Consider the following 72,089-nt stretch of genomic DNA (forward strand, 5'->3'; position numbering starts at 1 on the left):
TGAATCTGTCTTCATATGCTTAAGAGATATGTTGATCAGTTTATGTTATATCGCTGATACATGATTCTGTTATGCTTAATATTATGATTTGATGACAGTATGCGATTTGTATCTTATTCATGTAGTCTGGTTTATATGGTGATATAAACTGTTGGACTGATCATGTTTTGATGTGATCAGTAAACTGGGATGTGATTCGATTGTATATGATACATGCTTATAAACTGTATATGATGCAGTGGTGACAGAGACTAAAAGATATGATCTATTATTCCGAAATTGATGATTTTTGAATAGCACTAGTCTTCTGGAATCAAAAATTTTCGAGCTGACCTGGCAGCTCGACCCCAGCCCGGGGCTGCCACCCCCGGACCCCGCCCGGGGCTGCCGCCCCGGACCCTTCCCAGGGGCTGCCGCCCCCGGACCCCCGCTGTTTATATTTTTTTTGCTCTTATTTGTTTACTTGAGCATGGTGCTGGTTATGGCCTTATGACCCTTAGAGTAATGGTTTGTTGTTTATGGTTTTGGTTTTGTAAATACGGCTTGCATGTCGTTTTCTTCATTCTTGTAATTATTTGATCTCGAATGTAACTCGAGTTTTATTATGTAAGTATATTAGTATAGGTTGTATTCCATTATTCAATGTAATGTACTTGAAGATTGGAGGACCATCCATGAGGAGGAGCAACCAAGGAGAATGAAGATTTGTTCTGTTTTTCACCATAGATTGACCTTGATCCTTTCATTAGCTTGAAAGGATCATATAGGATAAAGGCCATAACCAAGCACATTTACTACTACTGCACTTTACATATATGATGTATGAGATGATACTATGTATGCGTAGTTATATAGATGCATGCTTAATTAGATTAAGATGTATGTATTAGATACGACACCCATGTCATGCTTGTTTAAACAAGATAAAATCTGTAACGATTCAAGATTTTAAAATTTTAAACAACGATCATGAGATTCTTGTGTTTATGAAACATGGAATTTTTTTATGGATTTTCGATATTTAATGAGAGGAAGATTCCGTCAGATTTGGGGTTTTTAAGTACAGCCGGTGTGTCAACACCTCTGATCGGGTTTTCAACCAATCAAAGAATATTGATTTGAAATAATTAATTCAAGGAAAAATTGAGAATCTCTTTATGATGGGATCATGGTCGTTTTAACTAAATCCCTAAATTAAAAATATTAAGTTATTCAGATGCCTTCCAATGATTAATACTCGTCAAGATCTAGATTGAGAAAGAGTAGGTTTGCCAACGCAAAGTGCTCTCATCAATCATGGGAACACGTGATAAGTATATGTACTTATTGTACTGAATCATTGGGTCTAACTTAACTAAATCATCACAATAGGATTGTGGATTTAGAGGCATACAGTTTGGTGAGATTTATTGGATAAATGTGTACAAAAGGTTGTTCCACCAAAACTATCCAAGAGTTATATTTGATATAATTGACAAATGTTGTCTACCTAAATAGTCATGTTTTGGGAGTATTAGCCTACGCTAACTTAAAACATGGATGAAATATGGATCTTGGCTCACTAGAAAGATTTAGAGAAATGCTTTCCGAATTGATAGTTAGGGCTATTGATTTGAAAAAAAATAGTGGGAGATATATATTATGAATGTATATGACAATCACTTGAACATAATTAAATATCTACAGACTAACTAATTTTATGCATTTTAACATTGTAGATATCTAATGGCAAACAACACAAATAACTTCTCTGTGCGATCAGTCCTTGAGAAGGACAAGCTGACAGGAACCAACTTCCTTGATTGGTTTAGGAATTTGAGGATTGTCCTCAGGCAGGAGCGAAAGCTTCATGTCATTGAAATTTCTGCTCCTGCTGAGAATGCAACTCGTGCTCAGCAAAATGCTTATCAGAAGCATATTGATGATGCGAATGATGTTGCATGTCTCATGCTAGCAACCATGAGTGCTGAGCTTCAAAAACAACATGAGCATATGGATGCTTATGAAATGATTGAACACCTTCAAAGAATGTTTGAGGGACAAGCTCGTCAAGAAAGGTTCGACACGAGCAAAGCACTGTATGCTTGCAAACAGGGAGAGCGTGAACCTGTTCAACCACATGTTCTAAAGATGATAGGTTATCTCGAGTATTTAGATACTTTGGGTTTCCCGATTGGTGCGGAAGCTCAGATTGATTTAATCTTGCAATCTTTGAACAACAACTATGCTCATTTTGTCATGAACTACAATATGAATGAGATAGACAAAACACCCACTGAATTGTTGGCTATGTTACGAACTGCTGAAGCCAACATGAAAAAGGCTGAGCCTGCCTCCATAATGATGGTGGGCAATAAAGGCAAGGCTAAAGGGAAAGGCAAATGGAAGGGAAAGAAGAAGATTGGATCTACTTCTGCTCCCAAGCCAAAGGCTAATCCCAAACAGGCTTTGAAGCTTAAGGGTGCTATTGCAAAGGGTGATTGTCACTTCTGTGGTAAACCAGGTCATTGGAAGAGGAACTGTCATGCTTATTTGGAGGATCTGAAGAAGAAGAAGGCTGCTGCAGCTTCTGATTCAGGTATTTATGTTATAGAGGTCAATTTGTCTACTTCTACATCATGGGTATTAGATACTGGATGTGGTTCTCACATTTGTATAAATGTGCAGGAACTACAAAGGAGTAGGACCTTGGCTAAAGGAGAGGTCGACCTACGAGTTGGCAATGGAGCAAAGGTTGCTGCTTTGGCTGTAGGGACTTATTATTTATCATTGCCCACTGGGCTTATTTTAGAACTTGAGAACTGTTTTTACGTGCCTGCGATTTGCAGAAACATTATTTCTGTTTCTTGTTTGGACAAGAAAGGGTTTTATTTTACTATTCAGAACAGTAGTTGTTCCTTTGGTTTGAATAATGTTACCTATGGGGTTGCACGTTTATTTAATGGTTTATATGTTCTTGATCTTGATAATCCTGTCTATAATGTAAACAACAAACGTATTAAATCTAGTGACTCAAATCAAACATACCTCTGGCATTGTCGTTTAGGTCATATTAATGAGAAACGCATTTCCAAGTTACATAAAGATGGATACTTGGATAAGTTTGATTTTGAATCATACGAAGAATGTGAACCTTGTCTCATTGGCAAAATGACTAAAGCTCCTTTTACTGGAACTGGTGAAAGGGCCACCAAACGATTGGAACTTATACATAGTGATGTGTGTGGTCCAATGCGTGCGATGGCAAGAGGTGGTTTTTACTACTTCATAACATTTATTGATGATTTTAGTAGATATGGATATGTGTATCTTATGAAGAACAAATCCGACTCTTTTGAAAAGTTCAAAGAATACAAAGTTGAAGTAGAGAAACAAACTACTGGAAGTATTAAGGCTCTACGATCTGATCGTGGAGGTGAATACTTAAGCCATGAATTTAAAAGTTTCTTAAAAGAGTGTGGTATTGTATCACAACTCCCTCCTCCCGGAACACCACAATGGAATGGTGTTTCTGAGAGGAGGAATCGTACCTTGTTGGACATGGTGCGATCAGTGATGAGTCATGCAGATCTTCCAATTAGTTTCTGGGGTTATGCCCTAGAGACGGCTGCTTATACACTTAACCGAGTTCCTACTAAAACGGTTCAGAAGACTCCGTATGAGATATGGACTGAAAAACGTCATAGCATGTCATTTATGAAAATTTGGGGATGTGAGGCGTTTGTGAAACGTCTAACTTCTGACAAGCTAGGACCTAAATCAGATAAATGTAATTTTATGGGATACCCGATTGAAACAAGGGGTTATTCTTTCTATAATCCTACTGAGAACAAAGTGTTTGTTGCTCGAACCGCTGTATTCCTTGAAAGGGAGATGCTTTCTAAGAAAACTAGTGGGAGGATAATAGACCTCGATGAAGTTCGAGAACCACAAGATAGCATTGAACCAGAGCAGGAACCTGAGCAGAATGTACAAGAAAACAATACTGCTCAAGAAACACAAGTTTTTCGTAGGTCTAATAGGATTCGCTATGAGCCCGAGAGATATTATGGATTTCTCTTGACTCAAGATGGTGATGTGATGCTTGTGGATCAAGATGAGCCTATCACCTACCAAGACGCTATGAACAATCCAGATTCTGAGAGATGGCTGGAAGCCATGAAATCTGAGATGGAATCCATGTATGAAAACCAAGTATGGACTTTGGTTGATTTACCCGAGGGAGTTAAACCCATAGGGTGTAAATGGGTTTTTAAGAAGAAAACCGACATGGATGGAAATGTCCAGACCTATAAGGCACGACTAGTAGCGAAAGGTTTCAAACAAATTCATGGTATTGACTATGATGAAACTTTCTCACCAGTTGCTATGGTCAAATCCATCAGGATTTTGCTTGCAATATCTGCTTACTATGACTATGAAATTTGGCAAATGGATGTCAAAACCGCTTTCTTGAATGGAAGTCTAGAAAAGGATGTGTATATGACACAACCTGAAGGTTTTGTCGATCCGAGATTTCTTAAAATGGTCTGTAAGTTGCATCGATCTATATACGGATTAAAGCAAGCCTCAAGGAGGTGGAATATTCGTTTTGATGAAACAGTCAAAGAGTTTGGCTTTATTCAAAATGAAGATGAACCTTGTGTTTACAAGAAGGTTAGTGGGAGCCATGTGGCATTCCTAGTATTATATGTGGATGACATATTATTGATGGGGAATGACATATCTTCTCTACAGGCTGTTAAGACTTGGTTGGGAAATAGTTTCTCGATGAAAGACTTAGGCGATGCAACCTATATATTAGGGATAAGAATCTATAGAGATAGATCAAGACGATTGATCGGCCTAAGTCAGAGTACATACATTGATAAGGTATTGCATCGATTTGGGATGCAAGAGGCAAAAAAGGGGATACGTCCCAATGTCTCATGGGATATCGATCTCGAAAGAAAACAATCCTAAATCATTGGATGATAAGGACCGTATGAGTAAGGTTCCATATGCCTCGGTAATTGGTTCTATAATGTATGCAATGATATGTACTCGCCCTGATGTCTCGTATGCTTTGAGCATTACGAGTAGATACCAGTTAATCCAGGTGAAGGTCACTGGACAGCAGTCAAGAATATTCTTAAGTACCTGAAGAGGACTAAAGATCAATTCTTGGTATATGGAGGAGAAGAAAAACTAGTTGTAAAAGGTTACACTGATGCTAGTTTCCAGACAGACAAGGATGATTCGATATCTCAGTCTGGGTTTGTGTTTTGTCTAAATGGAGGTGCTATAAGTTGGAAAAGTTCAAAACAAGAGACGATTGCCGATTCTACAATAGAGGTTGAGTATATAGCTGCTTGTGAAGCAGCCAAGGAGGCTGTTTGGGTTCGGAATTTTCTTGCAGGACTTGGTGTGGTTCCTTCGGTCACAGATCCAATAGATTTGTAATGTGACAATAACGGAGCCATTTCGCAGGCTAAGGAACCAAGATCTCATTCCCGATCCAAGCATATACTCAGACGTTATCACCTTCTCCGAGAGATTAATAATCGAGGGGATATACATATATGTAAAGTGCATACAAATGATAACATTGCAGATCCACTGACCAAAGCTTTATCGCAGCAGAAGCATGAAGGTCATACTAGTTCTATGGGTATTAGATACATCAGAGATTGGCTCTAGTACAAGTGGGAGATTGTTAGTATTTGTGTCCTAGAGACAGAGTAAAGTTCTATGGAGTCCTTGTTTTGTCGGAGTCTTGGAGTCCTTTTACAGGATATAGTTTTATATCATTATTTTGCATGATTTCTATCATCAATAATATAATATTCTGTAAATATCATTCTTCATGTAATGTATGAGTTTCATGTCATGTAGAAGAAGAACATATTTTTCTGCAAGAATAACAAATGATTATGCAAGCAAAACAAAATGTTCTGCATGCAAAATAAATTATCCTAAACCTTTATTATATATACGAATAATTATAAAAATAGACGGATAATGACATTTTTTATTATTAAAAATGATTAATAAAGATGCATAATATTTTTTTTATCCATCGAAATCATGCAAAATAATGATATAAAAATATATTCTGCAAAAGGACTCCAAGACTCCGACAAAATAAGGACTCCATAGAACTTTACTCCCTAGAGACAATACTATTATGTTTACTGAAAACAATTATGGATTATGTTCTATTGATTTTTTGAATAAATATTAATTGTGTCTTTATTTATTGTGTAAAATAAGGATAGCATAATTAATGTCCTTGGAATTTTGATACATGTTATATATCTTTAAGTATGTGACTTAAAAATGAGATTATATAAATAGTATCTTATTCCTAAAATTCCCTAGTCAAGTATTATTATTCAAAGGACAATAATAATACACAAAGACTAGTATGTTTGTTGACAGATGACCACATCTCATTGGTCATTGGTATTGTGATACTAAAGTCAAGAACATAGGTGCATGTCTCAATGCATGGCACTGGAAAGACCCATTGTGAGATTTTACATGTTTATAAGTGTCATAAGAAATCCTCACTGTGATAATGATGTAATGATCCCCTGACTTGAAATCATTATATTTCTATACGAGAATTAATATACTTTGATTACACTCAAAGTTACCTTTAACCGGGTGATTATAAAGGTGGACATTGGGCATGTTATGAATCGTATGAGAAATATGAATGATAGATAGAGGATTTAACCCTCCTTTTGTTAGGAGTGATATTATTGGCCCCTTGATTGAGTGAGACTATAATATGCATGGCCGTGCTCAAATATTGATTTGTTTAATAGTCTACTCATTGATCAAGGAAATTTGGATTAAACGTTTTAAGAGGATGACACAATGCATGCCTCGAGTTTGATCTATGATATAAGGTTAAAGGGATTATATTACATTGTACATTATTCACAAATAAAAAGGTTTAATTGGATCACCAATTATTATTATTACTTGGGTAGCAATGATGTATTACTAGATGTCACTCATTGTTTATAATTTTATTATTGGATATTAAAATTATTGCCAACGTAAGAATAACCTAAAGGGTTACACATATAGATCGTTTAAAAAGGAGATTTAATTTAAATTTTGAATTTAAATTAAATGATTAAATTTGAAATAAATTGTTTAATTGAGATGGTCTTAATTAAATAAATAGAATTTCGAATTTAATATTAAAAACCAAAATCAGCTTGGGTTTGAAGAAGCCCAAAACCGATTTAGGGTTTTAAGCCCAAATCTCTCCCCTATATATACATTATGATGTATAACTTTAGGGTTAGGTGTTAAAAATTGTTTTTAGCAAAAAACCTAGCAGCTCTATATCAAGAGAGGCTAGAGAGAGAGAGAGAGAGAGAGAGAGAGAGAGAGAGAGAGAGAGAGAGAGAGAGAGAGAGAGAGAGATTTGAGGGCTTGATTATCGGCTAGTACCGGCTCCAGTGATTGTTGGACAATCAAGCGTTCGTGTGGACTGATTAGAGACGCGGATCTTGGATCAAGGACTGCGTGGTGATTGCATAAAAGGACCTCTATTTTCATATTCGATCAAGTTTTTAAAAGGTTAGATTTCGTTTCTCCATAATCAGCCATGTATTATACACGGATCCTAGGGTTAGGGTTTCGGTTTTTTTTTAATTTTTTCGATTATTTTCGCTGCGTTTTTACCTCGAAACCCAACAGACACATCATCAAGCAATATCACATGGTAAGTCAGATAAGTGGCAGATTATTATTTTAATTTAACAAAGCAAAAGTCAAGTTGAGTTCTGCATAATTATTCACTAAGACACAATCTACAAGAATCAACCAATTCGAACATATATATATATATCCCAATAATTCAATCAATAAAACACAGTTCGAATCAAGAATCACAACAAAAATCCACACATTATTTAAGTCAAAATACGAACTCAAATAAATCAACTTAATTCATCCAATCTCCAACTGACTTAATCAAGTAATCACAGAGAAAATCTAACACCAACCATCCAATATCCAACAATTCCAAATCAAACTCCATCAGTATCAAACCCATCCTCCACAAATATTTCGACTCAAATACAGACAGTTTAGAAGTTACCTAGCCCAAGGTAGTAAAATCTCTTGGGACTTACCTCAACTGCTGATACATATACACAATGGAATATTACAGAACGCTTTCCTCTCTTCTCTCCTTTTTCACTTCGTCTTCATCTTTGTACCTGCAAAAATACTCGACAAGAGATGTCAGGGTTTCAAAAATACGAAGAATAAGAATTAGGGCTTCGAAATACCTGTGCTCAAGGCCTCAAAACTCTCGAGTCTTACCATAATATATAAATCGGAGACTATATGTAATAAATCGAACGATTAAACCACTAAAATCGAACCGACGTCTCGAACCCTAGTTCGATGCGAGTGAAGATTTGAATCAAATTGCCTCGCAACTGCATAGAATCGTTAGAACACCATCAAATCGACCGAATACTCACAGTTCTTGAGCTAGGGTTTTGAAAATCAAGAACTCAAATTAGGACTTTTTGAAAGTAACTCTAGAACTAAGTGTATTACATCGAAATAGATGTTTAAATGTCGATTTCAAGTCTATCTTCAACACCCATTAATTTGAATGTTGAGATTTAGGACCGAAATCAGATTTTTGTATACCAAACCCGACATGCATTCGCGATTTTGCTCAAAACTGAAGAGAAAATCACTGAGTGTTTCATTTAAGAAGAAAAACTAGCAATTTCCGGTGAGAAAACAACGAAAAACGATCGAAAAAAGCTAGGGTTTTGCAGAGAAGGTTCAAGAGAGACGAGAGAAGAAGGGACGAGAGAGAGAGCAGCTGAGAGAAAGTGAATTATAATAATAATATAAGATGTTTATATATGATTTCAACTAACGACTGTAATTAAAAACTGGATAAAACAGACGGCAGAGATGCTAGGGTTAGATCTGGGTCGGGTTTGACCACGGGTTTGACCCGAAAACAAATAATTTTATATGTAAAAACTGTTTTGAAAATACTTTTAATTACATAAGTATTTTTGTAATTTGTAAAATAATTTTGTAAATCAAAATAAATTATCCAATATTCCGAAAAATAATTTTAAAGTCAATATTGGATTATTTTGGATATTTAGAATATATATATATATATGAAATATAATAATATATATAATATTGGAATATGTGCAATAATTTGTTCAAAATTCAAATAAATAATTAAAATAATTTATTTGGGCAATAATTGCACTTATGATAATTCCAAAATAATTTTTCATAGAATTTATAATATTCTCTCATAATTTTGTCCATAAATATAAATAATATCTTTTATAGATTTTATTGGACAAAATATAATATTGATAAATAATAATTATTTTTGGCATATTCTTGAGAATAAATTTCATATAATCATTATCTCAAAAACATATTTGATAAATCAAACATATTTATTCACACAAAGTATTATTATCAATGTGTTTGAATTTCTAAACCTTGACTTAGAAAAAGTCCGATCAATAAATTTCTTTATTGATAAATCTGAACTTTTTAAAGTATATTTAAAATTCAAACTGATAATATTCCTTGTATGTGAGATATCAAAAATATGATAAGTATTCTTAGAATCTATTTATATATATAGCCAAAAATTATTTAGCCGGTTCCAACATTCCTAAATCCAATCGGAGTTTAGTGAATCTTTTGGAACATAACGGCTTAGTGAAAATGTCTACGATATTTGACGTTGTTTCAATATGAGTCATTTTAATGTCGCCTTTATTGACATGATCACGTAGAAAATGATGTCGAATATCTATGTGTTTGGATCTCGAGTGCAATACGGGATTTTTACTTAGATCAATAGCACTCGTATTATCACATATTATTGATATGACATCAAATTTAATATTATAGTCTGCCAATGTTTGTTTCATCCATAAAATTTGAGCACAACATTTTGCGGCAGCTATATATTCAGCTCTGTCATGGAGATAGATACCGAATTTTGTTTCTTAGAAAACCAAGAAACTAGGCATCCTCCGAGAAATTGACACGTACCACTAGTGCTTTTTCTGTCGACTAAATGTCCGGCATAATCCGAATCAGAAAAGCATACTAGATTAAATGGTACACCTTTGGGATACCAAAGGCCAAGATCAACAGTGCCCTTTAAATATCTTAATATCCTTTTTACAGCGGATAACTGAGATTCCTTAGGGGCCACTTGGAATCTTGCACATTTGCAAACACTATATTGAATATCGGGTCGGCTAGCGGTAATATATAATAAGCTTCCGATCATTCCTTGATATTTCTTAGTGTCAACGGGAAATCTTTTAGGATCTTCCGTTAATTTATCCGAAGTAGCATGGGAGTAGAAATGGGTTTAACATTTTCCATTTCAAATTTCTTGAGCATTTCTTTGCAATCCTTTGATTGTGAAATATGAATGCCCTCATTGGATTGCTTAATTTGCAAACCCAAAAAGAAATTTAATTATCCCATTATACTCATTTCAAATTCTTTACTCATATGTTCAGAGAATTCTTTGCAGAGATTATCATTTGTTGATCCAAAAATGATATCATCCACATATATTTGGACAAGTAATATATCATCTTTTTCTTGTCTCGTAAATAAGGTTTTATCCGTAGTTACCATCTTGAATTTATTTTCTAATAGGAACTTGCTTAACCTTTCATACCAAGCTCTAGGAGCTTGTTTTAATCCGTATAGAGCTTTATGTAATTTGTATACATGCTTCGGATATATAGAATCTTCAAAACCGGGAGGTTGTTTTACATATACTTCTTCTTCGAGAATCTCGTTTAAAAAGGCGGATTTAACATCCATTTGATATACTTTGAAACCTTTATGACAAGCAAATGCTAATAGCATTCGAATTAATTCAATTCGTGCCACAGGAGCATAGGTTTCATCGAAGTCTCTTCCTTCCAGTTGTATATATCCTTGAGCAACTAATCTTGCTTTGTTTCGGACAACCGTTCCATTATCATCTAATTTATTTTTAAAAACCCATTTTGTTCCAATGATGGATGTATTTTCGGGTTTTGGAACGAGTTCCCAAACTTTACTTCGAGTGAATTGGTTTAATTCATCTTGCATAGCAGATATCCAATCCTCGTCAAGTAAGGCATCTTTCGCGGTCTTAGGTTCTATTTGTGATAGAAAACTAAGATGGTTCACAACGTTTTGAACTTGTGACCGCGTTTGAACACCTCTACTTAAGTCCCCCAATACATTATCTAAAGGGTGACTCCTTATAGTAGGAACTTCTTTAGGAAGTTCATCTTCCGTTTCTAACAATTCTAATGGATTATTTGGAGGGGAAATCCCAACTTCCATATTTTTCAATTGTCGAATAATATCTTCAATCCCATCTTGTTGTTCATCTTCTTTATCAACAAGATCAATATATTTCGAGGGTGGTTTTGTTTCATCAAAAACAACATTCATAGATTCTTCCACCACAAGAGTTTTGGGATTGAATACTCGGTATGCTTTACTATTCGTGGAATAACCGAGAAATATACCTTCATTTGATTTAGGATCAAATTTCGTAAGGTAATCTTTAGAGTTTAGAATGTAGCATTTGCATCCAAAAACTCTAAAATAACTAAGTTTAGGAGTTTTACCATAATAAAGCTCATATGGAGTCTTTTGAGTAATTGTTCGTAGTAAAATTCTATTTAGTATATGGCAAGCCGTTGACATTGCTTCGGCCCAAAAGTATTTAGGACGACGATACTCATTTAGCATCGTGTTTGCCATTTCTTTTAATGTTCTAGTTTTCCTTTCAACAACTCCATTAGATTGAGGTGTATATGGAGCGGAAAAATTATGAGTAAATCCATTTTCTTTACAAAATTGAGTGAAGTTAGAATTTTCAAAATCTTTACCATGATCCGTTCTTATATAGACAATGGTATTGTTTTGTTGATTTTTAATCTTTTTGCATAACAACGAGAAAGACTCAAAAGCATCACTTTTCGCTTTGAGAAATTCCGTCCACGTATATCGTGAGAAATCATCAACAATAACCAAAGTATAAGAACATCTTCCGAGACTTTGTACGGGCACAGGACCAATTAAGTCCATATGTAATAGCTCGAGAGGTCTAGAGGTAGATACCAAAAATTTTAGCTTTGTGAGATGCTCTTATTTGCTTGCCAATTTCACAAGCCTCACAAGTATGATCTTTTGATAATTTAATTTTGGTATCCCTCAAACATGATCATGGGTGTAACAATCGGAAATTTTGTGAATTATAGAAATATGTGAATAATAATATTTCTGGATATAGTATTTGTTTCGACTACTTTCGAGTTTATTCTGCATAAATGTGATTTTAACTGATTAATTGATTACGTGAATTATAATAGCACCTGAATGATTATATGGAATTAAATGATTCAAGATTTGATAAAATTAGAATTATATGATTCAATTGTCGAGCATGTTGAGATGTGAATTTTTATTGTTTAATTTCTGTCCGAGCGGATAGATTAGAATTTAGATTCATTTTATCGTCTCCATTTAAATCAAACTGTTTTTAGTTTTCATAATCAAAATCTGTATTTAATTGCACCAATATTTTATTCAAATGAAAACTACCGAAATATTTCAATTTTGATATTTTATTATTTTTACTAATTTGAAAATATTTAAAAGTCTCGCGAATAATTATTTTAATTATTTGCAATTTAAAAATTAATTATGGGCAATTAAATATAAAAAATTTCAAATGATTTAAAAATAAAACTTTTTACGTATTTTACACATTCGGGATTTTAGGGAATTGTGGTAATTTTTATTTTATTTTTGGGAGATATTTTTGGGCCCCCAAACCTTATTTTACGAGCTTTTTAATAAATAGGGGATGTGATTTCTAGCAGTATAAATAGCTTTTTATTAAGAATAAAAATCAGAAACATCAGATAAGATTTCAGAGGCGGTTCAATTATTGTGGGTATACTCTCTCTTTCCTTATCTTTTTTCTCTCTCCGTAAACATCCATCCCCTCGTTTATACACATTCGATTGTATAATTATTATCTGTGATTGCTTATGGTTTGAATCGGTTGTTGATTGGGGTTTGAAATCGGGATTTGTGTGGCTGTTGGTGGGCCCGGAGGTTGAGATGGTGGTCGGTGGAGGCGGATATCGCCGGCGAACGGCGGGTTAAGGGAGCCGGCGAATATATGGAGCTATTAGATGTGGCTGATTGTGTGTGGCCGGCCATTGGTGGTTGAACGGCGGCTCGATTCACAGCACCGCGTTGGGCCGATGTTAGCAGCGGTGGCGGCTGTGATCGAGCAGTGAAAGGGAGGAATAAGGAGGCCCCGGTGGCGGCTGGGTGCAACAGATTAGGCGGCAACGCCGCTTGTTTTGTGGCCGGGCGAGGAGGGAGAGAGAGAGAGAGAGAGAGAGCTGGGTAGGAGGCTGCCGGAGAATTTTCCGGCGAGCGCTGACCGAGGCTGGCGGTGGTGGTGACCCGGGGAGCCCGGGAAGATATTTCGGAGAAAATCAAAATTTAATATTAATTTCATTATTATTATTATTATTATTATTATTATTATTATTATTATTATTATTATTATTATTGTTTTAATTAACGATAATAATAATAATACTAATAATTATGAAATTAATATATATATTTTTGGAATGTTTATATTTTAGTGCAATTTATAATATTATTGCCGATAATATTGTATTGAAATTTGTGCAGGTTGGATTCCCGAGATTTAATTATTTAGAAAATTGCGACGATTGTATAATTTTATTTCAATTCCGGAGATTGTTGTATAGTTTCAAAAATCTATTGAATTCCGGATTCAATTACTACAATCTTGTCGTGATTATTAAAATTTAATTTTCGGGAATTATTGTTGCTTATCAATTAATTTGTGAATTGTTGAGCTAGTCAGAATTATTGTATCGCATGTTTATTTGGATTAATATTTTAAATACGATTATTGAGATTATTGATTGTTGGGATTATAAATTGTTGGATTGTTGATTTTGGGATTGCTTTAATTCAAGGGAAATGCTGTCCAAAATTTTATTTTATTATCGAGAGTTGGATTTAAATTGAGAATCGAATTTAGTTTATAATTCAGATTCTGATTAAAATTTGGACGGAGATTCTTGAATTACAGGCTATAATTATTTTATAATAATAAAGCATGTCAATCTCGTGATACGTGACAACATGATTACGTGAATAAATTATGAATAGTATGTGTACATAATACTTGTAAATATTATTGTACCACGAAGGGTAGAATTAGAATTCGATTTTGATTTATTGATTTAGACGACGATTTGGATTCATCAATTGAATTATTGTTTTCTTATAGAAGCAAGTGTTTTAGCTGAAAAGCGAGTAGACCAGTAGATTGTTTGTTTGTGAGTTGAGAATTTCTGTTCAGAGGCAAGTAATTCTATTCCTCTCTTTTAATTGAATGCAAGTGTTCCTATTCCAACTTTACGATTATTGCAAATTATTCTGCGATTATCCTGAATAGTATAAATTTCTGTTACAACTTGTGTACCATTTAAATAGCCTATCCACAATCTTTATTTTTCGCAAGTCATTATTTATTCTCGAACTATCAACCAGAAACAATTGTTCATACCAACAGGCTTGTTCGACATATACTTTGACTTTGACTTTGACTTTGACTAAACAGTAACCATTCTCACACTATTAACCAGAAACAAATATTTCTACCATTATTCTATTGTGACTTCTGAATTTTCTAAACACACATACTTTATCTTATTTTACCAATAATTGTTTCATTCTTCAGAATCAATTATACACTTAAATTACCTATCTCTACTTTGTCGAGTAGCATTATTAAATTTTGTCTGTTACTTGATATCTCCTTCGTAATTGTTTATCTGAATATTATCAATTGTGTTTCAGAATTCTTTTGTCTGAACAACTTTGTGATTAAAAATCTTCAAAACATTGTCGAGAAAAGGTTTACAAATGACAATCACTTTCTGGTGATTGATTTCGACAAACCACTTTCTAGTGGTTGATTTTATTATAGTAGTATGGATTTGAATTGGGTTTTGATTTCTGTCGAAACCAAATTATTTTATTATTAGAATGTATGCGTAAGAGGCCGTGCACCGGTCCAGCTTATTAGGCCAATGTGTGCCTAGAATTCCTTATATTTGGTGACATGCTCTTTTGCGTGATCCGGTACTATCTCGCGACTGATCATCGGCTATAGCACAATGTTAAAAACTATTCCAATTATACTCGAAAAGAGATTTGTGAAAAAGGATTTGAGAAAAGATTTATGAGATGATTTATGAACATCCTTATAAATTGTTGATGAATTATTGCTTTTCCTTTGCAGTAGTAAATTCTTTTGATAAGTTGAATTATTGCTAATTCTTTCAGCAATGATAGTTTTATTTCAAATCAAGGTTAGTCATGCATCGATATTATATTGTTGCTGAGCATGCTTTGCTCATTCTTGGCCAAATTTTTGGCCAAATCTAACTAGGTCAAACACTCAGTCAAAGTCTTGGGTTAACCTACCGAAAACACACCCCGACAAAAGTTCTCGAAAAATTCCAAAACTTTTACCACACATGCATATCATTATAAAAATGATTTCCCCAAAGTTTCAAGTCATTCTAGCAAGTGGAAGTATTTTATTTGGATTTAAAACGAAGAAAACTGACTTTCGGGTTTGAATAAAATACGGAAATTCTTTTGACGATTTGTAAAGAACATTTGGCTAGAGATATGACTTGAATAAATACTACAAATATATTTCCTCAAATATAAAAAGATTTGGAGTGCAAGGAAATATATTTGAGCATTTAAATTAATTTCCTTCGATAAATAAGGAAATTGACATAAACCGAGAAAATTAGTATTTGGTCAAAACGAGCAGACCCTAGACTAATTTTTGATACCAAAATACTTAGAATAATAGGATTCATGATAAATCATGATTTTGAGAATTTTGAAGTGCATTCTAAGTATTAAAATATTTTTCTCCGAAAAATAAGTAATTTGAGAGACCATGGAGAAAATATACAATAATTCCATAAAAACCACTATTAATATTTGAGCATCCAAATATTAATGTTTTGATAGAGTAAATCTTTCTTTTGGATAGAAAAGTGATTTTGGAAGGAAAGATTTAATTTTGAAATATTAAAGATAATTTATTCCGAAAAATAAGAAATTGATTGACCGAGAATAAATCACTTTGAATACGCATTTTGACAATGTTGCATGAACCTTTTAAAGAATATCAAATACTGATAATTCACTTTGGTTATTCATGCTTTTATTGATGTAGCAATAGTAAGAGAGAGGTAATCATGGAATTTGCGATATTCCTCAGCATGCTATTGCACGAAATATATTTCTTTAGAAATAAGTCATTTTTGAAACGAAGGAATATATATAAAATGATTTTTCAAATGACTTGCTAGAATTAACTTTCCACTTAAGGATAATCATATAAGTTAATGTCCTATAGGGAGGATTACTAGGTGATTTAAATTTTACTTTTATTTATAAATACCAAAATAAATCAATATCGAAGATATCCTTTCAAACATGAAGTTATAAAAGTAGTTTGAATTTTCTATCTTGTAATTCCTACCATTTGGAGACTTTATTTCATTAAATATGCTACAACATTGTCTTTACTACTATTTACAACATTGGGTTTTATAAGTTCGAAATTGAAATGATAATTGTGATTTTTTCTAATAAGTTATTAAATTCTTTCCAACAAATTTAAAATAATAAAATAAAGTTTTTATATTTGATATTTAAAATTTAAAAATTTAAAACAAATTAGAAAAATAGGCGAGAGCCATTTACTATCATATTGATATTATTTACAATTTAAATTAAATATTTTTTTTTACAATTTTTCCAACAAAAAATATATTTTAATATTAATTATTTTTTCGATTTGAAACTTATATACGATAAATCTCCTACAATTTGAAAACTTTCTATCATAAAATACTTGACAATTATAAACTTCCTTCCAATAATTTCGAAACAAAAAAATAGTTTTAAAACTTTCTTTCAATATATTCGAAACTAATTAAAACTTTCTTCAAATAATTTCAAAATTGAAAAAGGTAATTTATAAAATTTCTTTCGATATATTCATAACTAAATTAAACTTCTTTCCAATAATTTTGAAATCGAAAAAGTTGGTTTTGAAACTTTCATGCAATATATTCGAAACTAACTAAAACTTCCTTCCAATAATTTCGAAATCAGAAAAAGTAATTTTTAAAATTTTCTCCAAATATATCAAACTAAAAAGGGTAATTTTAATTTTTGACATTTATAATTCAAATTTTTCAGAAAAATATAACGGAGCTCTCTGAGAGGCGCCACCTTAGTAAAAGACAGTTTTTATATTTGATATTTAAAATTCAAAAATTAAAAATAAATTAGAAAATTAGGCGAGATCCATATAATATCATATTGATATTATTTACAATTTAAATAAAATATTTTTTTAAAGTTTTTCCACCAAAAAATATATTTTAATATTAATTTTTTCTCGATTTGAAACTTATATACGATAAATTCCTTACCATTTGGAAACTTTCCATCATAAAATACTAGACAATTAGAAACTTCCTTCCAATAATTTCGAAACAAAAAAAGTAGTTTTAAAACTTTCTTTCAATATATACGAAACTAATTAAACTTTCTTCTAATAATTTCAAAATTGGAAAAGGTAATTTTTATACTTTTTTTTCAATATATTCGTAACTAATTGAAACTTCCTTCCAATAATTTCGAAATCGAAAAAGTTGGTTTTGAAATTTTGATTTAATATATTCGAAACTAACTGAAACTTCCTTCCAATAATTTCGAAATCAGAAAAAGTAATTTTGAAACTTTCTGCCAATATATCAAACTAAAAAAAATAATTTTAATTTTTGAAATTTATAATTCAAAAATTCGAGAAAATTAGAAAAATATAACGGAGCTCTCTGAGAGGCGCCACCTAAACGCGTCTCGCTTCTCTTTTATATAAGAGTACTAGTTTATAAACCGCGCTTCGCAACGGTATCGTAATATTTAATTATTCTATATTATATATAGATTATTTAAATAATATATTAGAATTTTTTAAATCACGTAATTTAATGTATTCATATATTTATAATGATATAATAATATAACACAAAATTTGAGAATATAATCAAATATGAATAAACTAAAAATGTATGCTATATTTTACATCTAAAATTCAAAATAAAACAATATATATATATATATATATATATATATATATATATATATATATATATATATATATATATATATATATATATATACTTTTTAAAATTACTTTAAGGTTTTCTCTTTAGTTTTTAATGTTGGCTTTCATTGACTTATCTATTTCGTAGAAACTTTTTTTGAATATATTCGAAACTTAAAAAATAGTATTGAGTATTCTATATTATCATTCTTACCGTTTATAATTTTTTTTTAAATATATTTCAGTACTATCTTTTAGCTTTATTCGGTTTACATTTTTGATACTGATATGAGTTCGAAATAAACCCTAAAGACAGCATTAATTGCGCATTAATTAAACCTAGTTTGGTCGGAAAATTAGAGTCTGAAACCCTAATAAAATATTAATTTCGTAATTAATATTAAGGATAATTAATGGATCAGCTTAAAGGCTTTAATTATGGACTCTACCTGTCTAAAAGAGGCCCATGGAGTCACAAGACCATGGAGAACAAAATCCAAGCCCAGCAAGTGGATTTCACCTATCCTAGATAAGGTCCAACTCTTAGAAGGTGATGATCAAACCAACTTTGATCTCATCTACAACTCCTACTTCTAGTCTATCTTAATGACTACGAAGGCCTATATAAAGGGTTCTACCCCTCACAATTATAACTACGTTTTTTGGATTTGATCCTTTACTCCGGTAAAGGTACGTAGGCATCTCGTAAGGACCGATCAGTTCCCCTTTCGAGAGCAATCCAAAAGGCACGAATCACGCCCGCTCGTTTTTGATCCACAACATTTGGCGCCGTCTGTGGGAAATAGAACAATAACCATGGCAAGAACACGAAGGAATCAAGATGAAGACGACACTACCACCACCGCTGCCGCTACTGGGCACACCGATGCCTCCACTCAATCACCGCCGATGACAAACGTGACTGCTGCCACCACTGAAGCGACGAACCCTCCTGTTACATCTCAACCAGCGACCACCGCCGTACCTCGTACGTTCATCCCATCCACTATTGTAGGCACGGCTCAGCCCACGTACTCCACCGTAGTTACCACTCGTCCTCAGTTTTCTCAAGGATGGGAGTTCACTCACGAGCATGATGGAACAGGGCGCTATCGTACTGGAGAAAGGTATATAGAAGGGCTAACCGCCAGCGAATCCTCCGATGAATCGGATGATGAAGATCGCCCACCGCGACGCTATAGAGAAACTGAGGGCCGAATTGGCTCGAACCCCCGTGGGACTATGACTGGAGGAGGTCCAGGAGGAAGCTCGGGAAACAACCGAGCATGGAACTCGGAAACCTATCAGGAAGGAAGACGAAGCTTCTTGGAGAGAATTCGCCTACACCAGGAGCGGATTGCACAGTTAGCCGAGGATATGGCCAGGCAAGAGGAAGCCCAACAATACCAGGAAAGGCGTGAGCGCGACTACATCCAGCGAGGGGAACGAAGAAGAGAGCGAGAGCGCTCCCGTCTCGAACGTACTCCATCTCCCCCAAGGATAAGGGATCGAAGAAGTTTCGAGCCAAACCTTGAAAGGCCAAACCCTAGGAGGGCCGGACCAGATTTGATACATCTTTTACCACCTGGTGATCCCAACAATCCAATCCCACCTTTCACAGAAGAAATCATGGCTGCTAGGATTTCTAGAAAATTCAAGTTGCCAACGATCAAACCTTATGATGGAATGGGTGATCCCGCTAATCATGTGCGAACTTTCATGAATGCACTCCTATTACAGCCAGTAACCGAGGCCATCAAGTGTCGTGCGTTCCCTCAAACTTTAAGTGGAATGGCTCAACATTGGTATAGCAGGCTTCCTCCGAATTCAATAGCCTCGTTTGCTGATCTTAGCAAAGCGTTCATTGGCCAATTTATAGGGAGTAAGACCCACGAGAAGAGCTCGGCTTCACTAATGAACCTTCATCAAGGCAGGAACGAAGCACTTAGAGATTACATGAACCGGTTCACAAAGAAGGCACTAAAAGTCCCGGATTTGGACCAGAAAGTAGCCATGATCGCTCTACAGCAAGGAACTACCGATGACAATTTTCGTAGGTCATTAGCCAAGCGAGCCCCAGAAACTATGAGTGAATTACAGGAAAGGGCCGGGAAATATATCAAGGCAGAAGAAAGCCTTAAGAAGGCTCAAACTTATCAAGTGTCCAATTCCAATCCAAAGAAGAGGGGAAACGATGATAACTACGATCGTGATGCGAAACAACCTCGAACGGAGAAGAACGAAGACACGTCTGCCAAGAAGAAGAACGGACCAAGGTTCGCTGAATATAAAAGGCTTAATGCCCCTAGAAGTCAGATCCTGTTGGAGATTGAAAAAGATAGAGAAGTTCGATGGCCGAAGCCTCTACGAACCGATCCGGAAAAGAGAAACAAGGATTTGTATTTGCGAATTTCACAAGGATGTGGGACACAAAACTGACGATTGTCGTCAACTAAAGGATGAGATCGAGTTCTTGATCAGGAAAGGAAAATTGTCCCGGTACACCAGGGATGGAGACAAGAATCAGGGAAATAGGCAAAGGGAAGATAATGACCGTGATCGTCGAACTCAGCCTCGTGGCCCCGTGATAAACATGATCTTTGGAGGACCAACTGCTGCTGGCACTTCAAGTAACTCAAGAAAAGCGTATGCTCGGGAAGTCATGACTATTGTCGGTGAAGCCCCCAAAAGGGCGAGAGTTGAAGCCTCTATCGCGTTCGACGATTCAGATCTTAAGGGTGTGAAGTTTCCCCATGATGACCCGTTGGTCATAACTCCAATCATTGGGAATTCTCCAGTTAAAAGAGTCCTGATTGACAATGGAGCTTCGGTGGACATCCTATTCTATGACGCTTTTGAGAAAATGGGATATGTAGATTCAGAACTGACTTCGTCAAACATGCCAATCTATGGATTCAATGGCGTGGAATCCAATATTGAGGGAATCATTCAACTCCCAGTTACAATAGGAGAAGAGCCTCGACAGGCCACTCAGATGTTGAACTTTTTGGTAATCAAGGCATCGTCAACTTACAACGCGATCATAGGGAGAACAGGCCTGCATGCTTTCAAAGCTATAGCCTCGACTTACCATCTGAAGATCAAGTTCCCCACTCGAAATGGAGTAGGCTTAGAGAAGGGGGGATCAAAAGATGGCGCGAAGTTGTTATGTTGCAGCCTTGAGGCACGGAGGAATCGGGGGGCAAGTCCTTCCCATTGAAGACATGGACGTCCGTGAGAAAGAAGAGCAAAGGGGAAAACCGGCTGAGGACTTAGTCCCAATAAGCTTGTATCCAGAAGAACCTGAGAAGGTGACCTACATAGGGGCGTCTCTCCCGGAAGATTTGAAAGGAGGTCTCACTAAGTTCCTTAGAAACAATTGTGATGTCTTTGCTTGGACGGCTGCTGATATGCCAGGAATTGATCCGGCCTTGATAACGCACAAGTTAAATATAGATCCTCAAAGGAAGGCCGTTAAGCAAAAGAAAAGAAATTTTGCCCCTGAAAGGCGAGAGGCCATTAAACAGGAGGTTGACAAGTTGTTAGATGCCGGATTCATTGAAGAAATCCAGTTCCCGGAATGGCTAGCTAACCCGGTTATGGTCAAGAAAGCGAACGGGAAGTGGAGAATGTGTGTGGACTTCATGGATTTGAATGATGCATGTCCCAAGGATTGTTATCCTCTCCCAAGGATCGATATGCTCATTGACGCGACTGCTGGACATGAACTCTTAAGTTTCATGGACGGATTCAGTGGATACAATCAAATTAGGATGCACAAGGAAGATATCCCAAAAGTATCGTTTATCACCGATTTTGGAGTCTTCTGTTATTTAGTAATGGCTTTTGGTCTCAAGAACGCTGGAGCCACTTATCAACGATTAGTGAATAAGATTTTCAAACATCTTATAGGGAAGACTATGGAAGTCTACGTAGATGATATGTTGGTGAAAAGCTTAGACAAAGCTGATCATCTTAAACACCTTGAAGAAGCATTTGAAGTTCTGAGAACCCATAAGATGATGTTAAATCCAGCCAAGTGTGCATTTGGAGTAGGCTCGGGAAAGTTCTTGGGTCTCATGGTTTCCAAGAGAGGAATCGAAGCCAACCCTGACAAGATCAAAGCTATCCTCGATATGGAACCACCCAAGAGCATAAGGGATGTTCAAAGACTAACTGGAAGGATTGCGGCCCTTGGACGGTTTATCTCGAAGTCAGGGGACAAATGTCTACCATTCTTCAAAGCCTTGAAGAATATAAAGGATTTTGTTTGGACAGAAGAAAGCCAAGAAGCCTTTGAGAACCTTAAGAAATACATGGCGGAGCCACCACTCTTATCAAAACCTGAGGTTGGAGAGACTTTGTTTGTTTACTTAGCGGTTTCTGAAAAGGCCTTAAGCGCGGTCTTAGTAAGAGAAGAAAAGAAGGTTTAGAAACCCGTCTATTACGTAAGCAAGGTTTTACATGGAGCAGAGTTGAACTACTCTGTCATTGAAAAATTTGCCTTAGCCATGATAACGGCCTCAAGAAAGCTCAGGCCTTATTTTCAGGCGCATCAAATTGAAGTCTTGACAGACCAACCACTTCGAAACATTATGCATAGCCCAAAGGCTAGTGGAAGGCTGATCAAATGGGCCGTCGAGTTAGGAAAATTTGATATCAAGTACAAGCCACGAACGGCCATAAAAGCTCAGGCTCTTGCTGACTTCCTCGTTGAATGTACCATTAACAACCAGGAAGTCGGGGGGCAGGAGCAAGAGATGATTGAGGAATCCAAGAAGGACAAGGAGGAGCCGAAAGAATACTGGCTACTATTTTTTGACGGAGCTTCAAAAACAAATGGTAGTGGAGCTGGAATATTACTTCAAAGCCCGGATGGCTCGTTCAAGGTGGAGTATGCAATCAAGTTAGACTTTCCGACCACTAACAATGAAGCTGAATATGAGGCCCTCATAGCCGGACTTGGCCTTGCTCGAACCATGAGGGTCAAGAACTTGAAAGTATATGGAGACTCTAGGTTAGTGGTGCTCCAAGTAAATGGTGAATTCGAAGCCCGTGAAGAGAATATGATGAAATATCTAAGGATAGCCAAGGCACAGATGACTCACTTTGAGGAATGTCAGGTGGAATATGTTCCTAGAGAGGAAAATACGAAGGCTGATGCCTTATCTCAATTTGCTTCCTCAGATACTGAGGTAGGATCGGGAAGTATCTACTATCAAGTCTTGAAGGCTCCAAGCATCGAAGCCAAGCTCTTGGCACCAATCACTACGGGATCAACTTGGATAGACCCAATAAGGATGCATCTGGAAAGTGGGTGGACTCCTAGCAATGAGGAAGAAGCTCGAAAGCTAAGGATGAGGTCCTTGAAATATGCTCTAATTGAAGGCACCTTGTACAAAAAATCTTTTGTTATTCCATACCTTAAGTGCTTAAGGCCTGAAGAAGCTCAGGAAGCATTAAAGGAAGTTCATGAAGGAATTTGTGGACAACACTTGGGGGCAAGGGCCCTGGCACATAAGGTGACTCGTCTTGGGTTTTATTGGCCTGAGATGATCAAGGATGCGAAAGATTATGTTAAGAAGTGTGATCGTTGTCAAAGGTTCGTACCAGTTGTTAGACAACCCCCGGAGATGTTGACATCCATCAATACTCCAATTCCCTTCGCCATGTGGGGAATGTATATATTGGGACCGTTTCCCCTCGCTACCGCTCAGAGGAAGTTCTTGGTAGTTGCCATTGACTATTTCACAAAGTGGATTGAGGCTAAGCCATTGGCCAAGATAACCACCAAGCAAATAGCACAATTCTTCTGGGAAAATGTTATTTGTAGGTACGGGATACCAAGGATCTTAGTTACGGACAATGGAACACAATTCAACAATGAGGAATTCAGGACCTATTGTGCCGAATATGACATAGACCTTAGGTTCACTTCTGTTGCTCATCCACAAGCTAATGGACAAGCTGAGATAGCCAACCGAATCATCCTTGATGGACTCAAGAAGAAAGTTGAAAAGGCTCAAGGAACTTGGGCTGAAGAGATTCTGCCTATACTTTGGGCATATCGAACTACTTGCAGAGTTTCAACAGGTGCAACACCATTTCAACTAGCTTATGGAACTGAAGCTGTTGTACCCCTTGAAATAACTCATACCTCTCCAAGAATTCGAGAATTCCAACCGGAGTCGAATGAGGAAGGGTTAAGAGCAGCAATTGATATGATCGATGAAGTTAGAGATGAAGCGCATGCTAAGATAGTTGAAAATCAGAAGCGCGCTTCCTATTACTACAACCTAAGGGTGAAAGAAAGATTCTTCAAGGAAGGGGACTTGGTCCTGAGAAAAGTTGAAGCTTCAGGAGTTGGTCCACAAGGCAAAATGGCTCCAAATTGGGAAGGACCATACCAAGTCAAGGCTGTGTCAGGAAGAGGAGCTTACAAGCTACAAACTCTTGATGGGGATGAAGTTCCAAGAAGTTGGCATGCAACCAACTTGAAGATATACTATGTTTAATATTATATTCTAAGTAATTTTACTAGCAGAAGTAGTAGTTCATCGAATTAAGGTCCATGTAGACCACTGCCGTTAGTTCCTTCATGTTTCTTTGATTACCAGAAATAATATTGTTATTCATTTAAACGAGTTATCTTTGATTTGAAGATCATACTTGATGAAGAATCTAAGAACAAGAAAAGTTCATATTGGAGACTTGAGTTTATAAAAGCCAAGCAAGACATTAGAAGAAGATTATCCGAATCTTGGAAGATGTCGTAAAGTAAACTAAGTTAAAAAGACTAAGAGTTGAAACTTAACTCAAAACATGAGAATAAAGGTGCATGTTTTCTAAGTCATACACTTAGAGAAATACTAGCATAAGTAAATCTTAAAAGGTTAAATAGAGTCTAAAGCCTTGAAAGGCTCGCAAAATAAGTCATAAATATGCCATGCAGGGCCCGAATAAAAGTTTGTTAGAAAACTAAGTCATAAAAGATTACAAAGCATACAGCCACGCAGGGCTAATCTAATCATGGAGGGAAGAAGAGTGATGGGGAGACCTCTCGACCCTCTCTCCCTCAACGTCTTCAAGTTTCTGAGTAACCTCATCAGGGTTCTCTTCCGTTCGATCTTGAAGAGGTGAATGTACAGGGACGATGATCCTGTTATCACCTCCCACGAAGACCGAAGTAGCAGAAGTAGAACCGCCTCTGATGATGTTCTCAGGAACTTGAAACTCAGAAAGGTCCAGGGCTCCAGGAAACTTCTCCTCAATGGACCTCAGTGCAGCCCTCCATCCATCTACGAAAGGCTTCGGATAAAACATATCATCGTGAGCCCTGATTAACTCCTCATATTCTTCCCCCTCCAGGTAGTTGTCTACAGCAGCGTCTCGGGCGCTCTCAGCCTTCACGAGCTTGGCATAAGAGTCCTCCAGCTCCTTGTTTTTGGCGGCCAAGCTCGTCTCGGCAGCTTCCGCCCTCTGCTTCTCCTCCTGGCACATCTTCTCGAAATTTGCCGAGGAAGTCTTCCAGGCCTTCCCGGCGTGAAGCATGCCCTGAAAGTAGGTATTGGCCTACAAAAAGGAAAATCATGAGTTAGAAACATGACTAAAATAGAAGGAGAAATTGACTAAAGAAAAGTGTTACGAACCGTAGCAATGGCCTGGGCACCCATGAGTTCTGCAGACTCCAACGAAGAAGGAACCACAATGTCTGCATAGTCGTGAGGAGTGACACAGTGCTTGGACCAATCCCGGGAATGCGCCGTGGAACCAACCAAGGTATCCTGTTGGCGAAGTCCCCATCCCGGGACCCAAGCCGCACCTCGAGTTCTAGGATCACCCAACTGGTGGATGACCTCCTCGTCCTCCCCCAAGAAAGCAGGTATCTTGGGGCCGGTTCGGTCATCCTTCCTAGACAACCGAGCTTTCTTCATTTGATGGGTTTCCCCATCACCAACTCCATGCTTCTCATTGATAGCCTCCGCAGCTGTGAAACAAAGAAACAAAAAGAAGTGAATAATAAGTCACTCTAACAATCCAACAAAAAAAGTAAAAGGTAATAATTACCCTTATCTGAAACTCTAGAAAGCTTGAGCTTCTTAAAGTTGAACTCGTCCAAAATCTTTCGATAGTGGGTCGAGCCATTATCTTTCTGAAGCTCAAACAGGGCTATAGTTTCCTCCTCAGTGAGCTCAATATCATCAGGATGCCCGTCTCTGACTGGGCTGAAGCTCTTCCTAAAAAGAGTACCCCAATCTCCATCCCTCCAAGTTAAAGTGAGAAATTGTTCCTTCCATTTGGGCTTACTACTTGGAAGGGAAAGGCCGTTGAAAATATGGGGCATGTTGGGTCTTTGGTTGATCAAAACAAAGCCACAACTAGGGCTCTTCTTAAATTGAAAGATTTTTCGAAAAAGGGCAACCGTTATAGGAAGTTGCTTCTCGGTACAGAGGGCAATAAAAACATTGATACACCTCCACCCATTTGGACTAATTTGACAAGGGTGAATTCTAACATCAGCTAAGAGTTTGATGATGAAGTCATGAAAGGGGAGACGGGTACCAGCATACAAAGTCTCTAAATAAATACACAACACATGTGGATCCCAATGACAAGTGCGGACACTATCCCCAGGATGCCCTATCTCAATATAATCAGGAATGCTATAAAGTTTCTGATATTTCTTAATTTTAGAAAGCTTATGAAATATATTCTTATAATTGTAAGCCTCGAGATGGGTTTGAGTGGGATAATCCTCAGTTCTCTCATTTAGCAATTCTTGAATAGAGGTATAATGAGAGCGAATTGAGATAGTACCTCTTCGAGAAGCTGCATTCATCTTGGCAAGACGCCCAGCCTTTCGATACGCCATTAAAACTCCTCAAGAAAGCTTGAAAAACCCAGAAAATCCACGAGAAAGATGAAGATTCAAGGAAAATCAATTAGTCACCGTTACAAAATATTATATTCGACCCTCCTTACTTTCAGAGCTGAATTCGCCACTGCATGCAAGCATCCCATGAAAAGACCATAGCCAGTGTGTCACAGGCGGATGACAACAAAGAAAGGAAAAAAGGGAAGAGTTGGTCAGGGCAGCAACTTCCAAAAGACCAAGAAATGATGGTCTGAATAAATATATAACCTACTATAATTATATATAGGGCGAAAATGCGTGCCCTAACGTCCCCAAAACGCCGTCAAACGGCTCCCCATCCCATGATCACGGCTGTAGAAACCTATCTTAATATCCGTTTTAGTATACGACGTCGTCTGAGTAACGTGAACAGTGTCATCTTCGCCCACCGGTCAAACACCGTCACGAACACCCCCTTCACCGAATCCCCCAGCTGATTCTCCGGCAGAAACGCAAACGTCAGCTCATCATTCCTCGATCCCCACCGCGGCGATCCGGGGAAAAACGAGTAATGCATCTGCGTCGTGACCCCCGATTTTTTCGGGATCGAAAATTTTGATGTCATTGTAGTTGTATCGTTGACTATATCGGCCACGCCGCACCGTGACTGAAGAATCTGCTTCACCGTCACGTCATCGAGTTTCTCGGTGGAGTAGAGATTGAAATTGAGCTGGTAGGTTTTGATAGTGGCCTCAAGCGCGTTGTCGAAGTCATCTGTGAAACTGGACTTATTCAAGTACCCGAAGTAGTTAAAGTATTGTTTGAGTTTGGCGAGGCCGGGTTTCCTGTCGCCGGCGTGGCAGCCGGTGAGTGCGTGGAACGAGTAGATTCGGGAGGGCGAGAAGTGAGGGGAATGAGAGGGTGATGAGGAGAAGTGATAGGGGATTTAAAATGTTGGTGTCTATGAGAGCTGGGACTTGTGGGAGATTACATAATAGGGTTACGAAAGAGAATTTTAGACGATCCTGATAGGCGGCAGCAAGAGTCACCTTAACGCTTAGGAATAAGTTTTTTTTATACTCCGTCCGTCCCCTCAATAGTTTACGTTGATGGGAACACGGAGACCAAGAAGAGATAAAAATAGAAAAAGTAAGTAAAGTTGTGGGACCGGTTAATAATTAATGTATAAAGTGGATATAAAGTAGAGATAGTGGGTGAAAGTAGATGATGTGATTGAATTTTATATAGTAGAAGATTATTATTTTTGATATGTAAAGAAATGAGAGGGACGACCCAAAAAGGAAATTGTAAAGAAATGAAAGGAACTGAGGGAGTAAATTGGTGTTCGGATCAGCTTGCGTGCACCTCGACTAATTTGGTGGACATACTAGCACACTCATACTTCGAGCACGGTAGCCGGCGAAATAAGTGTTTACGGATCGGGGTTTAACAAAAACAAAAATACCAAGGTTGTTCCACTTGAGCCGACTGGCTGGTCTAGTTTTATTCGTTTTTACTCTCATATTTCAGAATAAGATGTATTCATATGATTCGAGTTAATTACTCCATGCGTCGAAGTAGGTTTTTTTAATTTTTTGACTAGGCCTCACACCATTTTATAAAGTCTTGTTTTATAAATTATTTTTAATATAAATTTTAAAATGATATTTTATATAAATTTTTAAATATTTGTTAAATAAAAAATTGTGTGAGAATCATAGAGGACTGAGCAGTACAAAATTAGGAGCACGAAGGAGGTGGAAAGTATGACTGGATATTTAAAAATATTCAAAATGATATCGTGCGATGGATACATTACTCTGATTCGTGAATATTTCAATTACGAGATTTTAACATTTTTCTCAAAAAAATATTGGATTCATATCACTATCTTGCACCTTTATTTTAAAAACTCATTTTTGACCGGTCAAATTAACTGTAAATTTAGTTTAAATGAACATTTAAATAAAAAATTTGAATTTCTTAAATTTTATAGAAACAGTTATACACTTTTAATTGAAATTTAGTCAATATGACAAGTTAAGATAGTAAAATGAACCAGTAATAAGAAATGGGAAAAAGTATAAAATAGGATTTCATTAAAATTTTTATTAACATTAAATTGTCTTGAATGAAATATAATGCACCAACTTCCAATACAAAATTTGACTAATTAACTCATAAATATTGAAAATAGTCAATCTTAGTATTTAGAATGATCAATTTAGAAAAAAAATAATGAGAGTTTATCATTACAATTGTATTGAAAGTAGAGATGCAAAAGTATTACCGAAAAAAACTCTTCAGAAAGTGATTACTCCCTCCGTCCCTTTTTAGTTGTCCACTTTGCAAAAAAAAATTGTCCCTAAATAGTTGTCCTATTTGGTATTATAATGCATTTTTTCATAAGTTATTCCAAAACATACCCTTGAATTTCAAGTTCCAATGTTTGACTTTATAATTTGCTCTCACCCATCTGTGCAATAAATATGAGCAAGTATGGAAACAAATTTTACAATTTAATACTCCTTAAGATGTGTGTTTTTTGCAAAATGGACAATTAAATAGGGACGGAGGGAGTAGTATTAAGGGATTAATGTCTGAGGAGTGCTAGGTACCCCAAAATTTGTTCATAAATTTTTTTACTACGAGGACATGTGGTTTTTTTTGGTTGGGTGATGAATGTATATGCAGGAGTCCCATTATTATTAAAGTGAATGAAATCAATCAAATAATGCCAACTAGATTTGGGGGTAAAATTTGAAAACACCTTGTGGGATACCTAGCATTTTCCTTAATGTTTATTCCATTATACTCCCTCCATCCCAAATTAAATGAGCTCGTTGACTTTGGACACGTATTTTAAAACTCATTGACCGTATAGCTAGATAATTTATTTTTAAAATTTTATTTTTGTAAATAAAAATTCAAATATGAAAGTTTATTTATAAAAGAAAATTTTTTTAAAAAATTTCTTAAATAAACGGTCAATGCACCTTAATTTACGTGTCCAAAGTCAACTAGTTCATCTAGTTTGGGATGGAGGGACTACTTTTACCAAATGTCATGTTACGTAAACCAGCTGTTTTTAGATGAAACCTAGCTGTTTAATTAAATTGTTGTCAATTGTCGTGTGATGTCTACGAGTACTACTCCATTAGTCTCCAATTAAAATTAGATAAAGTCAAAGTGTAATAAATACAATTTCATCTCTTCCAAATTTAGATAAAATTACATGGTTACCACTAATAACGAGTTCTATGTCAACTAACTCTCCAAGACAATATTACTTGCATTGAAGTGTAAGACCCTATAAATTGGACCATTGTTAATTGTATTGCGACTTCATTATTTTACCAACAAGGTAGACTGATTCAATACTCAATATCATGCACAAATTGTGTAGGAATAGACATGCCCATTTTCAAACCTCAAGCACAATTGATTAAACATACTTTTATTTTCTTAAACATAATTTGGTGCTAATAAGAAAAAAAGGATGCTTCCTGCGATCCTCAGAATTTCTACAAAAACAAGACTTGACAGTTGACAGTATCAACTGGAACAGGGTCATAGACTTGACCATTAGCTGGCCCAATATGTATATTACAGGCCCATCAAGAATTCACTTCCATCTCTTGAATAGATTAGGCCCACACCTAACATAACATACATAACTAGTATAGATGGAATATATATTATCCCCTACGCGTGTTAATATTTTTCATGTTTTGACTTTTAATTTATAAGAATAAATATGGTCATGAGTAATCATGTTAGATTCGTATTTATGAGTACTTTAATACAGTAAAATTTTTATATTAATACTAATACAAAATTAAAAATATTATCAATAAAAACATGTATTGAATAACATGTCCAAACCAAATAAGAAAAGTTTAAAAAGATGGAGAGAGGGTTGGGTAGCTAACCTTGTTTAGAGCAACTCCAATCCATGAAAACCCTTGGATATAATATGAGTTGGCATACCTAAAAAAAAACAAAAAAAAACTCCAACGTTACAAAACTCTTGTCTATAAATTTCGAACTTTCGAACCTTCAGGGATCTGTAGTAAAATGTCACGTCACTTATCACCTTATAAATCCAATACAACCCATTAATATCGACTTCAATTAATAATAACATATCATTTTAAATCAGAGCAAAGAACTACACAATTTCAGTTCAAAATCTTCGCAAACACCTGGGAGCCTAAATATTAAGGAAAGATGTTAATCTAAAAATAGATACATCTCAGGTTTTCACTTTCCGTCATTGGAGGCTTGTAGCTGATCCAAGTGAAAACTATTCAAGTGAATTTAAAAGGAAAACGCTAGAGTTTCCGAATTTATTTCCAAAAATATTCCAAAAATCACGTGTTGTTGTATAATTGGTTATAATAAAATAGACTCCCTGCATTTCCACCAACCACACCAATTAAAATCTCTCTTTTTTGCTAAATCAGAAATGTCATATCATTTGGGAACAATTTTTGTGATCTAATTTGGGATCACTAGTACTACTCATTTAAGGGGTCGTTTGGTTCGCGGAGTGGTATGGGGTTAGAATGAGAAATCGGATTAAGCTGGTATGGGTTTGAGGTATCATATCTGATATCATGTGTTTGGCTGAGTGGGGGAATCTGGTTGAGTGGGGGAATCAGTATATTCAATTTAATAAAAAATTAGGTTATTAATTTATATTAATTAAAAAAAAATGTTAAAATTATTGTTATTATTATATGTTTTTTACATAAATGATTTAATTTTGTATAAAATATTAATGTTTAATTATTTAAATAAAAATAAAAACTCAAAAAAATGAAAATGATCCCCATACCTCCATTTCATACCCACCTCCCCTCCTGGTATCAGAAACCCATACGAATCAAACTGAATTACAAGAGTAGGCATTGCATTGTATCCGATCACTAGTTAAGATAAAGTAATTAGTGACCTAAGAATCAATGAGTATCTTTCTTTTTGAACATAAACAAACTCCTAATCCAAGCTCTGCCCTCCGGCTCACTCGCAACCAGAGGAACATTGTTATTACATGCCACTAAGAATTACACCTCTTTCTAAAAGCAATTCGAATTTCAACAAACACCTACTTCTAACATCATGCCAATTCAATCAAAATTTTCATCAGAGAAATTGTTTATGCAAGAAATTCATACATGAAAATATGAAATCAATACATAACTGACCGAGAAGAGCGTACGGTTTCCTTCTTTATATTAGGATTTCAATCAAAATATTCTATTATTTTTTAACATCGTTAAGTATATTTAATAAATAAGATAATAAACCTTTTTATATTAATATTTTACTAGATTAAATAATCATTTTGACATGAAATTATTATTAATTTATTTTTATAAGTAAAATAATTGTAAATTCGATGTTAAGAAAATTGAATTAATTTTTCTATACGAAAATATTATAATTATTATTTTCTTAAACTTATATTATACCCTATATGAGAAAAAATAATAATATATTTTTAGGAACTAGGATATTGGAAAGGAAATTAGAGATAAATTTGAGATATCCTTTTTTATAAATTCAAAAATCTTTTCTATTTCAATTTTCTATTCTATTTCAGATAAGGTGTTTATTATTCTGTATACATAATCCAAACAATTTCGGATTCTTTCTTTAAAAATCAAGACATCAAAGAAAAATAGAAACAAATTTAAATTCTCCATTTCTGAAAAGTGAATTTTTTATTTTTCCCAAAAAATTAGGTTATAGAAAAATGTATTTGATTTTTCTTTAAGCAACACTATTAATGTCGAAGTTCTTTAAGCAGGGATTTGCCATGTATTGGCTCATGGAACATTCCATCATCGGTGCTCAGGAACTCAAAACTGAGTTTCGTCTCTGCAGTTTAAATTCATGTGAAGTTTCCTTTAGTTATTCAATTCTCCGGGGATTTCTCATTTTTTTCTTTTAAATGTTCTGGAGATTTTTAGCAAATTAGTGTTAAAATATATGGACTATGGTTCTATTCATCAAATTAATGTTAGAACTCTTGTATTGTGAGCCTTCTAAACTTCTGTATATCTGTCGTCGTTTCCTATTACATGTATAATTGACCTTGTCGTTCTTGATGTTGGCAATCGGAAAGTTGAATGCAGCAGCTGTGAAGCGAGACTCTAAAAAACTAAGGGGCCGGTTGACTACACTTATTTTTCAGAAATAAGGGTTTATTTCTGGAAAAAAAATACGTCAAACGCTACTTTTTTTTGAAATAAGCCCTATTTTTCCCCCCACATAACAAATATTTTCTGAAATAAGTCCTTATTTTTCCCCCACATAACAAATATTAAACCTCTTTTTAACGTTTATATCTAACAAAATTATAAAAATAAGTACTTCCAGAAAAGAATAAGTCAAAAATAAGTCCTTAAATTAATTAGTCAAACAGGTGTTAAGACATGCACTGAAGTAATACGAGATTAAGATAAACATAAAAAAAATCATGATGATATTGAAATCGGGACGTGTATTTTGAACAAATAAACTAACCTTGAAAGGTGAACAAAACTCAACCTCCTCTGTAGGGTTTGCGAGTATTCTCCTGCAACGGCCTAGAAGCGAAATTACCTGAACATGCAATTCATATGCAACAGATCGGACTGAATATACCAAGATAATATGTTGCAACCGAATGTACAAAATAATAATAATAAAAAAACTATAGAAGCACATGATATAATGTAACAAACTACCAAAAGATGAAAGCGTGTGTTTCTGAGAGTTGAGTAATTGCTTTATATTGGTGCGACCAGTGACCACTTTTTGTTGATAAATTGATAACATTCCTGAATCCTGAGGAGTGTGATTGCTGTGCTACGGCCCTGGGGCCTGAGATTTTCGAGTTACCTTCACCAGTAAAATAACTAATTGACACAACTCTAGTGGTTTTTTTTTTTTACGAAAAGCTGGAATTTATATTACGGAATCAAATCCAAAGCAATACTCCCTCTGTCCCCCTGGGTTGTATACTAGGGGGACGCAAACTCGGCACGCATTCTAAGACATCCGTAAAACATGTTTCGATAAGTTTTTTTTTGAAATTTTCTTTTTCTGAATAAAAGTTTAAACGTTAAATTTTTATACAGAAAAAGAAAATTTTGAAAAAGGATTATAGAACTATGTTTTGCATGTGTCTTAAAATGCGTGTCGAACAATGAAAAAGAAACGTATAGAATTAAATGGGACGGATGGAGTACAATTTTGAACCAAGATAGGCAAAGAGGTCCTATCCAAACTACGACCTGACAAATAATATGATTCTCGTGCTAAGTGATGGGCTACCATATTAGCAAACCGTTTAACAAAGAACAAACTAGATTTGTTTAGACGTTGAAGGATAGAACGACATCCTTCAACAATTACTCCGAGATATGATCTCATAGGAACACAGCTCCTGACAGCTTGCACAACTACATAGCAGTCAGACTCAAGAGTGGCCTCATTCCATCCTTTTTCCTCCATCCAGCTCAAGGCTTCCTTATAAGCCATTGCCTCAGCTATAACCGGCGATACTAAGTGAGGATGAAACATTGCTTTGGCCTCGATCAGATCCGAACAAAACATCAATTCTTAAACTCATTGCTAACATCTGTCTACAACCAAATATGAATGATTCATTTAGATTATACTGAAGAAAGGTCCGTAAAAGTTGCTATGGTTTTCCGTTGTGGCAGATGTAATCAGCTTCTCTCGTCAAAGATTCTTATATGGAAGAACATTACTAGAAGGAGAAGTCCTAAACTTCTGGCTTAAGAATTGTTGTTTTAATCTGTAGTTTCGTGCTTATAAGTTATAACCTAAGCAACTGGAAACACAAAAACACACAGACCAATCAGGAGGATCTGCCTACACCGGTTTCATATACTATTAGAGTGCTAGCTTGTTTATAATCTTTTTACTTTGCTGTGTGATTTTTAAGCTGTTTTTTGTGATTTGAAGTTTTGAACCCGCTCTTAGCCTTACCCCAGAAAATTTTTCCCTGCAAGAGTATGTGTCAAGCTCTTGAGCCTACTTTGCCTAGATTTCATACTTGCTTTTGCTTGAACCGGACATTTTCAGCATTCTTAATCAATCTTTTGAGCTCATTCTTGTCAACTGTTGAGCCCTTGGCATGTTTATAAATTTGTAATCTTACGAACTTCTGAGCTCATAAGTGTCGTGTTTGAAGAGCTCATTAGCTAGCATTGGTGGTACTTTTGAATATAAGACAAAATAATTCAGAAAAAATAACAGAGATACCATAATAGATGAGCTGAACAAATGAGTGAACTCTAATCTAGAGACATAATATAGCACAAAAAATTGAACATCTCAGCATAAAGGAGTACATAAATTAGTACAAATTCGCACCAATAATTGCCCAACCAATAGATCAAACATGATAAGCATAAGGAGTACATAAATTAGTACAAAATCGGATCCAAGCCCGATTCATGTCATCCTTGGAAGCTTTTGAGAAACAATTACTGATTTGATAAATCTATGATTGAACCGACAATGCATAGGGATTGAGAAGAGAAAAGTCTTTTACACAGAAATCAGCAATTCAACGATAGAATTATACTAATCTAGAATGTAGAAGCAGATTTAAGCTTTCAAAAGGCCAGCAAATCAAAACCATATTTATGTTCTTAAAAAAAAAGCAAATCAAAAACCATATTTGTGTTCTAAAAAAACCAGCAAATCAGAACCTTTCTAAAAAATCGTTTGAACTGGTCAACACAATGCAACCAGAGCTACGGTGCATATCAAACAGAGCTAACAAAAATTGTACCAAAAGCGCATACATACATGCAGTCATATGGTTCCTCTGTTAATCTCTCAAAAGCTAATTCTCAAAAAGATTTTTCCGTCGGCTGAAGTTACCGACTATCCAGCCAAAACTATATGACAACTTAATGAGATTAACTATATGACAACTTAATGAGATTATCATACTTACGTGTTCATAAGACTCACAAGCATAAAATTGCATCAGAGCAAAGTACACAATTTCGATTATCGTCACAAACACATGGGAGCCTAAATATTAAAGAAAGCTGTTAATCGAAAGATAGATACATCTCGGGTTTTCATCATTGTTGGCTTGTAGCTGATCCAAGTGAAAACACAAGCTTCTTCAAATATTTGGGAATTTAAAGGATACGAGTGAAATAGGCAAGTACAAGCCATAGTGAACAAATCCAAAAAACTCTCAATAGCAGCAAAAATCATCAACAAGAAAGAATTAACAAGCAGTAAGCAAACAACTAAACGCGTATCCGATTGAATTACAAAAGTAGGCACTGGACTGTATCTGAAATTAGTAATTACCTAGAAAGCAGGGATTCTTCCCCGGAGGGAAGAACTGTGTATCCCGTACGCACTCAGTGCGTGGGGGTGCGTACGGGATACGCCACGTGGCGTGTCGAAGCACTTCCGGACGGGGGTGCGGGAGTGGCAATTTTTGTAAATATTCAGCCGTATCCGACCAACAAGAAAGTAAGCAAACAACTAAACGCGTATCCGATTAGCAAAAATCATCAACAAGAAAGAATTAACAAGCAGCGTATAGGCACTGGACTGTATCCGAAATTAGTAATTACTGAGCTAAAAATCAATATTCTTCTTTTTGAAGATAAACAACAACCAACAGATCAAACATGATAAGAGTTGTAAGATCAACACCACAAAAGACAGAGTTCTAATAAAAGTAGTTTACTTCCAGCCATGTTCATCTAATAGACATAATTACTCACAACATTGGTGTTTACATAAATATAAATATATAAGCAGATCGTACGAGCAGCATCTATGAATTCTTCTTATTCTTACGGTGCCTCGCAGTTGAAGCGGCAATGGTGACAGCCAAGCCACCCCTCACGACCAAGATATCGAACCAATTGCTCACATAAATCTATGTCACAAACAACAACAACAAATCCATAAAATCATCAGATCAATACAGCACAGATTCATATGCATACAAAGCAATTGACAAGAGCAGCGATTACCTCCTCCGCTTTCTCCATTGATCTGCGAAAAAGTGGCTTCCATTCGTTCAGAGACCCTTTCCTCATCCATCTCCACATCTTTCTCTCTGTGTCTTATCTCTCTGCCTTGTCTCTTTAAACACCAGATTTGTATCAACAGCGGCGTTTTCCCCTTTTGCTAGGATAGGGTTAGTTATTTTCGGATTCTATGTGGACCGGCCCAAACATCACCTTATTTTCAAGCCCATATAACTCCTGTCATATCATAGGCCTTTGTAAAACAAAAAAAATATTCTGGCCGTGCAAATATTTTATTTCTTTTATAAATCCATTCTCGTGGAGATCTTCAATTCCATGCATGTTCTATAACTAAAATATGATAAATAAAAAAATTATAAGAAATGTTATATAAGTGATGTCATTTAACTGAAAATAAAAAACAAAATAAGTTTTTTATTATGTTGCTTGTAAAATATATACTATTATTTTTCAAGATTTCTGACTAAATTTTTTCTTTTGATAAGCAGGGAATAAAAAGAGACTCTGAAAAAATGATAAGGACGAGAGTACAAAATTAGGAGCAGGAAAGAGGGGGAAAGTCGACTGGATATTTGCCAATATTCCAAATGACATCGTACAATAGTTACTCTGCCAATATTCCAAATGACATCGTACAATAGTTACTCTGATTGGTACTGTACATAGTTACTCTGATTCGTGGATATTTCAGTTTTGAGATTTTATCTTTATAAAACATTGATTCATATTACTGTCTCGCACCTCCGTTTTAAAAGTTAATTTTTAATCGGTCAAATTGCTTGTAATTTTAACTTAAATATAGATAACAGTTTATAATTTATTTTGTAAAATGTTCAGATTTCAGAAATTTTACAGAAATAATTAGAAAATTTTAGTTAATATTCAGATTTCAGAAATTTTACAGAAATAATTATAAAATTTTAGTTAATATTTAGTCAATATGACGAGTTAAAATAGATAAAATGGACTAATTTTAAGAAACTGGAAAGAGTATAAAACAATGTACAAAATAAGGTTGGTGCACTATACTTTTAGCAAATGCCATCTTACCTAAGCCAGTTGCTTTTAGATGAAACATAGCTGTTTAATTAAATAGTTGTCAATTGTGGTGTGATGTTTGCTATTCCGTTTTACTCTTGGATATTGATTTGTTACACGTATTTTTATGTGGATTGATTAGATAATAAAATTATATTTTTAATATATTTATTAATTAGAATTTTGATTACAAATTTTTATTTCTAAAAAGAAATTATTAAAAAATAATTGATTAAAATATTTAAAAATGCATATCATAAGTCAATAAAATGTCACAAATCATCAGAGTCTATTAAAAATAAGCGGAGTACAATTTCATCATTTCCAAATTACATAAACCTACATTGATCGCATGTTTACGATTAATTACTAGCTCAATTATTGTTTTTTTTTTTGTCAAATTTAGAGCGGATTTCATTAATACGAAAAAGACTCAATCGGGACAAATCCCCGACTGATCATACAATCAGGTTGAAAAACAAATATACAAGCTAAATAGTTAGCCGTTTTGTTTCCGGATTGCTTAACTAACTAAATACAAATATTCTCAAAATTAAAAATGAAGATAATGGTTTCCTGATCGATCCAGCCTGGATCGCTCCTATAAATAGTAGTTTCACAATTGACCCTCACTTGATTTCATCGATAGTACAATGTTCAGAGGACTCAGTTGCAAAAACTTTTTGTGAGAGATGAGCACAAGTGATTTTCACTACCATTCCAAACACATTCCAATTATCTACCTGCCGGACACCAGTTATAGATCTGTCGAAAGTGTTGTTGACATGAGATTTCCAGATCTCCCGATATACCGTAAAATTCATTTTTAACATAACCAACACATCGCATTAAGCGAGACACATCACACAAGGCGAGACACTCAAACACACAAATAATAACTCAAACAGAAGGAAATGAAAAACTATTGTTAATTGTCTTGCAACTTCATTATTTTACCAACCAACCAGGTAGACTAATTCAATACTCGACTCTCACCCTCTGAATCGGAGAATCATTGCAAAAATATAATCTATTCAATATTATGCACAAATTGTGTAGGAATAGACATGCCCATTTTCAAAACGGGGCTCAAGCACAATTAATTAAACATACTTTTATTTTCCTAAAACATAATTTGGTGCTAATAAGAAAAAAAGGATGCTTCCTGCAGAGGATCTATCAGAATTCAGAAGTTAACACTATCAACTAGAACAAGGTCATAGACTTGACCATTAGCTAGCCCAATATTTATATTACAGGCCCATCAAAAATTCACTTCCTTCTCGTGGATAGATTATTGCAACAACGTAGATATTGACAAAAAAAAAAAAAACAGCAGTATCCTATAGACCAACCAAACAATTTAAGCAACAAATCTCTACAAATACACGGATATTGACACAATGTGTATATATATTTGCAACTCAATCCCAGGGTGTTTGATTGTATTTTTATCTTAGATGCATGAGCCCAGCCCGATTTCTTTTAGTGGCTCAATCTTTTTAAGTGACCTGACTATTGTTTATTTGGACAAATTAATACAAACACAATTATTTTACTACACATATTTTGTCTTAATCTAGTTCCTTAAAAAAAACAGTCTCAATCTAGTCACAGGATATAATTCTATTAGAAAAATCGGATATGATTATTACTTATAAAATATGATTATTATCTATAAATTATAATAAAATATAATTAACTTGTTAGAAATATTATTTACAGCATAAAACTAGATGCAAGGATGGTGTATGTATAGGATTAATAATTTTCGCTCAATTTTATTTTATATAGAAATTCAAGAAATATCAAACCTAATATAATATGCTACATCGAATTTAAATTGAATGATGAAATTTTGGTGCAAGTTCCCTACAATTTTTTTTTTAGTTCTGATCAGATCTTAAAGAGTGAAGAATTGAATTTAGGGGTTTTTTCACAAATATTCAAGATTTTTTAACTTTTTGCAAAAATACTGTAACTTTTTAAAAGAATTTGCAAAAATACCATCCTCTGAAACTTATTTGCAAAAATACTTTGTGTTGCATATGCAACCATATGCAACTTCGAGCAACCACATATGCAACCAAATGCAACCTTGAAAAATCTATCAAAAATTATATTCCACTACATAATTAGTTGCATGTGGTTGCAAATGACAAAAATAGTAACCCTGTGGGGCCAATACTACCAGCAACCATAAAAAACAGCAACTTCCCCAATTTAACTTGTAGGGCTGGAGCACCGCCAGGCATGTCGGATGGAAGCTCAGATCCGACCGTATTTCCCCGTTGTTCAACCAGTATCTGTTACTAGCGACGGGGGATTACAAGAAATCGAAGATTTTCGATCTCGGATCCCTGGACATGGCTAAATATCTAGGGTTTCTCACTCTCCTACTTTCAATTTCATCGATCTGCGTGTCTGCTTCGATCTTCTATCCGATCTCCGATGCTCACCGATCTGCCGCTTCCGAGATCTTCATGTTTTCCGATGCTAGGTCAATTTTAAATCACACTTGAATGTTGATTAATATGATGCAGCTGCTTGTGTGCTTATTATCTGTTCGAAATTGTTAAATTGAGAGTGGGGCTGGAGGCGGTGGTGGATGGCGGCGGCGGCTGAAGGCAGTGGTGGCTGGAGGCGGCGGTGGTGGTGGGTGGTGGTGGTTTGGAGAGAGAGAAGAAGGTAGTATTTTTGCAATATAATTGATTATGTGTTTAAGAAAATAGTAAATTTGTAATTTTTTAGATAAGATAGTATATTTGTAATAAGTTTCCAAAAGTTAGTATGTTTGGCAAATATCCTTGAATTTAAATATAACTTTAAAAATGGAAGACCTATTAAACCGGATTATTTTATTCATGCTTAAACATATCGGTAGTAACTAGGAAATCAGATAAATGTACCATGTATACATGTAAAGCAATTTGAGATTTCTAGCCGCCTGGCCCAAATCCACATACGACGTATCCCCTGATTACTTCTCTTGAGGGACATCTACAATTTTTTAACTAAATTTTAACTAAATTATTTATTTTATCTGTATGTAGTAAAATTTTATGGAAACCGTTTTTTATTGGAAATAGTGGAGACCATGCATGTTCTGCAATCAAAACACTATAAAATTTATCGTTTTACAAAACATGTTATATGAAGAATATGGTGAATTAAATATAAGTCGAAATTGATATATGATAAAAATTTAAATAAACTAAAATTAAAATTATCCATTTTTATCCTTGAGTATGTTGAATTCTGAATTCAAATCTCAATAATCTCAACAGTGTTCAACTTGTTTAAGAAGAAGCCGTGTAACGAAGGAAGGTACTCGATGCTTGTTTTTGTAACTACGAAACACTAATTTTATATCGATGTGAACTAAAAAAATTTTCATGAATTTAATTTATATTTATTTCGACATTCTTATTTTCTTTCGTTTTTATAATTAATATGAACTTTTTGTGTGAGATTGGAAATATTATTTTAAGAATTATATTATAATTGATTTCAAAATTTTTAATAATATATCTAATTTATCGATTATAAAATACAAATGTCTTATAAAAGTATTAAATTTATTTTATATTGTTGATATTTTTATTTTAAGAACATTCATATTATAAAATATTATTATATTACGACTATTAAGATGATATAGTTTGAATTTTTTTTGATCCTCGGTTTGCTTTGTTTTTAGGGTAATGTTACGTACTCCAAAAGATTACACCAAAATTATTTACAGAATGATGTGACAAACATGTGGAAGTTCTTATTGGGTGATTGATGAATCTAAGGGGGTCTCATTATTATTTTGGTATGAATGTAACCAATCAAGATTCGACACATCATTTGTGAAATTTTTTTGGAATAATCTCTTGGGGTATCTAGCTTTTCTTTGTTTTTATATAAATATTTATTAAGAAATATCTATAAATATATTTATATATTTTTAATTTTATAATTCAATGAGACCGTGACTGACCAAATCATACGATATCATATCATTAATTATATACAAGGATAATACCGTACCATACGATATCATATCGTTGATTATATAAAAGGATAATAACATAATGACTAAGGAATTTTTATTTTTTTTGACAGAAAGCACTTGCTCGCATCGATACGTCAATCCTCCAAGCAGCGTCTTTCATTCAAAAAGCTTATTATCTAACTGAAAGACATGAAAATGTCTCTGGAAGTTTAGACAATAAGAACTTAATGTCCGAAAAGAAAACGTTCCAGCTTGTACAACCACGCTACCTGAAACAAATACGATCCATTAATAACAGGTAAAATAGTAATAATAAAATTTAATTATTAAAATAATATAGATTGTCAAAAGAAGATAACAAGAATGAATAATTAAATAGAAAAATAGAAAGAAAATAAGTAGAAAATAGAAAGAAAATAAATATATAACCAACGGGAGATCCTTTGGCTAGATACATAACAAGCTAAATAATTACTAAAATATAATTAATAATATAAATATTAAAAAATTAATGTTAAAACATAAAACTCAAAACCAACAAAATAATAATTAAAATTTAAGAAACAAATTAAATATAATAAATAAGCTAACAAAATGGCACCAATCGCCTCTTACTGGGCCAAAAAGTATATGACATCAATTATGGCCACCCATAAATGGTACAATTAAAGTCATCAATCAATGCCGCAAATAACGTATCGCATTTAAGTCTAATCAATGAGAATTAAAGCAGCATATATCTTTACTCGCAATTAATTGAGAAACGAAATTCAAAATTCAAAACTCAGCTCCAATCAAGCGAGTCAACATACCATTTTAAACTAAAATCTAAATCAACGTTTACTAAACTAATAAAACGGTAGTTAACTGCACTTAATTGCCTTTGATAGGCCAAAATATAACATCAATAATGATGACTCATACATGACAAAATTAGTCACAAAACAAAACCCCACATATAAAATATAAAACAAAATTATGACAAATTCAAATAAAATCCATATCAGACAATCTAATCAATGCCTTTTAAAAACAATTAAAATTAAAAGTCCTCCATTTTTAAGTCAACAATTGCACCACCATATACCACCGCAGAACCACCATCAAACCACCGTTATTTCTCTATCTCGTAACAAGCCTAGTCTCGTAACATACAATTAAAAGACTAAAGAAACAGATCTAATCAAGTACAAAATGAAGATCAAATTTATTCAATTGACGCGAGTAATTTCAACCTAAACAAAGACTAAACTTAAAAACAAACAAATCAACAAATCTCAAAAATTAAACTAAAAAAATATCTCAAGCAAAACAGTGTTGGTTACGGATGTATTTAAAATTGAAAGATGAACATACCGCCCAATAAGGAAGAGGCAGAATGCGTCCACTAATGACAAGCCATTGAGCGCCATACCCAACAAACTCCATAATCGACCTAATGAGAAGCAGCACTAGCGGCGACAGAAGGCATACTTGTTTAGTTGTTCTGTTTTGGTGCTATTTATAGACATAGCCCTGTTTCAATGGTCGGAGATATACTAAATCTCCATCCTCAGAACCAAAACCCTCCCTGGAGCTTGTTCATCCATCCTCGATTAGATTTATCATAATGATATAAGGGTCTTTCAAAAGTGAAACAGATATTAGAAGCGTGTTTGATTGATTTAGTTGATGAATCTGGAAAAAAAGATTGAATATCGAAGAATCTTGGAAAAAAGGTTGAGTTGATTCAATACGATGAGAGTTAAATACTTGGATAAATAGTCAGAAATTAAAAGACTTAAATACTTGGATCATGTCATTTTAACTTAGAATAAGCATTGTTATGGATTATAATCCATGTATTTCTATCCTGAAGCCCACATAAATGATGTTTGATGCCCAATTCGTACTGAGTTTGACAAAGTTCAATCATGTGTTCAAACTCGCACAAGTTTTAGATGAAAAAATTATTCTAGTTAGAGAAGCATGCCATTGATAAAATATTTTGATATGATTTTAAAATATAAGAAAAATATTAGAGACCTAGATACATAATAAGACGCATTCACTTAAAATATTTTAAACACGCCATTTGCAAAAAAAAATTGTGTTGTACCTCCACATCAAACAAAATTACATATTTTCATATGTTTGTGGAAGAATAATTTAATCGTATAAAATATATTATCTAAGAGATATATAGTTTGATTTCAACGAATTATAATATATAATATTAAATGTGCCTCCGCCACCTTCTATTTCTTGTGTATGTACTATTTCTTCTGTATATACTAACTCATCAAAATATGCACTCTCATTCTAAAATTTTAACCTAAAGTGTATGACAAATATATGCCCTTTTGCTTATTCCTCTACTTACCTTAAAAATACAACCACCCCGACCATACAAGAAGTACCCTAAAAAAGTAAGTTGAAAAAATTGATGGACCGGCTTATGGAGCCCCACCTACAATCCACACACTATTATATCAACAATAAACCCAGAACAAGAATGACCTTTGATTCTAGACTCTTCGACAAACTATATATTTCATGAAAATCCAGGACAACCCATATATATGCATGTTTTCGACAAGAATGTCAATTATAAAATTAATCTACAGTTAAGTTTTTCACGGGATTTGTTATCACTTTTGATTAAAAGCAATCGAAATCAATTGACGGGCAAATAAGAGGGTCGTTTTTATTAGTTTTGATAGTTTATATATATAAACTATCACTTTGTTGGTTCCTTTTATATAATTTGAGATTTCTTAATTTACTACATATTTTTGGTGAAATTTTGAATTCCTGTCAAAACTCAATAAATTCTATTAAAATTGGTGCAATTTAATATGCTACCACATAGTAACTTCCCACATCTTTTATCAAAAAAGACCAACAAAATTTTTTGTGCTACCAAGTTCAAAATCCATTCACCTAGGTTATACATACCCAACATTATCATATCAAACGGATCAAACGGAAAGAAATATCGACAAAACTTAAAATAATTAATAAGCTAAAACTGCATAAACCGTTAATATTACACAAGTTCATGTTCAAGCCCAACACCCTTGTTTGATTCAAGCAATATCTACCAAAAGATTACATAAGATTCTTATAATATTATTTTAATTAACTAAATACTTAATTATTGTTATACTAGCCAGACACGTCGAACTTTGATTTCTTCCATCAGCTCCGACAAAGTGGGTTGACCAAGATTTGTGTACTTGTCAACAAAGTAGCAAGAAGAGGCTATAGCACTCACTGCACAAGCATAAACCGCCCAACTCTGCTCGTACCATTTCTGCACCAAATCAAACATAAGGAGAGAGAGAGGGGGAGGGATATATTGTCTCGGATCCGTTCCAATCAAACTTATGGATATTAAATTTTCTGGGTGCAGGTACGGTACATCCATGAAACGGTAAATAATTACATATTATGAATATTAAATTTTATTTTCTGTATTATCATTTTAGCATTGAACATTTTAATCAAGGGGTTAAATATCAAGTAGGTCACTGACTGCGTTCAAAAAACTCAAATAGATCACTCATTACAAATTTGACTCAAAGTGATCATCAATTACCCTGATTTGATCATTATGTTAATGTCGAAATTGAAATCACTCGAAATTGAAAAATTATAACATAGGAGGGTAAAGGTTATTTTGGGTTTTAATATGATTACTTAAAACTTATTATTCGCCTCATGAAATCATGATGAAATCTGGTTTTGATTTGAATTTTTCACCATGATTTCGTGAATCAAATAGCAAGTTTTAGCAACCATATTGAATCCAATAACAAGTTCTACCCTCCTATATTACAATATTTCAATTTCGAGTAATTTCAACTATCAACATTAACGAAATGATCAAATCAAGGTAATTGATGATCAATTTGAGTCAAATTTGCAATGAGTGGCCAACTTGAGTTTTTTAAACGCAGTCAAGGACCTATTTGATATTTAACCCTTTAATCAAGTGGACATAACTTGTTTATGTTGTGAAACGGTAAAACCAGTTTATGTTGTGAACGGTAAAGAGTTAACATAAATCAATTAGTCACCGTTACAAAATATTATATTCGACATTCCTTACTTTCAGAGCTGAATTCGCCACTGCATGCAAGCATCCCATGAGAAGACCATAGCCAGTGTGTCACAGGCGGAGGACAACAAAGAAAGGAAAAAAAGGGAAGAGTTGGTCAGGGCAGCAACTTCCAAAACCAAGAAACGATGGTCTGAATAAATATATAACCTACTATAATTATATATAGGGCGAAAACGCGTGCCCTAACGTCCTCAAACGCCGTCAAACGGCTCCCCATCCCCATGATCACGGCTGTAGAAACCTATCTTAATATCCGTTTTAGTATACGACGTCGTCTGAGTAAACGTGAACAGCGTCATCTTCGCCCACCGATCAAACACCGTCACGAACACCCCCTTCACCGAATCCCCCAGCTGATTCTCCGGCAGAAACGCAAACGTCAGCTCATCATTCCTCGATCCCCACCGCGGCGATCCGGGGAAAAACGAGTAATGCATCTGCGTCGTGACCCCCGATTTTTTCGGGATCGAAAATTTTGATGTCATTGTAGTTGTATCGTTGACTATATCGGCCACGCCGCACCGTGACTGAAGAATCTGCTTCACCGTCACGTCATCGAGCTTCTCGGTGGAGTAGAGATTGAAGTTGAGCTGGTAGGTTTTGATAGCGGCCTCAAGCGCGTTGTCGAAGTCATCTGTGAAACTGGACTTATTCAAGTACCCGAAGTAGTTAAAGTATTGTTTGAGTTTGGCGAGGCCGGGTTTCCTGTCGCCGGCATGGCAGCCGGTGAGTGCATGGAACGAGTAGATTCGGGAGGGCGAGAAGTAAGAGGAATGAGAGGGTGATGAGGAGAAGTGATAGGGGATTTAAAATGTTGGTGTCTATGAGAGCTGGGACTTGTGGGAGATTACATAATAGGGTTACGAAAGAGAAGTTTAGACGATCCTGATAAGCGGCAGCAAGAGTCACCTTAACGCTTAGGAATAAGTTTTTTTTATACTCCGTCCGTCCCCTCAATAGTTTACGTTGATGGGAACACGGAGACCAAGAAGAGATAAAAATAGAAAAAGTAAGTAAAGTTGTGGGACCGGTTAATAATTAATGTATAAAGTGGATATAAAGTAGAGATAGTGGGTGAAAGTAGACGATGTGATTGAATTTTATATAGTAAAAGATTACTATTTTTGATATGTAAAGAAATGAGAGGGACGACCCAAAAAGGAAATTGTAAAGAAATGAAAGGAACTGAGGGAGTAAATTGGTGTTCGGATCAGCTTGCGTGCACCTCGACTAATTTGGTGGACATACTAGCACACTCATACTTCGAGCACGGTAGCCGGCGAAATAAGTGTTTACGGATCGGGGTTTAACAAAAACAAAAATACCAAGGTTGTTCCACTTGAGCCGACTGGCTGGTCTAGTTTTATTCGTTTTTACTCTCATATTTCAGAATAAGATGTATTCATATGATTCGAGTTAATTACTCCATGCGTCGAAGTAGGTTTTTTAATTTTTTGACTAGGCCTCACACCATATTATAAAGTCTTGTTTTATAAATTATTTTTAATATAAATTTTAAAATGATATTTTATATAAATTTTTAAATATTTGTTAAATAAAAAAATTGTGTGAGAATCATAGAGGACTGAGCAGTACAAAATTAGGAGCACGAAGGAGGTGGAAAGTATGACTGGATATTTAAAAATATTCAAAATGATATCGTGCGATGGATACATTACTCTATTCGTGAATATTTCAATTACGAGATTTTAACATTTTTCTCAAAAAAATATTGGATTCATATCACTATCTTGCACCTTTATTTTAAAAGCTCATTTTTGACCGGTCAAATTAACTGTAAATTTAGTTTAAATGAACATTTAAATAAAAAAATTGAATTTCTTAAATTTTATAGAAACAGTTATACACTTTTAATTGAAATTTAGTCAATATGACAAGTTAAGATAGTAAAAATGAACCAGTAATAAGAAATGGGAAAAAGTATAAAATAGGATTTCATTAAAAATTTTATTCACATTAAATTGTCTTGAATGAAATATAATGCACCAACTTCCAATACAAAATTTGACTAATTAACTCATAAATATTGAAAATAGTCAATCTTAGTATTTAGAATGATCAATTTAAAAAAAAAATAATGAGAGTTTATCATTACAATTGTATTGAAAGTAGAGATGCAAAAGTATTACCGAAAAAAACTCTTCAGGAAGTGATTACTCCCTCCGTCCCTTTTTAGTTGTCCACTTTGCAAAAAAAAATTTGTCCCTAAATAGTTGTCCTATTTGGTATTATAATGCATTTTTTCATAAGTTATTCCAAAACATACCCTTGAATTTCAAGTTCCAATGTTTGACTTTATAATTTGCTCTCACCCATCTGTGCAATAAATATGAGCAAGTATGGAAACAAATTTTACAATTTAATACTCCTTAAGATGTGTGTTTTTTGCAAAATGGACAATTAAATAGGGACGGAGGGAGTAGTATTAAGGGATTAATGTCTGAGGAGTGCTAGGTACCCCAAAATTTGTTCCTAAATTTTTTTACTACGAGGACATGTGGTTTTTTTTGGTTGGGTGATGAATGTATATGCAGGAGTCCCATTATTATTAAAGTGAATGAAATCAATCAAATAATGCCAACTAGATTTGGGGGTAAAATTTGAAAACACCTTGTGGGATACCTAGCATTTTCCTTAATGTTTATTCCATTATACTCCCTCCATCCCAAATTAGATGAGTTCGTTGACTTTGGACACGTACTTTAAAACTCATTGACCGTATAGTTAGATAATTTATTTTTAAAATTTTATTTTTGTAAATAAAAATTCAAATATGAAAGTTTATTTATAAAAGAAAATTTTTTAAAAAAATTTCTTAAATAAACGGTCAATGCACCTTAATTTACGTGTCCAAAGTCAACTAGTTCATCTAGTTTGGGATGGAGGGACTACTTTTACCAAATGTCATGTTACGTAAACCAGCTGTTTTTAGATGAAACCTAGCTGTTTAATTAAATTGTTGTCAATTGTCGTGTGATGTCTGCGAGTACTACTCCATTAGTCTCCAATTAAAATTAGATAAAGTCAAAGTGTAATAAATACAATTTCATCTCTTCCAAATTTAGATAAAATTACATGGTTACCACTAATAACGAGTTCTATGTCAACTAACTCTCCAAGACAATATTACTTGCATTGAAGTGTAAGACCCTATAAATTGGACCATTGTTAATTGTCTTGCGACTTCATTATTTTACCAACAAGGTAGACTGATTCAATACTCAATATCATGCACAAATTGTGTAGGAATAGACATGCCCATTTTCAAACCTCAAGCACAATTGATTAAACATACTTTTATTTTCTTAAACATAATTTGGTGCTAATAAGAAAAAAAGGATGTTTCCTGCGATCCTCAGAATTTCTACAAAAACAAGACTTGACAGTTGACAGTATCAACTGGAACAGGGTCATAGACTTGACCATTAGCTGGCCCAATATGTATATTACAGGCCCATCAAGAATTCACTTCCATCTCTTGAATAGATTAGGCCCACACTTAACATAACATACTGTTAGACAGCAAAATATAAGGTTAGATTGTAGAAGGGGGGGGGTTGAATACAATCTATAAAATTTATCACAAACTTTTCAACACAGGATTGTATTTTAAGTTATGAATAAAATCAAGAACAAGATAATTTTGCAGATAGAATAATCAAGACAACTATCTTTAAAATTTCAGGTGGATTGTTTTGTTCCACCTGAGAAGTTTTTATATATGGAAGAATTTCCAAGACAAGCTTGGCTGCTTACAAGATTGAAGAGCTAACCTTAACAGATAATTCTCTAAGAGAGTTCTAGGTTGCTCTTTGAAAATGCTTGTACAAATTGATAAGTAAAATTTATCTGCTCAGTTGGTTTATATTCACCAACTGATAGATATTTTTCTACTCTAGTCTACACTAGCTTTCCATACAACTTTTCTGCCTATGCTAAACAAAGAAACTATTGTCCTATGTAACAGTTCTTCATTTTGATGTGCCTCCTTGTTTCATAGCCAGAAAGAGTATGCTGCACATTCTTCCAAATATTTCTAGACATGCTGTCTAGCTTCTTTCATGCTGCAGGACTGTTCAACCCATGTGATTGCTGTACTTGATCTTGACTAAGTGCCACCAACTGATAATATTATATTCATCAACCTATAGTTGTCTGGTTAGCAGTTGATGATTTATACTAGCAGTTGATAGTTCACTTCTTCATAGCAGTTGATATGCTTCTCAAATGACATCAGTTGATGACTCACCAATGTTATCAGTTGTTGGCTCTTCTAGATTAGCAGTTGATGACTCCTCTAGATTAGCAGTTGATGAGCTTGAGCTTAGCAGTTGATGAACTAAACCTTAGCAGTTGATGAGCTAAAGCTTAGCAGTTGATCAGCTCAAATTCACAGCAGTTGATGGTTGAATATGATAGCAGTTGATAGTCTTTTATTATCGGTTGACAGACTGAGTTATCGGTTGATCATCACTTCACTTGTGCAGATTACATGACTTAGAATATTTACAATTTGTCACCCTATCTACACATCAATTGATAACCTCCCAAATTATCAGTTGTCATTTTAACTAAACAACTGCTAATTTGCAATAAAATAAACAGTCCTATTACAGCTCCTCATCATCAGTTGATGGGATAATCTAATCAACTGATACTTCATAAGAATGCTATCAGTTGACTAGCTACATAAGTTCACTTAAGTATTCTGTGTTATCATCAAGATTGACATATTCCTAACAATCTCCCCCTATTTATATCTGTAGAATTTCAGATATAAATCTTGGGCCTTGATGATAACAAAACTCATAATGAACAAAAATTTAAAAATTAAATTGATAACCCACCTTGCAGATAACAAATTTATAGATCACAAACTTGAAGAAAAGAAATTGAGAATTGTAAAGAAAAAGACCTAGGAATTGAAGATGCTCCTCTAGCCTGAGCAGATTAATACTTTCTTCTTCTTTTCCTAGTGAAATTATCTTCATCTTTCTGTTTCTTTTTGTGACCTGCAGCTTCCAGTCTCTCATCAACAAACTTCTGCAGTTGCCTCCTAAATGCATTTTCTTCTGGATCAGATGGATCTAACTTCATTTGCATGAACCTCAAGGTGTCAACATCAGCTTTAGGAGCATGATCAATCATTCTGAAAAATCTCCTAACACCTTGAGAATCCCTAAATTCCATTAGCCAGTCTGGATGTTCATGTACTCTGCAGAGTTGATGTGGCAAATTGATCCTCTTTGGTCTATCACTTGGGGTGTTCCATTCCCTTGTGATTTCTTCCATTTTTAAAGTGATAGCAGTCCTCAGGTTTTGAGTATACCCCTTAGGATTTTTCATCTTCATAAAAATCACCTTGAGGACTGAGTAATCTTGGTCAAGAATCCTTTCAATAGGCCACTGTTGATTGTAACCATTCTTGTAGTGGAAGCTTAGTCTGTCAGGTAGAGTTGCAGTTCCAGCAATGCCTCTCACCTCATCAATTTCATTCAAGAAGAGTTCAATTTTAGGCTGTTGAGTGAGGTGGATTGCATATGCATAGTCAGACTTGGGCACCCTGACTGCATCAGGTACCTGAGAGATTTCTACTTCTGTGCTTAGTGGCTTGATAGGAAGAGGAACTTTCTTCTTCTCATAGGAGAAAGCAACTGGCCTTCTTTTCTTGTGTCTCACTGCTCTCTCCTCTTTCCTTAGATCTTCTTTTGACATGAAGTACTGAGGAAATGGCAGATTTGACATATCAAATTCAATAGGCTCATGCTTGATTGCTTTCATCTCCTCTTCTGTTAAATCTGCAACAGCTTTGTCTTTAATCTCATCATAGGAAATCTTCCTTTTTGCCTCTCTGCTCTCCTTAGGCTGTTCTGCTGCAGACACTACTTGGGTTACAGTTGACTTTCCAGCCCTAGCTTTCTTCACCCTTGTAGATTTTGGCTTATCAGATTTCTCCTTTACTTGCTCACTAGGCTTCTGCAAATTTAGTTGAGCTTGCTCAAGAAGCTGTTTTTGCATCTCCACAGAAGCCTCTTCATCATCAGCTCCCAGCTGTGCAGCAAGCCTCACCAACTCCAAATCATCTACCCCTTCCTCATCCCTAGCTTTTTGATAAAGAGGATGACCTGGAGGAACCACTATGTCAACCCCATTTCTTTTGATCCTAGCTAGAAATGACCTAAAGCCTCTATCATCAGCTGCAAGAACTGGCTTGTATGCAGCTTTCCTTGGCTTCAAATTGCCATTCTCATCATACTCATCTTGCTGTGGTATTGGCTGAGGAAGGTCCAGATTCTTTCCAAACTTGGCTAGATGAAGAGTGTTCCCCATGAGTTTAAATTGATCTGGCTGAGGCATGGGGAAGTCATCCTTTATCTTGTTTTTCCCATTTGGCTTGTTTGGAGAAGATGGCAAATTGCTGTGATGTGGTACCAAGTCATTGTAGAGGGAGTTGTCACCTTGATTGAAAATTTTGGTCTCTACCTTCTTCACAGGCACCTTGACATGCCTATATTTAAATCCTTTAGCAAGTGAAGAAGGCAAAGTCTGGAAAGGAACCAAAACCTGAGATACAGTCACATTGAGTGAACTTGATTTTGAAGTAGATGGCTCCCCCTCAGATGTAGGCTTCTCCCCCTTAGATGATGGCCCTTTAGATGATAGAGCATCCAACCTGGCCAATAAGGCTTCCCTCTCCTTTCTTAATTGTGCTTCTGCAGGAGAATAGTATGGAGGAGGGATCCTTGCTACCAACTCTGCAGGGGAAGGAAGAACTGAAGACTTCTCCCCCTTTTTGTTAGCATCAAGGACAAGAGGCCTAGGCACTTGAACTCCAGAATTGATGAGAAGATGTTGCAGCAAATCAGTCTGCACTCTTTGGTGCTGCACCATCTCTAGCATCCTAGCATCCAAAATATTGACCTTAGACTCCACCTTATCCAGCCTCTCATTGATTTTAGCATTCACTTGGTCCTTGCTGGTAGATGTCATCCTGGTTGGAAGTCTCTCTTCAGATTTGGAGGTAACCACAGACTTGATAGTGGAAATTTCTGATCTTAGTCCCTCAAGCTCCTTGGCTAGAAATACAGATTGGAATTTGTGGAGCTTGAGGCCAGCTAAAGCTTGACTGGCAGGAGCAATTGGAGTTGTTGTTGAGTGGAGAATGGAGGAGACCTGATTGTGAATTTCTTGACTCACAGCAGCCTGATTGATGGCTTGCATATTGAGCCAGTATGGCATGGAGACTGTGGAGGTAGTGGCATCAGCTGCAATAGAAGCAAGAGCAGCTTCTTCTATTTCATCATCATCATCTTCAATATCAGTATCAGCTGTGGATGGAGGAGAAGGAATGCTCTCAGGTGGAGGAAGAGCAGCAATAGCATCCTTAGCTCTCAACATTGATTCTGTGGTGTGAATCAAGTTTAAAGCTCTTTCAGCAGCCTGGTTGTCTTGCCTTGCCAGGGTCTGGTATGCTGAGAATCCATGAGTGAAAGTCTCAGGGTCAAGTGAGATGTTATCTATGACAGATTGATATTCTTGTTCAAAAGTCATCTCACCAGCCCCATCATTGACACCTGCATTTCTCTCAATTTCTCTCTGTTCTTGCATCAAGGGCTCCCCTTGGCTCACACAGACCCTTACCTCTCCCTCACTTGTCCTCTCTAAGGGACCACTTTTATCCTCTCCTTTTTCCAAGCCTGAAGAAATGGCTTGACCCTCCACTATCTCTCCTTTTGCCAGCTCTAAAGGCTGCCTCTCCTCTCTCTCAGCCTCACTTGCACTCAAGCCTAAAAGCACAGCAGCAATAATTTCATCTGGCATAGCAGTTGATGCATCAGAAATTGGCATTGAAAGTGTGCCAACTGCTATGTTTGATGATTCCATCAACTGCTGTGAGATAGCAGTTGATGAAGCAGTGCTAGCTGTCAACTGATAACTGCTGTCAAGCTTATCAGTTGATGGAGCTGTGCTTATCAATTGATGAGTGATATCAATTGATGAAGATAAATTGACAGATGATTGAATGGGAGAGACTATGGTAGAATCTGTGAAGATTGATTTTTCTTGAGATGTCACAGAACTCACCATAGCCTCACAAAATTTAACTGGATGATCCAATAAATCTCTTATGAGCTGATCACCAGTAGAACTGGAAGTTGGCTTCTCCATGAGGGATAAAGATGGAGAATTTGGTTGAGGATTGTTAATTAATCCATAATCCTCATTTGAGATTGGAGAGCTAGGAAGAAGTGTTTCAACTTGAGTTTGGGGCTGTGACTCCACATTTATTGGAGCCACATCAAGCTGACTTTGAGAATCTTGTACTGTCACAAAATCTGTGATTTTGGACTGTACTGTAGTGTGTGTTGTGCTTTCTACTTGCTTCTGCTTCTTCCTAATGTAGGTTCTATCTACATTTGCAATGTCCCTTAACCTTTTCTGTGCTCCTGGTTGGGAGCTCTTTTCAATAGCAACATCCTTTTGGGAGGATGCCACTAGGGATGTGCTTGAATCCTTTTTAATCTCTACACCTTGTTGGGAAGATGTAGAGTGGCTTGGCTGGATCACACTTGCCTCTCCTGCCTTATCCTGGGGGTTTACCTGATGTTCACCCCTCCCCTCACCACTCACAGCCACCTTCACACTCCCCACAGTTGAAGATTTGGTGGTTTTTACAACACCTGTCTTTTGGGAGACAGATGAGGTGGGCTTCTTAGATTTGGATTTAACAATTTTTGGTTTTGCAGCTTGGGTAGCAGACTGGGGGATCACAGCCTGCATTGCTGCAGTTGATTGCAAAGAAATAGTAGAGGTGGAAGGAGGTCTAATAGAATTGAGAAATACCTGTACCACTTGAGGATAATCCAATCTAACATTGCTGTTATGATTTATCCTCAAGAGGTCTCCAATCACCCTCTTGTTTTGCACCCAGCAGTTGAGTTTATTGTCTGCCTGTTCTATGTTAAGATTCTTAACCAAATGATTAGCAATTATCATCAAGAATCTAGCATAGTAAATTTGATTAGGTCTGTTTGCAACAGGACCTAATTTGTTGCCAATCTCAGACAAGATTAACTCACTTAAATTAAAGTAAGAATCATACAAAACCATGTAGCCAATACTAAGCATAGCATGATTGATGGCTACATAGTTTGTGATTTTGCCTGAGAACACCTTAGTTATAGAGTCGAAGAAGAAACTCCACTCTTTTCTAAGGTGGGCTCTAGAAATATTGCCTAAGTTGATTTCTGCACTGTAATGGATTGCTTCAAGCATATCAGTGAGATTCTCATCATTAGGTCTAGCAGCACAGTTATTAACAGGTAAATGTAAGGCATTTCTAACAGTCTCACTATTAATCACATACTCATTGTTCTTAATCTTGAGAGTAATAGTTTTACTACCTTCATTGTAGACCGCTGTAGTCCACATTTCATCCACAATCTCACAGTATATTGTGGGTGCAGCAGTCATGGCATAGCTTAGTCTGCACTGCTTCAGAAACTTCATGATATCGTGAAAATCTGAGTTGCCTGGGGTCGTCTCCAGATAAGCAGTGAAATTGTTCAGTTTGTACTCGAACCCAGCAGCAGATGTTAGCTTCTTAGCGGCAGCCATTGAGAATAGATTAAGAAAACTTGAGAATTTTGATAAGAGAAAAAGGTTTGTGCTTGAGAGTTTTTGCCTTAGAGAGTTTTGAAGAAGATAAAAGAAATGAATATGAGAAGAAAAAGCTTTTATACTTACTCCAAAATAGCAAAAATAAAACGGTTGAAAAATTAAAGTGGTATAAATGTTTAACCACGATTGGTCACCAACTGGTAAAAATAAACTGTTAAAATTCATCAATTGATACCAATATATGTAACAACGGCTAAGATCTGCACACAACAACGGCTAGGATGTTAGATCAATAAAGCAACTGCTAAAGGTAGCAGTTGATGTGATGGACTTGAGCCCACTCATCAACTGCTAGCTTATCAGTTGATAGCATTAGAAGTTAGCCAACTGATAACATATCCATATTTTACATATACCCATCAACCGATAGCAGTATCAGTTGATAAGAACTATCAACTGCTGGGATAGCAGTTGATAGAGCTCATTTTGACTTAGACAAAATTTAAGCTTATGAAAAATTTTGGCTTCTTAACAGAAATAAACAAATATTAATAAAGCAGTATATCTATAAATCATCCATTATAATTAAGCATACCTAGCTCACTTACTAATCTTGAGAATGTAGATTCATCAAGTGGCTTGGTAAAGATATCTGCTAGTTGTTTTTCACTTGGGACAAAATGGAGCTCAATTGTACCATTCATCACATGTTCCCTTATGAAATGATATCTGATGTCTATATGCTTGGTCCTTGAGTGCTGCACAGGATTTTGAGTTATTGCAATGGCACTTGTGTTGTCACAGAAAATTGGGATTTTGTTGATATTTAATCCATAATCAAATAATTGATTTCTCATCCACAAAATCTGTGCACAACAGCTACCAGCAGCAATGTATTCAGCTTCTGCAGTTGAAGTGGAAACTGAGTGCTGCTTTTTACTGAACCAAGAAACTAGCTTATTTCCCAAAAATTGACAGGTGCCTGTAGTACTTTTTCTATCAATTCTGCAACCTGCATAATCTGCATCTGAAAAGCCAGTTAGATCAAATCCAGAATCTTTAGGGTACCAAATACCAAGGTTTGGTGTTCCCTTAAGATATCTGAAAATCCTCTTAATAGCAATTAAGTGAGATTCCCTGGGATCAGCTTGGAATCTAGCACATAGACAAGTAGCAAACATTATATCAGGTCTACTTGCTGTAAGATAGAGCAGAGAACCAACCATACCCCTATACCTTGAAATGTCAACTTGTTTTTCTTTGGTATTCACTTCAAGTTTAGTGGCAGTGGACATGGGAGTTTTTGCAACAGCACAATTCACTAAGTCAAACTTCTTAAGAAGGTCAAAAACATATTTAGTTTGACTTATGAATATACCATCACTAACTTGTTTGACTTGCAAACCAAGAAAGTAGGTAAGCTCTCCCATCATACTCATTTCATACTTACTTTGCATAAGCTTGGCAAACTTTTTACAAAGTTTTTCATCTGTAGACCCAAATATAATATCATCTACATAAATTTGGACAAGTATACTAGAGCCATTAACATTTCTATAGAATAAAGTTTTATCAACAGTACCTCTAGTGAAGTGATTCTCAAGAAGAAACTGAGACAATGTGTCATACCAGGCTCTAGGTGCTTGCTTCAATCCATAAAGTGCCTTGAGTAAAAGATAAACAAATTCTGGAAAATTGGGATCTTCAAATCCAGGTGGTTGACTCACATAGACTTCTTCCTCCAATTCACCATTCAAGAATGCACTTTTTACATCCATCTGATAGACTTTGAAATTGGCATGGGCTGCATAGGCTAAGAAGATTCTTATTGCTTCCAATCTTGCAACTGGAGCAAAAGTTTCATCAAAATCAATTCCTTCTTCTTGACAATAGCCTTTAGCAACCAGTCTAGCTTTGTTCCTTGTGATTGTGCCATTTTCATCCATCTTATTTCTGAACACCCATTTTGTACCTATGACACTTCTGTCTTTAGGTTTGGGTACCAGCTTCCATACTTTATTCCTTTCAAATTGATTTAGCTCTTCTTGCATGGCTAATATCCAATCTGCATCTTGAAGGGCCTCTTCAATTTTCTTAGGCTCTTCTTGTGACAAGAAACTAGCATGTAAACATTCTTCCAAAGTTGCTCTTCTTGTCTTAACACCTGCAGCTGCATCTCCAATAATATTCTCAGATGGATGACTTCTAGTCCACTTGATTTGAGGGGGAAGATTTCTTCTAGATGAGCTTGCTTCATTATTAGAATTATGACCATGATCATATTCTTGAGAAGCTCCCCCTGTCATAGTGAACCTAGAATTTCTTGAAGTATTAGCAGTTGATGAATTATCAGTTGTTTCAGAATTGTTAGCTCCAGCTCTATTGTTGCTGTCAACTGATAGGGAATTATCAGTTGTTTGATTGTTGCCAACTGATAAATTGTGCCCATCAACTGCTGCATTTCTGAGGTTGCTTTCATCATCACTATCATCTTGAATTTCATATTGAACTTCATTTTCAAATTGGAGATTGTCATGGTAGCCTTCATCCTCAAGACCAGTAATTTTCTTATCATCAAACATGACATGGACAGATTCCATAACAATGTTCAATCTGAGGTTGTAAACTCTATAGGCTTTCCCAGCTGCATATCCAACAAAAATACCCTCATCAGCCTTGGATTCAAATTTTCCTAGGTTTTCACCTTGATTTCTGAGAACAAAACATTTGCATCCAAAAACATGAAGAAAGTTTAATGTTGGCTTCCTTTCTTTATACAATTGATATGGTGTTAGACCTTGTGTTTGATTTACCACAGAAATATTCTGAGTGTAACAAGCTGTATTGACAGCTTCAGCCCAAAAGTATGTAGGCAGTCTGGATTCATCAAGCATTGTCCTAGCAGCTTCAATGAGAGTTCTGTTCTTTCTCTCAACTACACCATTTTGCTGAGGGGTCCTTGGTGCAGAAAATTCATGTGAAATTCCATTCTCTTCACAGAAACTCCTCATTGTGGAATTCTTGAACTCAGTCCCATTGTCACTTCTAATCCTTGTTACTTTGTAAACTGGATTGGCATTATTTACTATCTTGATGTGATTGATGATGATCTCACTTGCTTCATCCTTAGAGTGAAGAAAATAAGTCCAAGAAAATCTAGAAAAATCATCAACAATCACAAGACAATATTTCTTCTTGGAGATTGACATTATGTTGACTGGTCCAAATAGATCCATATGCAGAAGCTGTAGGGGTCTATCAATTGAGGAAACAGACTTGGTTTTGAAGGAGGACTTTCTTTACTTTCCAGCTTGGCATGCATCACACAAGCCATCCTTGAAAAACTCCATTTTGGGAAGTCCTCTAACCAGATCTTTCTTTACTAACTCATTCATGGACTTGAAGTTTAAATGAGAAAGCTTCTTGTGCCATAGCCAACTTTCATCTGTACTTGCTTTGCTGAAAAGACAAGTAATTTGATCTGCATTTGGAGAGTTAAAATCAGCTATGTACACATTCCCTTTTCTTTTGCCTTGCAAAACCACATTGTTGTTCTTTTTGTTTGAGACAACACAGGCTTCATCTGAGAACCACACTTGATGTCCTCTATCACAAAGTTGACTAACACTTAAAAGATTGTGCTTTAATCCTTCAACCAGTGATACATTATCTATGATGACATTTTCTTTTGAAATCAAGCCATATCCCTTAGTAAAACCTTTGCTGTCATCTCCAAAAGTGATACTTGGGCCAGCTCTTTCCTCAAACTTGCTTAACAGGGAGATATCTCCAGTCATGTGTCTTGAACAACCACTATCCACATACCAGAGATTTTTCTTTGCTCCCTGTCCACTACTTGGTGTGGGGGAGTCAGTTTCATCTCCAAGTGCCATCAGGGCAAGATTAACCAGCTGTTCATCATCTGAATCATCTCCAGCAGCCCAATCTTTTTCTTCAGAAATGAATGCCCTACCTTTCTGGTTGAGAAGATCAAAATATTTCTTTTTATAGTCAACATTGTCAGATGAAGACTTCTCCTTCTCAGCCCTGGGCTTTCTGCACTCACTTGAGAAATGACCAGCTAGACCACAGTTAAAGCATTTAAACTTGGATCTATCAACCAGATTTGAGGACCTGGATTGATTGCTCCTTCTAAATGGCCTAGCAGATGAGCTATTCTTCTTAAACTTGAGTTTAGAGAATTTTCTTGCCAGAAAAGCAAGATGCTCATCAATGTCATCAATATCTTCATCAGTAGAATCTTCATCATCTACCACCACCATTTTGTTTTTGCCTTTGTGCCCTTCAGCTCTACTTTCACAAGCACTCTTGCTTGGTGTAGTTGTGGCACAGGCAACCTGGACAGGTACATCTTCTTCACTGCTCTTCTCAGCAACAAGAGCTACAGACTTTTCTTTCTTGGAGCTTCTCTCCATCTCTTCATCCTGTTGTATCTCAAGCTCATAGGTCTTAAGAGTACCATAGAGTTTATCTAATGAGTACTCATTAAAGTTATGAGCTTGCCTAAGAGCCACAGTCATTGGCTTCCATTCCTTAGGCAAAGACCTTAAGAACTTAAGATTGGAATCCTTCACCAGATACACTCTACCATAAAGCTTGAGTGCATTTAGCAGTTTTTGAAATCTGCTAAACACATCATTTAAGGATTCACCAGCCTTGTAGTGAAAGTGTTCATATTGTTGCACAAATAGCTGCATCTTATTTTCCCTCACTTGCTCAGTTCCTTCACAGAGAGTTTGAATGGTGTCCCACACTTCTTTAGCAGTTGTGCAGTTGATGACATTATCAAACATGTCTGAGTCAATACCATTGAACAGAATATTCATGGCTTTCTTGTCCTTGTGCACCTCTTTCTGATCTTCTTCAGTAAACTCAGTTGCACTTTTAGGAACAAGGGTATCAACTAGATCTTCCCCTGTGGCTCTCACAGATGTGCTAATCTTCATAGGAACATGAGGGCCTTTTTCAATGCAGTCAATGTAGCTGGTGTCAAGAGACAGAAGATGCATCCTCATCTTAACCTTCCAGTGAAAATAATGCTCTTTGTCTAGCATAGGGATTTTCACTCCTTCATCTTTTCTACCCATGATATTTGCTATTTGAGATCTTTGAACTTCTTGTATGTTAGAAGACCAGCTCTGATACCAATTTGTTAGGAATCAATAATTTTTGATGATAACATAAACATTTTGTAACATGTCTTACTTAGAACCTTTATCAAATTTCAGTTGTAATTGTTATGTTTCTTGTCTTTGGGAATTATCAACGGATGGGTAGAATAGGATGGCTAATTGTAAATATCCAATGCCATGTAATTTTATCTAAGTGAAGGATATTCAACTGATGAGATGTAACTATTCAACTGATGAAGACTGGATGATGTTTCAACTGATGAAAATCAAGCATTCAACTGAAGACAAAGTGTTCAACTGATGATGCTGAGGAATTCAACTGATGAGACTGGAACAGCATTCAACTGATGAAGTTTGTAATTCATTCAACTGATGAGCCGGGCATTCAACTGATAAAGTCAATAGCAGTTGAAAGTAACCAGAACTTTCAACTGATGAAGCAAAGAGCAGTTGAAAGTGACTAGAGCTTAAGTCTGACAAATCACATGGATCGAATTACACTAAAATAGACATGGAAGCCTAATTAGGAAAATAAAGAAGAAGCAGAAACATACTTATCTCATGCAATGCAATCTGGATCAAATCAAGATGATGGTCAAAGATGAAGACATCTCAGAAAGCATGCATAAGACAAAGTTGTGCAGCATTGTTTTTAGATTAGAGTGCATTTTGTAATCTAGCTAAAAGCTTTGTAAAACTTGGAGTATATAACCAAGTTAGTAGCATCAGTTGAACTTGTTCAAATTACTTGAGAGAAAAATCTGAGAGTTAGAACTTGTTGAGTGATGAACCAGCAGCTGTGCGAATTGTAAAACAATCCACAGATTCTTCTATATAAAATCTCACGGGTGGATCATTCAATCCACCCGTATTTTTAATACTTGGTGTTTTTCTGTCTATTGTGTTCTTAGTGTATTATTCTTGAATCTTTTAAATTTGTAAAAGATTGTATTCAACCCCCCCCTTCTACAATCTTTCTCATAGTTGGTGTAAAATAACAATTGGTATCAGAGCGAGGTTCCCAACAAACAGGGAAAAAGATCAACACTGCTAGAGAAAGATGGGAAAGAAGGATGCTGGAGTGAAGATTCCTGTTCTTGACAAAGACAACTATTTTCACTGGAAAGTGAGAATGCATCTGCATCTGTTGTCCATTGATGAAAGCTATGTGAACTGCATTGAAAAAGGACCTCATGTCCCCATGAAGGTCTGCACAAGCATGGGAGCTGATGGTGAAGACATGGTAGGTAAGATGATTCCAAAACCTGTCCATGAATATTCTCAAGAAGATACTGAGGAGGTGCACAAGGACAAGAAAACCATGAACCTTCTGTTCAATGGTTTGGATCAAGAAATGATTGATAGTGTTATTAGCTGCACAAGTGCCAAAGAAGTTTGGGACACCATCAGGACTATCTGTGAAGGGAATGAGCAAGTGAGAGAAAACAAGATGCAGCTTCTGATTCAACAATATGAGTCATTCCATTTCAAGGCTGGTGAAAGTTTGAGTGATACATTTAACAGATTTCAAAAACTGTTAAATGGTCTAAAGCTCTTTGGAAGAGTATATCAAGTTAAGGATTCAAACCTGAAATTCTTAAGAGCTCTTCCTAAAGATTGGAAACCCATGACAGTCTCTCTCAGAAATACACAAGAATTTAAAGACTATACTCTAGAGAGACTGTATGGAACCTTAAAGACTTATGAGCTTGAAATGGAACAAGATGAAGAGATTGAGAAAAGCCAAAAGAAAGGGCATTCATCTGTGGCTCTAGTTGCATCTCTGGAGGATACTGTCAAGGACAAGGGAAAGTCTCAAGTTGAAGAAACTGAGAAGTTGGTCAAAGAGGAGAGCTCAGAGTCAAGCAAAGGAAGAAGAAAGGAGAAAGAAGTAGCTGATTCTGGTGAAGAAAGTGATGGAATTGATGAGCATCTAGCCTTCCTGTCAAGAAGATTCTCCAAACTGAAATTCAAAAAGAATTTTAATTCTGCAAAATCTTTTAAAGGCAATCCCAAGTCTGATAGAAGCATGGTAGACAGATCAAAATTCAAGTGCTTCAACTGTGGGAATGCAGGTCACTTTGCAAATGAGTGCAGAAAGCCTAAAGTTGAGAAGAAGTCAAGTGAAAACATTGACTACAAAAAGAAATATTATGAACTTCTCAAACAAAAGGAAAGAGCATTCATCACAAAGGATGATTGGGCAGCTGGAGATGATTCTGATGAAGAGGAGGAGTTTGTCAATCTAGCTCTAATGGCCAACTCCACAGATCAAGAAGAAAACACTGGAAGCAGTAGTCAGGTATTCACTACAAACCTAGTTGAGTTAACTAAAGATGAATGCAATGCTACCATTAATGAAATGTCTACTGAACTGTATCATTTGCATGTTTCTTTAAAATCTCTTACTAAGGAAAACAGTAGAATTAAGGAAGCTAACACCTTTCTTAGTGATAGAAACAGTGCCTTAGAAGCTCAATTTATTGAATTTGAGAAGCTGAAGATTGAGTGTCAGACAGCCAAGGATGATCTCTTGGTTGTTCTGAAGAGAGAAGAGGTCATAAGAAAGCAGCTTGATAAGGAACAAGAGATCATTGCCAAATGGAAATCTGGTAGAGATGTTTCCACCAATATCATTAACATGCAAGGCAGAGAAACCTTTGTGGAGAATGAATGGAAGAGGAATAAGAAAGTGCTTAAGATATCTGAGAACAGTTCAGGTGATGAGAATACTGATGATGATCATCAGTTGAAGAACAAAGTCTCAACTGATGAGAGTCATCAGTTGAACAAAAACTCATCAGTTGACAAGAATGTTCTCAAGAAGCTTAACAAGAAATATGGTCCTGTTAAAAAGAATTTTGTTAAAGGTGAGAATAGTTCTTCTGAGACCAGTGATAGTGTTAATAACACTCTTCATTCTAGTAACAAGAACAAGAAGAATTTGGATACTAATGAGCATAAATCTGAGGAGACTAAAAGGAAGAAAGGAAATAGAAATGGCAAAATAGGAGTTAACAAGCACACCAATTACACTCCCAATGCTAGTGCTCTTAGGAAAACCTGCAGTAAGTGTGGTAGTGTAAATCATTTATCTGCTAATTGTAAAACTGTGGTTGCTCCTAATTTATCCTTGCCTATTCCTATGACATCTGTTCCTCACATGAATTTATCTGCTATGAATATGATGCCTGGTTTATTGCCTCACAATCTCTATTCTCAGCCTAACATGCCATATATGTTCAATCCTTATTTCAATGCCTTTAACATGCCTCAATTTCATTCAAACTTGCATGGTATGAACAATTTATGCATGACTCAAAGGCCTGTGTTTGAAAACAAAGTTGATATTCCAGTTTCTCAACCAAAACCAAAGATTGAACCTATTCAATCCAAGGAAAAGGTTGAGAAGGTGGAAAAGGCTGCTAAGACTAACAAATCTGGACCCAAAGCAATTTGGGTACCAAAATCAACTTGATCTGTTTGTGAAATGTGTGCAGGGAAACCACAAGAAGAATTTGTGGTACTTGGATAGTGGATGCTCCAGGCACATGACTGGTGATTCCTCCCTGCTCACAAAGTTTGTGGAGAAAGCTGGCCCTAGCATTACCTTTGGAGATGACAGCAAAGGATATACTATGGGATATGGCTTGATTGCAAGAGAGAATGTCATCATTGATGAAGTTGCATTGGTGTCTGGTCTTAAGCACAACTTGCTTAGCATCAGTCAGCTCTGTGACAAAGGTTACAAAGTAAATTTCACTTCTGCAGCCTGTGTTGTCACCAAAGGAGATGACAACAATGTGGTTCTGATTGGACAAAGAAAAGGAAATGTGTATGTAGCTGACTTCAATTCTGTCAAGTCTGAATCTATCACTTGCCTTCTCAGCAAAGCAAGCTCAGATGACAGTTGGCTATGGCATAAGAGATTGTCTCATCTAAATTTCAAAACCTTGAATGAGTTAGTAAAGAAGGACTTGGTAAGAGGTCTACCAAAGCTGGAATTCTCAAAAGATGGACTTTGTGGAGCTTGTCAGCTAGGAAAGCAAAAGAGAAGCTCTTTCAAAAGCAAAACTCTTTCATCAATTGTGAAGCCCCTTCAGCTCTTGCATATGGATTTGTTTGGACCAGTTAACATCATGTCTATTTCAAAGAAGAAATATTGCCTAGTGATTGTTGATGATTTTTCAAAATTCACTTGGACTTTCTTTCTGCATTCTAAGGATGAAGCTGGGAAAATCATCATCAATCATATCAAGGCATTAAACAACAATCCAGATGTCAAAGTTGGAAGGATAAGAAGTGACAATGGGACAGAATTCAAGAACTCTGTGATGAAAGAATTTTGTGAAGAAGAGGGAATTACTCATGAGTTCTCTGCACCAAGAACTCCACAACAAAATGGTGTTGTTGAAAGGAAAAATAGAACTCTTATTGAGGCTGCAAGAACCATGATTAATGAAGCTCAACTTCCAACCTATTTTTGGGCTGAAGCTGTGAACACTGCTTGCTTCACTCAAAACATCTCACTAATTACCAAACCTCATAATCTAACTCCCTTTCAACTCTTCAAAGGAAAGAAGCCAACAATTAGCTTTCTTCATGTATTTGGATGCAAGTGTTATGTTCTAAGAAATCAAGGTGAAAATCTTGGAAAATTTGAGGCCAAGGCAGATGAAGCTATTTTTGTTGGATACTCTGATGGAAAATCATTTAGAGTATATAATCTGAGAACCAACATTGTTATGGAATCAATCCATGTGGTTTTTGATGATAAGAAGATTCAAGGATTCTCAGATGAAGGATTTCATGATAATCTCAGATTTGAAAATGAAGGTGAAGGTGATCTGTATGACAGTGATGATGATGATGACATTATTCAAAATGTTGGAATTAATCCTGGAATTAATATCCCAACTGATGACTCTCTAGTGCAAGGAACAACTGCAACTGGAAATTCAACTGAAGCATCAGTTGAAACTACATTGGAGGGATCAGTTGAAACACCTCAAGGATCATCAGTTGAAAGAATGTCTCAAAGTTTCAATCAGTCTAGAAATAATGAGATGTCAAATTTAGGGGGAGCTTTCCAACATGGAAACCTGAACTTCAACAATGAAGCCACATCATCAAGACAATCACCTCCACCACAAAGAAAGTGGACAAGGGATCATCCTTTTGAACTAATTATTGGAGATGCAAATGCATCTGTACAAACAAGAAGAGCAACTCAAGATGAGTGTTTGTACAGTGCATTCCTTTCACAGGATGAACCTAAAGTCATAGAAGATGCTCTCAAAGATGCTGATTGGGTTCTTGCTATGCAAGAAGAATTAAATCAATTTGAGAGAAACAATGTTTGGAAGCTGGTGCCTAAGCCTAAAAATAAAACAATTGTAGGAGTAAGGTGGGTATTCAGAAACAAGGTGGATGAGAATGGAGTTGTCACCAGGAACAAGGCCAGACTTGTTGCTAAAGGATACTCTCAATCTGAAGGAATTGATTTTGATGAGACCTTTGCACCAGTTGCAAGACTGGAAGCAATAAGAATGTTCCTAGCTTATGCTGCTCATGCCAACTTTAAAGTTTATCAAATGGATGTCAAGAGTGCTTTTCTAAATGGTGAACTGGAAGAGGAGGTATATGTCAGTCAGCCTCCTGGTTTTGAAGATCCAGAATTTCCAGGGTATGTTTACTTTTTATTAAAAGCACTCTATGGACTAAAGCAAGCACCAAGGGCATGGTATGACACTCTGTCTCAATTCTTATTAGATAATCATTTTTCCAGAGGAACTGTGGATAAAACACTATTTTACAGAAATGTAAATGGTGCCTTTATTCTGGTTCAAATTTATGTAGATGATATAATTTTTGGCTCTACAGATGAGAAACTTTGCAAGAAGTTTGCTAATCTTATGAAGAGTCAGTATGAAATGAGCATGATGGGAGAGCTCACCTACTTTCTTGGTTTACAAGTTAAACAAGTAAAGGAAGGTATATTCATAAATCAAACTAAGTACATCTATGATCTACTTAAAAAGTTTGATTTATTGGATTGCAAAGAAGCTAAGACTCCCATGCCAACAGCCACCAAATTAGAGTTAAGTCCTAATGAGAAATCTGTGGACATCTCTAATTATAGAGGCATGGTTGGTTCTCTTTTATATCTGACAGCTAGTAGACCAGATATTATGTTTTCTACATGCCTCTGTGCTAGATTTCAATCTGATCCTAAAGAATCACATCTTATTGCTATAAAAAGAATATTCAGATATCTTAAGGGAACACCAAATCTTGGCATTTGGTACCCTAAAGACTCTGGATTTGATCTAATTGGATATTCAGATGCTGATTTTGCAGGATGCAAAATTGATAGAAAAAGTACAACAGGCACCTGTCAATTTCTTGGTGACAGACTGATTTCTTGGTTTAGCAAAAAGCAAAATTCTGTATCAACCTCTACAGCTGAGGCTGAGTACATTGCAGCTGGAAGCTGTTGTGCACAATTATTGTGGATGAGAAATCAATTACTTGATTATGGATTAAATCTCTCAAAAATCCCAATATTTTGTGACAACACCAGTGCTATTGCTATAACTGAAAATCCAGTACAACACTCAAGAACCAAGCACATTGACATCAAATACCACTTCATAAGGGAACATGTGATGGCTGGTACTGTTGAAATGCATTTTGTTCCAAGTGAAGAACAAATTGCAGATATCTTCACAAAGCCTCTTGATGAATCCACATTCACAAGGTTGGTAAGTAAATTAGGTATGTTAAATTTCTCCTAATTTAGAGTGAATTTTTCTGTAATTTGGCAGCCAGAATTTGATTAATTTTGATTTATCAAAATTGAATTAATTATAATTCTGGATAAAATCTATAATATTTCAACTGATGAACTAGTGAAATTGTTTCAACTGATGTTTGAAACAATATCCTCCTGCGCTGTTTTTCATTCAACTGATGACATCAGTTGAAGACGCCTTCAACTGATCTTCATCAGTTGACTAGGAAGTTTAAAGAGGCGCTTATTTCATCCGTTGAAAGTATTATCAGATCTGAGCCGTTGAAATTTCTTTTGTCTCTCTCTTACTTTATATACACGATCGTGTGTGTAATTTTTGTAGAGATAAATAAGAGTAATTTCTTCTCAACGGTAATTTCTCAGCCAATCACAGCAATTTTCTGAGAAAGTATTTAAGTGTTTTAATCTATTTTCATTTCTTTTCATCTTACTCTTTCGAATTCTCAAAGCTCTCTTCTCTCTCTGTGCAAAACCAAGTTCTAATTTCTCTTCAAGCTTTCTCTGTAACTGCAATGGCACCAATGAAGAAGTACACTGCACCAAGTGGGTTTATCTATGAGAAGAACAACTTTGCGTCATTTGTGGATACTAAAGCTGTGGAGGAGAAAGAGTACCACAGGATGATGGAGTTCATCAAGTCAAGCCAGCTCTCTTATGCTATGACTGAAGCTCCCATCATCTACCATGAAATAGTTGAGGAAATGTGGACCTCTGCAGAGTTTAATAGTGAGCATGAAACTCTAACTTTCTCTGTCAATAATAAAACTTACTCTGTTAATGCTGATGTTATGAAAGCATGCTTTAAGATTCCTGAAAATACTGTTTTATCTTTGCCTAGTGATAATCAGTTGGTTAATTTACTTTATGCCATGAATTATGTTTTGCCAACTGATGCCTTAGGTAAAATAGAAAGAAGGGGTCTTAGGAGAGAATGGAGTTATTTATGTGATGCTTTTATTAAGGCATTTTCTGGTAAGATTAGTAATTTCAATGCTCTTACTTCCCAGATATTACAAATGCTTTACATGTACCTGACTAATGAATATTTCAACTTTGGTGGTTTGATGATCCAAGAAATTGGGGAGAAACTAGGTGATAAAACTGATAGACCTAGGAATATATATTATGTCAGATTTCTTATGATGCTAGCTAATCATCTCAATGATAAGCTAGTTATTACTAACAAGGAAGCCAAGCTTCCCAGTTTTGTGCAGGAAAAGAGAGTCTTTAAAGACCTCTTTAGGATGAATTTATACCCCTCCTTGGAGGTGGTGTACCTGCCAACAATGGAGGCTGGAAAGCACAAAGAGGTACATGGCTTTCCTACTACTCTCTCTCAACCCTCAACTTCTTTGCTTTCTGCTATCAGGGCTGTTGAAGAGGCCCATCAACAGCCTACACAAGTAGCAAAACCCTCTAAAACCAAGTCTTCTAAACCAACCTCAGATGCCTCCCAAAAGGCATCTGTTGTAAAAACTAAGAAACACAAGCCTGAGGGGAGTGTGATTGGAGGAAGTGAGGGGGAGGGAAAGGGTGATCATCAAAGAAACCCTAAGGATAAGGATGGAGAGGTGAGTGCTAACCAGCCTAGCCACTCTGCAGTCTCCCAAAAGACTGTAGATGTTAATATGGATTTAAGCACATCCCTAGCAGCATCCTCCCAAAAGGATGTTGTTATTGAAAACAGTCCTCAGCCAAGGACACAGTCAAAAAGGGGGAGGGACACCACTTCTTCACCAATAAAAGCCTATGGGAGAAAGAAGCCAAGAAGTGACAAACTGAAGCACTCTGCACACACACAGGCATCCATTCTGGACTTCATGCCTTTAACTTCTCAAAGTCAGATTGATGTGACTCCAATAAATGTGGAGTCACAGCCCCCTTCTTCATCTCAACCAATCACCCATATTCATGATCTTACCATCTCTACTGCTCAAACACAATCCCCAACCTCCTCTGTGGATGTGGAATTAATTCACACCACACTTGTAAATTCTCCATCTTTGGATTTCATGGAGAAGCCCCCATCTGAGATTGATCATCATCATTTTGATGATTTGTTGGATCTTTCTCTTCCAATTCCTTCTTTTGTGAAAGTGTGCTCTGTGGATATACCATTAAAATCAATCACCACAGACTCAACTATCACAGCCTCTAAACCTATTTCTTCATTTTCTTCAACTGATCTCCCTCATCAGTTGACAAGTGTTTGTCCTTCAACTGATCTGCTTAACAGCTCTCATCAGTTGAAAGCATTCTCTACTCATGTTTCAACTGATGTCTCTCATCAGTTGACAACTGCTACTACTTCAATTACTTTACCTTCTTCTACAGCAGTTGATCACATGGTAGCACAAACACTTTTAGGATTGAGTGGAGTGAGCTATGGAGTGGAGAGGCAGCCTAGTGAGCTGGCAAAAGGAGAGGGTGTGGAGAGTCTGGCATTTTCTTCTAGCCAGGAAAAAGGAGAGGATATGAGTGACCCTTTAGTAAGGGTAAGTGAGGGAGAGGTGAGTTGTGTGGTGAGCCAAGGGGAGCCCTTGATGCAAGAAAAGAGAGAAATTGAGAGAAATGCAGGTGTCAGTGAAGGGTTTAGTGAACAAGAGTTTCAAGCTGAATACAGATCCATATTGGATGGTGTTTCACTAGACCCTGAGACTTTTACTCATGGAATGTCTTCCATTCAAGATTTTGCCAGATTGGACAATCAAGCAGCTGAGAGGCACCTTAATCTAATTCACACTACATCTTCTATGCTTAGAGCAAAGGAGGCATTTACAGCTCTGCCTGCCAATGCTGGAGATGATTTTCAATATGATGATAGTGATGAAGACCTCAATGATGCTCTTGAGGAATCCCTTGGTGAACAACCTACCACTTCTCTACCTTCATGGCTCTCCATGCAGTCTGCAAATGCAATGGTTGTCAGCATGGAGCTGGAAAGGCAAGCCTCCACCATTCTTCAATCACAACCTGGAAGCTTATCCTCCTCTCAAGCCATCTCTGCCACCATTGCCAGTCAAGCTTTGGAAAACCTCAAGCTTCACAAATATCAATCTCTCCACTTTCAGAAAGAGATAGAGCATCTCAATTGTCTCATTGCCTCTGTTAAGACTGATCTGACCAAACAAATTGATGAAAAGCTTCCAGCTCAGGTCAAATCAGCTATTTCTGGTTCTGAGCAAAAACAACTGCAATTGGAAAAGCAAGTAGAAGCTCTGGAAGGCAATGTCTATATCTTAAACTCTAGGATGGATGAGATGTTGCAGCATCAAAGAATTCAGACTGGACTCCTTCAACATCTTCTTCTTGCCTCTGGTGCTTCTCTTCCCAGTCCATCCCTTACACTTGCTGCTAACAAAAAGGGGGAGAAAGAATTACCAACTCCTGCAGAATTAATCAGTCAAATTCCTCCTCCTTTCCACACTGAAAGGGAAAAGCAAAAGATTGAAAGGATGAAAGAATTGGACTCCATTGCAAAGAGAGTGGCTCAATTGGGCAAGAAATCATCTACATCTTCTACAGCCACCACAGCTCAAATCTCTTTTCCAACCACAACCACAATTCTCAGGGTAATCACACCTGAGATTGTTATTCCCTCCAAGACAGAGAAGGGTGAGCCATCATTTCTGAATGAGTTCAAGCCAACTCTGTTTCCAAACAATTGTGGTTACTCCAGGCCTGGAAAAGACTCAAGCTCAATCTACTTTCCATTAGCCAGGCCTGACAAAAATGAATACAAGCTTTTGGGCCAAGAAATCAAAAGTTATAAAGATTGTGCAGATGTGGCCTTAAAGACTCATTTTGCCATCATCTACAGAGAAGGCCAGAAGTTGTTTATTGGAACTGGCCATCCTCATTACTCATATGCAAAAGCTGAAGAGGTGGCCAGAGAATGTGAAAAAGAGGAGTTTGAATCCCAACTCTCTTTAAACCAAATAGAGGTGGATGAAAGGTTTGCTATTGAGCTGGAAGAGAAGTTGGCAGCTGAGCTTTTAAATGAGGAAAGATTGCCTCTTGAATCATCTCCAAAGAAAAAGAGAGTCAAATCTAAGACTAAGATGCCTGAGGCAGCCAAGAGAAGAGAAGAAGTGCCAGAAAAGCCTATC

The 72,089-nt window shown here is 35.8% G+C and overlaps 2 protein-coding genes, 1 long non-coding RNA gene and 1 pseudogene across 3 annotated transcripts; 1 reads left to right on the forward strand and 3 right to left on the reverse strand.

Moving 5' to 3' along the window:
- The first annotated feature begins 2,108 nt into the window (after window positions 1-2,108).
- On the forward strand, window positions 2,109-2,805 carry LOC108213390 (uncharacterized). Its single transcript, XM_017385183.1, has 2 exons — window positions 2,109-2,578; window positions 2,668-2,805. Exons 1-2 carry the CDS (start codon window positions 2,131-2,133, stop codon window positions 2,682-2,684), a joined length of 465 nt encoding a protein of 154 aa, XP_017240672.1. The 5' UTR covers window positions 2,109-2,130; the 3' UTR covers window positions 2,685-2,805.
- A 24,665-nt stretch (window positions 2,806-27,470) lies between these two features.
- On the reverse strand, window positions 27,471-34,748 carry LOC108220657 (metalloendoproteinase 5-MMP-like; annotated as a pseudogene).
- Window positions 34,749-36,780: 2,032 nt separating this feature from the next.
- Window positions 36,781-37,410, reverse strand: LOC108213118 (uncharacterized). Its single transcript, XR_001805177.2, has 2 exons — window positions 37,211-37,410; window positions 36,781-37,113 (listed from the first exon to the last, which is right to left on the reverse strand). It is a non-coding gene; the product is annotated as an uncharacterized LOC108213118 (long non-coding RNA).
- Window positions 37,411-59,312: 21,902 nt separating this feature from the next.
- LOC135149897 (uncharacterized) lies at window positions 59,313-61,121 on the reverse strand. The gene has a single exon (XM_064085896.1). It carries the CDS (start codon window positions 61,119-61,121, stop codon window positions 59,313-59,315), a length of 1,809 nt encoding a protein of 602 aa, XP_063941966.1.
- Between the last annotated feature and the right edge of the window lie 10,968 nt (window positions 61,122-72,089).

This window comes from Daucus carota, chromosome 1, assembly GCF_001625215.2.
Source record: "Daucus carota subsp. sativus chromosome 1, DH1 v3.0, whole genome shotgun sequence".
In the NCBI taxonomy this organism is placed as follows: Eukaryota; Viridiplantae; Streptophyta; class Magnoliopsida; order Apiales; family Apiaceae; genus Daucus; species Daucus carota.

Coding starts and splice junctions, on each gene's coding strand:
- LOC108213390 (XM_017385183.1), top strand. CDS start 2,131: ATGATAGGTTATCTCGAGTATTTAGATACTTTGGGTTTCCCGATTGGT.
- LOC135149897 (XM_064085896.1), bottom strand. CDS start 61,121: ATGGGTAGAAAAGATGAAGGAGTGAAAATCCCTATGCTAGACAAAGAG.